The sequence below is a fragment of the Microplitis mediator genome, chromosome 2, assembly GCF_029852145.1.
Source record: "Microplitis mediator isolate UGA2020A chromosome 2, iyMicMedi2.1, whole genome shotgun sequence".
In the NCBI taxonomy this organism is placed as follows: domain Eukaryota; kingdom Metazoa; phylum Arthropoda; class Insecta; order Hymenoptera; family Braconidae; genus Microplitis; species Microplitis mediator.
The window spans coordinates 10465558-10537646 of record NC_079970.1 but is presented as its reverse complement, the minus strand read 5'-3'; the positions used below and the strand labels follow the sequence as shown (position 1 = coordinate 10537646).

At 31.5% G+C, this 72089-nt stretch overlaps 2 protein-coding genes across 6 annotated transcripts; one reads left to right on the top strand and one right to left on the bottom strand.

Annotated features, from left to right (window-relative positions):
- Window positions 1-18032: 18032 nt before the first annotated feature.
- LOC130678431 (cytospin-A) lies at window positions 18033-55346 on the bottom strand. 5 transcript variants are annotated; one of them, XR_008991824.1, is made up of 10 exons: window positions 55099-55346; window positions 54362-54776; window positions 52940-53521; window positions 52418-52873; window positions 51727-52162; window positions 33348-33539; window positions 33101-33286; window positions 32633-33021; window positions 18471-18830; window positions 18033-18382 (listed from the first exon to the last, which is right to left on the bottom strand). XR_008991824.1 is itself a non-coding variant. In XM_057485619.1 (9 exons), the coding sequence occupies exons 2-9, from the start codon at window positions 54758-54760 to the stop codon at window positions 18741-18743; spliced, it is 2730 nt and encodes a 909-aa protein (XP_057341602.1). In that variant the 5' UTR covers window positions 54761-54776; window positions 55099-55346; the 3' UTR covers window positions 18033-18740. The 5 variants fall into 5 exon arrangements, 4 of the variants coding, with proteins under 4 accessions (XP_057341602.1, XP_057341605.1, XP_057341604.1 ...); XM_057485619.1 differs by having other exon boundaries at window positions 18033-18830; XM_057485620.1 differs by having other exon boundaries at window positions 18034-18830; window positions 33101-33277; window positions 55099-55340.
- Window positions 55347-66899: 11553 nt separating this feature from the next.
- On the top strand, window positions 66900-69497 carry LOC130678439 (histone deacetylase 3). The gene is made up of 2 exons (XM_057485635.1): window positions 66900-68893; window positions 69059-69497. Exon 1 carries the CDS (start codon window positions 66982-66984, stop codon window positions 68281-68283), a length of 1302 nt encoding a protein of 433 aa, XP_057341618.1. The 5' UTR covers window positions 66900-66981; the 3' UTR covers window positions 68284-68893; window positions 69059-69497.
- The last annotated feature ends 2592 nt before the right edge of the window (window positions 69498-72089 follow it).

Below are 72089 nucleotides of genomic sequence, written 5' to 3'. Positions count from 1 at the left end.
ACTGTTTTTTACCATTTCTCCCGCGATATCTCTCGAACAAATTAACCGATTGAGATGGTTGAGGTCGCATTCGACGCGGCTTATAAAGTTCTAGAGCTGATTAGATTTTGAAGTCGATCGTTCAATTTGTTTCTGAAAAATCAATAAAAAAACTAAAAAAAAAAATTTTTTTTTTTTCGTAATTCCCCAGGTAGGAAAGAACAACTGGGCAAGGTTTGGACCAAGCCTTGGCCAAGCGTCACTAGGATTATGCAAGGCTTGGCACGTGCCTTGGCTGAGCATTGGGCCAAGGATTGGTCCAAGCCTTGGATGATAGCCATGTCCCCAGCCTTGGGAAACAAAATATCAAGCCTCGGCCGAGTCTTGGGAAACGAAAAATTGAGCCTTGGCCAAGGCTTGGGAAACAAAAAGTCAAGCTTCGGCCAAACCTCGGGAAGCAAAAAATCTAAGGCTCACCCAATGCTCGATCTAAAATGTTATTATTTAAACTAATAAATATAATTAAAAAAAAGTTTGATCACACTTTTATCAACATTACATTGAATTGTAATTAACTAATTACTGAATTAATGGGAAATAACGAATAAAATTATTTGGGGGCTACCGGGGTTCGAACTGAGATCCTTCTGATTACTAGGCCGGGACGCTATCCACTGTGCTAAATCTGATGTCCAAATAATCATGATTTTTTTGCTTGTTAATTATTTAAATACAATTTAATTTAAAAATATTAAATCGTAAACATGGGGTGAAATGTAGTTTTATTTAATGAACTTAAAATTGTCTGATGAGTAATGACATATTTATATCAATTTGTAATTTTATGATTTGATATAAATGAATAATTTAATGCAAAATAATCTGTAATCTAAAAAATCAAAAAACACGTTTTTTGGGTTCACAATAATGACAGATAAAAAATATCGAATTGTTATTTTTTATTAAATAACAAATAGTAATTAAGCTAATCGAAGGGAAACGATTTATTACACCTAAAAAAATTTTTTTTGAGTATTATAAAACCAAAAATAATTGTCAAGAGAAAGAAATATATTCTTAATGTTGAAAACAATTTAATAAAAAAAAAAATTATCATTTTTTGGAGAGGGGCCTCTCTGCCCCACAAAAAAAAATTTTTTTTTGCCTTCGTATCCACCAATGATGTGAAATGTAATTTTTCTTTATGTATATTACATATAAAAAATTTGAATTTAATGAAATTTCATCAACTTTCAGAATTTTTTTTTTCAACTTTTTTAAAGGATACCCCATTTTGACCGCCAAAAATAAAAATTTCATGTTAACTAAAGTTTTGTGCATAGCAATAACTAATTAAATGAAAATTATTGTATATCAAATAATTTTACTTTTTAAAAAATATCAACTCTTGATATTAATCGTATACTCGGTAGACCGTTATGCCCTGGTCTTCTCTGTATACATATATATAGATACATGCAAAGTTGATAATTTTAATATTAAATAAAAATTTAACCCAGGCTGAGGCATTGGCCAATGGTCAGCTGCCAAGGCTCGGCTTGACAAAAATTAAACTATCGGACCTAGCCTCGGCCGATCCTCGGGCCAATGGTCAGCGGCCAAGCCTCGATTTAACAAAAATTTAACTATCGGGCCTGGCCCTGGCCGAGGCTCGGGCCAATGGTCACTACCCAAGGCTCGGCTTAATTTAATGAAACCATTGGACCAAGCCTCGGCCTAGACTTGGGCCAATGGTTAGCTGCCAAGACTTGGCTTAACGTAATCAAACCATTGGGCCAAGCCCTGGCCGAGGCTTGAGCCAATGGTCAGCTGCCGAAGCTTGGCAAGTGACAACAGGGCCAAGGCTCGGCCTATCGTCAGCCTTGGCGATTCCTACCTGGGTCGCCAATACTTTCGAGTCTACTTGATCAAATGATCTGAAATTTTTAGCAAAGTTGATGGCCAACAAGCTGTTTCGTTCGCCGCTTTAACTATCCAAATCGATTCATATAAGTTAAAAAGTTACAAAGAGTACACACACACACACACACACACACACACACACACACACACACACACACACACACACACTCGGACATCATTCTGAAAATAGTCGGAATAGCTTCCTAGGACCTCAAAACGTCGACATCTAATGAAAACTCGATTTTCGAAAATCGGGGTGAAAACAATAACTTCCCGAATTTTGAAAATTTACAATTTTCTTAGCGGGAAGTTAAAAATTCAAACTTTCCTATGTATTTTAAATGGGGAAACTTCAAAATCAAATGTAAAGTACTTAAAACTAAAATTAAGAGCTAAAACTTTTAGGGAATTTTTGTTTTCAATGTCTACAGCAATATTTTGAAGTGGTTGTGAAAAAAAAAATCTGGACAACGGTTGGCCCAGTGGACCAGCCCCAAAACTTCCTGCTGTTTTCGAGCTCGAGGAGCTCTAAAACATTAGTGTCAATACTTTTTCGAGCTCTTAGAGTACGAAAAAACTCTTGGATGCGAATTTTATTTTATTAGCTTTTCAAGCTCAAACAAGTTACGTTTCATGTCAAAGTTTAAAAATTTAAGAATCAAAAATAATTAATGAACAAGTGTTTTTTAAGTTTTTATTCATGATAAGTGATTAAGGGAGGAAGAGGGGTAAAGTTTAGCATTTTTGAAAAATCGGATTTTTTTTTGGTTTTCTTATAGTTAAACATTTTAAGAATATAGTTTCCAAATTTAAAGTCGATCAGAGCAAAATTCTCGAAGTTATTAACTAATTGGTCTTCTTCAAAACTGAAGCTTCGATAGCTGCGGGTGGTTGGAAAGGGAGCGCGCAGCTGGCGAGCAGGTATACAGCTTATTCACTTGGTGATCGTTCTAACCTATATTGTTCTGTTTTGAAAAATTTCTGTGTAAGTTGAAAAACAAATTTTTATTTTTTTTTTACTTTTTTAGCATCTAAAACTTTGAACGCATTTTCCTCGAAACTACATTTTCAAAGTCCGTGAGCACTGCTATTTAAAAACTATATTACCGATTCATTTCAAATTTGGTACACACTTTCTACGTATAAAATACCCCCCCCCCCCCAACGATAAGTTTTAGAATTTTTTTACATCAAGGGGTTTTCCGGGAATTCTACGGTTTCCGTGGCGCCGCCAAATGACCACGGATTTGTGTCGAACTCGACGAAATAAGACTTTTTTAAAGATTAAAATTTTTAAATATCGCATAGTTTTCGAGGTATCGCAATTTTAAAACTTTGTTTTTTATTTTTAATGTAATGTTATTTTTCATAGTTTATGACGAAATAAGACTTTTTAAGAATAAAATTTTTCGATATCTCGCCTAGCATTCGAGATATCAAAAATTGCTTATGTATGTATGTACCCCTGATTAAAAAAAGCGATTTAAAACGATTTGAAATAAAAAATTTTAAATCCTTTTTAATGCTTTTGAATACTTTGAATACTTTTGAATCCCTCTTTTTATGGGCATTTAACATTGCAAATCGTTTTAAATCACTTTTTTTAATCAGGGACGTATGCATGAATGTGTGTCTGTATGAATGTGTGTATGTACCCGATGAAAAAAGATTTTATACAATTGTATAAAATTATATACAAAAAATGGCCCGATCCAATTGTATACAACTGTATAGAAATTGTATACATTCTATACAAATTGTATACAATTCTATAAAATTGTAATATATAGAATTGTATATAATTATATAGAATTGTATACAATTTGTATAGAATTGTATACAATTTCTATACAAATTGTATACAATTGGATCGGGCCATTTTTTCTATCCAATTATATATAGTCTATATATAATTATATATAGTCCATATATAATTGATATATAATTCTATACAATTGTATAGAATCTTTTTTCATCGGGTATGTATGTATGTATGTGTGTGTGTGTATAGTAATTTATTGGGGTCCAGGCGAAGCCCCGGCAAGGGTTGGGTGGCGAAGCCCCCCACTTAAAAAAAAGATTTTTAAATGCTTCAAATGTAACATTATTAAATTTAAGTTAAAATTACAAACTAAAATTAATTTTGATTATTTCGCCAAAGATAAATTAATTTATAAAACTTTTTTGTTTGCAGTTCTTTTTTATGAAGATGAATTACATCAAAACGCATTACAAAAAAAAAAAATCTGTCTATCGGTTGACCCTGCGGGCCAGCCCTAAAACTTCCCGCTGTTTTCAAGCTCCTTGAGCTCGTAAACATTGTTGTGAATACATTTTCGAGCTCTTCGAGCTCGAAAATACGTTTGTATTCCATTGTTTTCAAATAAACCGTTTTTTACCAATTCTTTCCCCACGATATCCCGCGAACGAATTAACCGATTGAGACGGTTGAGGTGGCAATCGAAAGCTTTTATCGAGTTCTAGAGCTGATTAGATTTTTGAATTGATCGATTCGATAGTTTCCGAAATATTCACGAAAAACGAAAAAAAAACGATTTTTTTTCAATCTTTCGTCGACGATTTCTCTCGAACGTATTATCCGATTAAGACGGTTGAGGTGGCAATCGGCGCGTTTTATTGAGGTCTAGAGCTGATAAAATTTTGGGAATGATTGGTTCAGTCGTTTCGACGATATTTGCAAAAAACCGTTTTGTACTCTTTCTTTCGCTCAGAAAAGGTTTTGGCGCCCTCTAGGGGGCGTCAGACCAAGCAAGTACCACCCTCTTCGCGGGTTCTGAGACTATTACTCCAACCGTTAGCGGTGCCCACTTGGTTTGCACCTTGTAACATGTGGCAACTCCGTGGTTGCAGGAAGCCAATAGGTACCTCTGCGCGGGTGAGACCTACCCCTTTGATTGTCTTAAACTTCTAAGGTATACAAGCCCGTACAGAATACTATCACAAGCTATAGTTAGCAAATGATAATCACTTGGGGATGACGGTAGAGGGCAATCTTTATTAGTTGCCGTCCTACGATCCAAGTGAGATAATGTGGAAGAAACCCTTTTAGGGTAATGAGTTATGCTGCAACTCACCACTTATCTGCAGCCTGTAGACCAATACAGGGAATTGGTACCATGGGGGCCCCGTTCCAAGCCCATTTCGGCCAGAGTCTCTTTATTTCCTGAGATGGAAGGAATGGGGGGCCGAGTGAGGTAGGACTCGTGGTGGCTGTGGTTAGATACCACACGCAATGGGGATTTTTGATTATACCCCCGGTAAATGTCCACTCTTGGTTTCGACTGAGAGTGTCGTCTGGGTGGAAAAGATGGGATTACGCAACGCGAGTATGCCCAAAAGGGCGAGGCCTCGGCTTCCGGTCGGCGGAAGCGGACTTAGGTCCACGTTACATTAATTAAATTACTCTTTCTTTCGTCGACGATATCTTTTGAACGGATTATCTGATTGAGACGTTCTTCGTAGCAATCGAAAGCTTTCATCGAGTTCTAGAGCTGATTAGATTTTGGAATTGATCGATCCAACAGTTTTCACAATATAAAAAAAAAACGAAAAAAAAAATTTTTTTTTTTTTCGTATTTCTTAAATATCTCAGAGTTTATTTGACTAAATGGTCTAAATTTTTTTTGAAAATCTAAGTTCAGAAGATACCTTTCGAATGCCGCAAGAACCATCTAAATCGGTTCATTCACCAAAAAGATATGAGAGGTTTACTTCCACTCACACACACACACACACACACACACACACACACACACACACACACACACACACACACACACACACACACACACACACACACACACACACACACACACACACACACACACACACACACACACACACACACACACACACACACACACACACACACACACACATACACACACATACATCCATACATACAGACATCGCTCTGAAAATGTCAGAATAGCAGCCTAGCTCCTTCAAATGTCGACATATGCTGAAAACCCGGTTTTTGAAAATCGGGGTGAACCCAATAACTTCCCGAATTTCTTTAAAATCGACGATTTTCTCAGCGGGAAGTTAAAAAATCGGTCTATAAGTTGACCCTGCGGGCCAGCCCCAAAACTTCCCGCTGTTTTCGAGCTTGTTGAGCTCGAAAACATTATTGTGAATACATTTTCGAGCTCGCAAATACTTTTGTATCCCATTGTTTTGTAAAAAACCATTTTTTAGCATTTCTTTCTCCCACGATATCTTGCGAACAAATTAATCGATTTTGATGTTTGAGGCGGCAATCGATGTGTTTTATCAAGTTCTAAAGCTGATCAAATTTTGAAATCGATTTATCGAGTCGTTTTTGAGAAATTTCGAAAAAACAAAAAAAAAAATTTTTTTTTGCATTCTTTCGTCAACGGTTTCTCTTGAACGAATAAACCGATTTTGATGGTTGAGCTGGCATTCGACGCGGCTTATAAAGTTTTAGAGCTGATTGGATTTTGAAATCAATCCATCGACCAAATTAAAAGTTATCCAAATAAAACATTTTCGAAAAAATTTTATTTTTGAAATATCTCTGAAAGCACCCTACCGATTAAGTTCAAATTTTTACGGCTTCAAGACATTAATATGCCGCGTCGAATGACACCTCAAAGATCAAAATCGGTTCATCCGTTCAAGAGTTATGAATATTTACATACATACATACGTACGTACACACATACATACACTCGGACATCATCGTGAAATTAGTCAGGATAGCTTCCTAGAACCTCAAAACGTCCAAATCTAATAGAAATGCGGTTTTTGCAAATCGGACCGAAACCAATAACTTCCCGGATTTTTGAAAATTTTCAATTTTCTTAGCGGGAAGTTAATAATTTTTTTTTAATTTTTTAAATTTCTAAATTCGATATCTCGAAAACTAAGCGAAATATCGAAAAATTTAATTCTCTATAAAAATCTTATTTCGTCGAGTTCTACAAAAATCGTGGTCATAAGGCGGTGCCACGGTAACCGTAGACTTGTCGAACAACTTACATTACATAATTTGATAATTGAAAGATATAAGAGAGACGAAGAGTTACTTTCATTTTCCGATAAAAAATTATTTTGTATAATTATATATAATTATATATGCGTTCATATATAATCAGATCTGAAAATTGGCCAGATTTGATCATATATAATCATATATGATTAGATATAATCATGCATGAACGAATATAGTCATTTTTAAAATGTCATTGAAAATATCTGTAAATTATTAATCAAGTAATTTAATTAGGATATATTGTCTTCATTAATATAAAGGTCGGTTAAATTTAAATTGAAATAAAAAAAAATACTAGCTGTTAACTATTATTATACTAAGGGGTCACCCGTCCAATTAATGACCCACGTCGATGCTGCTTAACTCTGGTAATCGCTGGATGGTAGTCTGATCCTCTAGTCTGTTATGCACTTATAATTAAGAAAAATTCATGGCATTACTTAACTCAAATAATCAAATTGATCCATCTTACGTAAATAATGCACCTAATAATGAATTTGGTTTTGTACATAAATTACAATAGAATTCATTAGATAGATATAATTAAATCTTTTTATCTATAGACTTATAAATATCCAGATATAAATCGACATCGATTTATACTTTTAAATTTCTGCCGAAACCTTTAAATATTTTTTAAGTAATGGGGATTTAAGTTTGATTGATAGTTGACGAAGTAAAAATTTAATAACATTAATATTAAAATTATCACATTATGTTATATATATGTGTATATTAGGGTGATTCAAAAAACAAACAAGTTTGTTTTTTTCTTCCAAACAGGTTCAAAAGTTTCGTTTAGATAAAAAAAGACGCCTGAGAAAATTAGAGCTCTTGATATCTATATTAACTTTGTCCGCATTGCACTTTTCTATTTCCCATTAGAATAACATGGAAAAAATTTTTTTTACGTCTTCTGATTTTTGTAAGTAGCTAACGATGCGTCATAGGAATAATTGGCAGGCATACTGTTGTAGGGAATTGAATGCTCTACAAAAAAAGATTCTTATCATTTTCTGAGGAATCTATTTGTTCAAAAGTTATTTAAGGTTGAAGTTGAATTCATATTAAATTTTGAGATTTTCTTACTTTTCCGGCGAAACTATCAGACCTATTACAAAATATCATTGGACCTTTTTTGTAGACAATTTTATTCCCTAGAACTATTCAACCAATTTTGACGTTCAATGTGACAATCGATGCTCTCTATTGAGTTCTAGAGCTAATGAGATTTTAAATTCGAACGTTTCAGCCGTATCGAAGATATTTAGAAAAAAACATTTTTTAGGATTTCCCTTGAACGAATTAACCAATTGAGATGGTTCTTGCGGCAATTGACGTGTATTATTAAGCTTTAGAGTTGATTAAATTTTGGAGTCGATTCATTGAATCGTTCTTGGGAAATCACGCTGACTTGTAGGATCGATCCAGAGACCTTTGAATTCGAAGTCTGATCTGTTATCCACTGTGCCGCATCAAACATTTGAAAGATAAGGTTGATTGTAATTATTTGAATAAAATTGAATTTAACCCGTTGAGGACACACATCGAAAAAATAACGTTGAGGACACACGGGGTCCAGCGGACCCCACGCAGGAAAACAGTTCTCATTTGTGTTCTGCGCTATGTATCGACTTGAAACCGGTGCGACACTTTAATTTTATATTCTCGTTAAATAATCTTATGATTGTTTTAATCTTTTTATGATTTTAAAATACTTAAATATTGTTAAGAAAAAAAAACTTATGAAATTGGACTTTTTTTATAAAAATAGTATTACAAATTTTAATTTTCAAAATATCAAAAAAAAATCCAACGGCGTTTTATTCAAAAAACAATATTTTTTCGAGAAAAAAATAAATTTCTGATGAAGTTTGAAAAAAGTATATTTATTTTGAAGATCGAAGTCACGAATTTCGATCATTCTTGTAATAAAGAAATAGTACAAGTAAACATGCAAAAAAATTTAAAAACATGAATTTTTTTAATAGATAAATTATTTATTGTTTTAAATATAACATAAATATGTGAATATTAAAAAAAAAAAATCAATTACATCAGTCGTGACCACCACAGTCAGTGCATAGGTACATACGATGCTCGTTGCACATGGGCTGCTCGCAGGCAGGACTTCCCAGTTCGGGCTATCTATATTTTTCTCAATTTATCTATAAATTGTCTTATTGAGAGGTTTGCATGTTTAGGTTTCCACTATATTTAAATGGTGTATTACCGCACGATGGACGGTGTGGCTCAATAAGTTATAGATCAAATTGAATGGAATATAGTATAGTGCCGGATAGCTCAACTGGTAGAGCACTCGGCGCGATACCGAATTGGTCTGCGTTCGATTCCCAGTTCGGGCTATCTATATTTTTCTCAATTTATCTATAAATTGTCTTATTGAGAGATTTGCATGTTTAGGTTTCCACTATATTTAAATGGTGGAAATTTTTATATAGTGGAAACCTAAACATGCAAACATGCAAATAACCTTCTCAATAAGAGAATTTATAGATAAATTGAGAAAAATATAGATAGCCCGAACTGGGAATCGAACCCAGACCTTCATTTTCTTCCATTAGACGACTGGCGATAGTTCGAGATCGAAAATTATAAGGCATCTGTATATATACACATATAGATATTTAATTAATAACCATTATTTATTGCTAGAAAAAAAAAAATCCAATTCATGCATGAATACTTACGTTTACAGCAACAATATAACACTAATCAACGATAAAAAAAAAATTAAATTTTTTTAAGACTTTGCCACAGTAAGGCCACACGGGGTCTACAGAACCCAAAAAAAAAACACGTCCGCACTAATATGATTCAGCAGGTTGACTAACGGCAAGGATATCTTTGTAACATGCCAAAATTTGTTGTGGGGGCTTCAAACAACAACAGATGGTGCTATACATCTATTCCCTAAGGGTCTTTGTAGACTTAAAATAGCATTGAAATTTGACTGGGGTCCGTTGGACCCCATGTGTCCTCAACGGGTTAAGAAAATTAAAGACATCAAGCAAATGATTGATTTTCTTATTCGTGTTATCCCTGGTTAAAAAAGAGAATTAAAAAGGATTAAAAAAGCACACATATTAAATACTACTTGATACTCTTAAATACTCTCAATTCTTGTCTTATTGAGAAGGTTGATTGTAAGTTTCACTATATTTAAAAATTGATGCATTACCGTACGATGGACGGTTTGGCTCAATAAGTTATAGATCAAATTGAATGGAACATAGTATAGTACCAGATAGCTCAACTGGTAGAGCACTCGGCGCGATACCAATATGGTCTGGGTTCGATTCCCAGTTCAGACTATTTATATTTCTCTTAATTTATCTATAAATTGTATTATTGAGAAGGTTAATTGTAAGTTGAGATTTCACTACACTGTAAAAAAAAAGGCCATTCGGCAGCCGAAATGGAAGGTAGATTTTCCAATTAATCTATATAAAAAGTTTCATACATACATATCTTGTGATACATGTTAGTGTATAGTCATTATATGAAATAAGGCTCGTTTTCTAAGAGTGAGAGTAAAAAAAGACAACGACTTTTTTCGATAGAGAACTTCAGATAGTTGATTTGACAGAACATTATATAGGTAATGTACTAAACTAACCTTCACGTAAACAAAGTATAGAAATTTTAATTAGTATGAGATCATAATTGTAATTACTATTACGATGGCAAAATCAGTTATAATTATAGGACGTACAGGTACGATTGAAACAGCATAAATAATAAAAAAAATACTTTTAAAATATTAAATAGCAGTGAAATTTACAGGTTACTTTGTTCACACTATAATACAACTGGCAAAATTGTATTATAATGGGAAATGCATAAGTTATGTGAAATGAAAACAATATTTTCAACAATTTTTGATTCCATTAAAATTTTTAAGGCCTTCAAATTATTGGAAGAAATGGTCAAAACATTAAGATTAAGGTCTTTAATTAAAGCTTATTAGACAAGCTTTCAAATACTTTTTACTGGAATTGTCTATCAGTTTTAGTTTTGATGTTATATGAACTTCAACAGTGAATAAAAACTGATTTTTTCGAAAACTCGTGGAAATTTCAAACAGCCATAGCTTCACAACTATTTGAGCGATTCAGCCCATCTTTGAACTTGATCAAGATAATCGCCTATAGAATAAGTGTGGAAAATTTCATTAAGATCCGATAAGAACTGTAGGTGCTATCGTAATGACAAGACCAGTTATAATCATACGTCGTAGAGGTACATTTGATACATCATAAGTTATAAAAGAAATACTTTTAAAATATAAAATAGCTGTGAAATTTACAGGTTATTTTGTGCACAATAAAATACAACTGACGAAATTTGATTATAATGGGAAATGCATACATGATATTGAATGAAAACCATATTTTCAACATTTTTTGATTCCATTAAAATTTTCAAGGCTATCAAATTATTTGAAGAAATGGTCAAAACATCAAGTTTAAGGTCATAAATTAAAGCTTATTAGACAAGCTTTCAAATACTTTTTACGGCAATTATCTATGAGTTTTAGTCTTAAAGTTATATGAACTTGAAAGTGGATAAAATTTTTTTTTTTTGAAAAATCGTGGGAATTTGAAACACCCATATCTTCTAAACTAATCGAACGATTTAGCCCATCTTCGAACTTAACCGTGGTAATCGCCCATAGAATAAGTGTAAAAAATTTCATTAGGATCCGATAAGGATTCTAGGCGCAATCGTGTTCTCAAAACTTGGTTCTATTACATATATATATATATATATATATATATATATATATATATATATATATATATATATATATATATATATACACATACATATATAAATTTTTTAACGAATGGTATTTTCGAACTCTACTCAACTAATTATGATAGGTTGTGACAAAATTCCTTGAAAAATCGACCATGAGGACAAATACAATACCTAGATTTTTAAAAAAATCTACCTAATAAGGTACTGACATCAAACTCCCTAAGAGTTTGACAAATTCCCTCTTCAGTGAAACCAAATTCGTTTGAACTAACGAAAACTAGTTTGTCTCAAGAAAATCATTTTTATTGAATGAAAATCTCTACTCGATTATTAGAAATTGATTAAGCATTTATATTAAAGTTTTCAAGTTTGACCGTAATTATATTAACATTTGAACGAATAGTAAAATATATTTTGATTAAAGTTTGGATGTGCTTGATTTAAAAATAAAAAATTGTTGAAGCAAACTTTTCAATTTTTAGAAATTTAACTGAAACTCTTGAAACGTTTAGTTTGACAACTTCACATGTTTCAGTAAAACAAAAGTAGTTTCCTATAATACCGAACGTGTCGTGTCAACCGACGAGTTTCTTGGAGAGAGAATCCAACGAGGTTGTAGGAATAATTTGACGCACTCACATTAAAACTGAAAAATATTCGACAAGAATATAAATGTATTCGTTACAAAATATCGAACTATATTTGAATGAAAGTCTTTATATTATCGGTTAAATAAAAAAATTTATTTATAAAAAGAGTCACATATTTATCACGTTTAGATCAATGTATAAGCAATTGACTGTATATATCCATTCAATACGAGAACAAAGTACTAGAAGCACAACTAAACTCTGCTTGGAAAATTGTTTTGCGAAATTCTTATAGATAGTTGTGACACGTTCAAACTAACTATTCTACGTGGAAAACCGATTCAGAAATTATAAACAGTCATTTTCCATTTTGACTTCCGGTTTGGTCTGCCAGCTTGAGATTTTTCAGCGGTGAAGCTCAGAACTTATCGTCTCAGAGTGAATTAAATGGAACTTAAAATTTTGTCTGTTTACCTTGAATGTCATTAAAAACAAAAAGATTCAGCGTATTTTAGCCCTTGAAAACTTAGTATTTCCCTAAGTACGCCCATTTGCCCCCCGTCCCCTCCTCTTCTCTTCGTATGCAATCTTTACACGTGTACAATTAAATAATCTACAAAATAAGTTTTAAATATTAAGATCTTTTTTTCTAATTGTTTTTTTTATTTTTATTTTTCATAAAGAAAATAGTGGACCCTTTCTGAATGTATGCTGGCGTTTTTGGAACGAAGTTCCCTATGGCGCGTTGCGGAGGAGTACCCTAGCCGGCAAAAAACGTCCGTAACGCGAGAAAATAAAAAAGCGTAAGATTTTTATGTATAGTCTACGTGTGAGGCTATACAGTGTCTAATGTATAGTCTACGGGATGACTGTTAGTCACGTCGAGAAGATGAAACCCTGCGAAAAATAGTTACAGGTTTCCTAAAAATATGGTTAATGGCTTATACGATCCGGAATGGCGTCTAGAAAAAAACGTTTTTTTGATTTTTTCTGGAAAAGAAAAGGGCTATTGTTATTAACAAAAAACCGTTAAAAAAATTAGCCTCCAGCTTTTTGGAAAAATCTCAAAAGGTATAAGTGATAGCTCAAATATTAAAAAAGTTTTCATTAAACTTTCCCGTAACAAGAGGATCACCTCAAGCTTTATTCTCACTTGGAATCTCCTGCACTCAATGAGCACTTAAATAACGTACCATTCAATTTACTTTGAGACGATAAGTTCTGAGCTTTACCGCTGAAAAATCTCAAGCTGGCAGACCAAACCGAAACTTAAAAAAAATTAATGTATCATGATTCATGAGTCGATTATCGACTAATAGTTGACTAATGATATCATTAAAATTATTGGTGATTGTTCAGTCACGAGCTTAATCATTTTGAAAAGCTTCGTGTACTTTCGCTACGCACGGGAGCAGCCGAACTCGCTACTGACTTGAATGTCAAAATAGTGCCGGGTCACTCGCTATCTGGGCCCGACACTTGCAATTTCTTGCTCATGACCGTGCCACGTCGGCATGAGAACCCGCTACCAGCCGGCCAATCAGAGAAATTGGCGGCTAACTATTTCCTGTTGGCGCGCTTTTAAGCCAATGGGAAAATTCGTTACTGCAGCCATACCGCCACGTCACCACCGAGCAGCCACGAAGGAAGAAGACGACGTCTCTAATCCTAATCTACATCGTGCAGTCTTACTAACCATCACGCGTTTTTAACCGCTTTACTTGTCGCATTCGCTATCGCTTATCTATGTAGTTGCATTCGCTATTTTTCTCATAGTTTTAGTGTACATATTGTTTAATAAAGATCTATTCTTTTATCTATAATTTGTTTTAATTGTTAGTTATTGAATTAACCACACCTACACCAGAATCCCAAAGAGCACTCGCTCATTTTACATTTTGGTCCTTCGAGCCGGATCTGGTGTGGGTTCAATAATTAATAATTATCACAAATTAAAAGTCAAAAAAATTGTGAGTAAAAAGTGCAGTGAAAATTGTGCATTGAAAATCGCTAAGTGCCATGGGCATTGCTGAGCACTACTAGAGTGCTGCCTGTGGTGATCAATTTACACACCGGTGTAAAAAGACATTCTAATTGCAATCGATCGAAAACTTAGCGTCGGTTTACTTTCATCGCGTCCATTTTGTATGCCACGTATATCTAAGATGGCCGCTGAAACACATTCGCTTTGCAAATGACTCGCATCGACACGATGCGCAACATGGCTACCCGCTAACAAAGACCCGCTATGTTGACAACATCTATGGAGGCGCAGATGAACTCGCTGAGGCAATTCAAGTTGCTCTCGACATAAAAAAAAAAAAAAATGTGTGCCGCAGGATGTTTCCCGCTTGCTAAGTGGGCAAGTAATTCAACGGAATTACACGCTCAAGCCGCTCCAGTGAATTTACACTCAACTGGGATGCTACGCTATCATTGTTGCTTCTTCAAGAATGGAATTCATTTCGAGATGAACTACATCAGATCTCGAAGATTCAGATACCTCGCTAGAATCATGTACAAAATGATGTATCAATTGAACTACATGGATTCTCTGACGTTTCTCAACTCGCTATGGCTGCTGTCGTATATTTAAAAGTTACTGACGCTACTGGAAGCTCCAATATCTCGCTAGTGTGTGAACTTAAACAAGTTGCTCCACTGAAACCCACTACAATACCAAGAATGGAGCTCAATGCCGCTGTGTTACTCGCTCAACTGGTACTTTACGTCAAGAAAATCTTGAAACTTGAAAATATATCAATTTTCTTGTGGACAGACTCCGCTGTATCTTTTACGGGGATACGAATCAACCCAGCTGACTGCGCTTCAAGAGGTTTAACAGCAGCCAAACTAGAACAGCATTCGCTATGGTGGACGGGACCTAAGTGGCTCAGTCAATCAAAAGAAAACTGGCCATCTTTTGACATCCCTTCGCAGACGGTATCACATCTTGAAGAACGTCCAGGTCTGGTTTTTACCATCTACAAGGCAGATTCACACCCGCTATACACGCTACTAGATAAATTCTCTAAGTTGTCACCATTACTTCACACGCTTGGAATCTGTCTACGTGCCATCGCTAAATTAAATTAAAAAAGTGCCACAGTCCACACTGGCCACACCACTCGCTACAGTTGACCTGGAACTCGCAAAGACTTTGCTGATCAAGTATACGCAAAGTCAGTACTATTCGCAAGAGCTGAAACTACTGAAAAATGGTGATTCTCTACAACGAAATCATCGTCTCGCTAAATTGATTCCCTACGTCGACTACAATGAAGTACTCAGAGTCGGCGGTCGCTTGAAGAATTCGCTACTGGGTGATGAACGAAATAATCCAGTAATACTGCCAAGAACATCTCATAGGGGAGCTCAATTGACTATCGCTGATTTACGGAGATCTGACTGGATAGAAGGTGGGCAAGTTCCAGCCAGGTCTCACATTCTTCGCTGCGTCCGCTATATATATTGAAATTATCATCAATTATTCTACTGACGCTTACGCCGCAGCATTTAGAAGATTTACTAATCGGAGAGGCGCCTGCAGTACCCTATACTCGGACTGTGGTACAAATTTTATAGGAGCAGACGCCACGCTAAGAAAAGAATTCGCAGCAGGATCGAGACAGCTAAAGGAACTTCAGTATTTACTCGCTACAGATGGCACAGACTGCAAGTTCAACCCGTCAAGCGCTCCCCATTTTGGTGACAATTGGGAAGCAGCCGTAAAGTCAATCAAGTTCCATTTTATACGAACTATTGGTAAATCGCTATTGACTTACGACCAACTCGCTACAGTTAACACAGATTGAGGCTGTGTTAAATTAAAGACCGATCGCTCCGCTACTCGAAGATCCTGCAGATTTAGCCGCTAACTTCTGAACTGTGTGTGCTACCAGTTCACTCTCCAGAAGACAATCCTGTCGACATCGTCGCCAGCGCTGGGGAGAATGTTCAGTCACGAGCTTAATCATTTTGAAAAGCTTCGTGTACTTTCGCTACGCACGGGAGCAGCCGAACTCGCTACTGACTTGAATGTCAAAATAGTGCCGGGTCACTCGCTATCTGGGCCCGACACTTGCAATTTCTTGCTCATGACCGTGCCACGTCGGCATGAGAACCCGCTACCAGCCGGCCAATCAGAGAAATTGGCGGCTAACTATTTCCTGTTGGCGCGCTTTTAAGCCAATGGGAAAATTCGTTACTGCAGCCATACCGCCACGTCACCACCGAGCAGCCACGAAGGAAGAAGACGACGTCTCTAATCCTAATCTACATCGTGCAGTCTTACTAACCATCACGCGTTTTTAACCGCTTTACTTGTCGCATTCGCTATCGCTTATCTATGTAGTTGCATTCGCTATTTTTCTCATAGTTTTAGTGTACATATTGTTTAATAAAGATCTATTCTTTTATCTATAATTTGTTTTAATTGTTAGTTATTGAATTAACCACACCTACACCAGAATCCCAAAGAGCACTCGCTCATTTTACAGTGATTGCAATGGTGGACATAAAATTGTGTAATTCTTAAATAAATTATGTATAACATAAATAATTATGTAAATAAGTACCTATCGCAATTCAAATTTCTTCCTGATGATATTCATTAAATCTTTATATCTTCTCGTTTGTATTACATTTTTTTTCAAGTTCTATACGTTGAATTTTTTTTTTAAATGATATTTTTTATTAATTTTCATAAGATACTGACATTTTTTGTCTTTTCTAAGCTTTATAAAATTAATACTCTGAATGGACGCATTTTACCTCACTTTTACATCGGTATTATTTCGTCGTTACACCAATTTAACACCGCCCAAGTACACGTCCTACACTGGTGTTATTATATTTTAACACCGCTTTTCTTACAGTGTAGTACATATGCTCTAATTTATATCTATTCGTTATGGATACCCAGCTTTCCTGGCGGCTGTTATATATTTTTGATAAATAACTTTTTTTTTCAGAGAATGCATCGAGTTTTTCGGGAGCACTTAATAAGCACTTTAATTCTTACGCCATAAGAAAAAAAAAAAAATTTTTTTTATTAAATGGTTTGCCAGTCTTTAAAATTCTGGCAGTCCATCCGTTTTTTGTAAATTTTGCGAAAATCATTTGTGCACCTAATTTGCTATTGGCGCACCTAAATAGCACCTAAAAAGCCCCTAATTTTTTCTTAATCTAAATTCAATTTTATTAAGTTGGGTCAGCTTATTTTACAGGCATCCAAGACGACTAGATGGGTGCCTTGTTGCGATCCGTACCCTTAACCATAGACTTGGGGCACCTTGTTGGTCCCTCGTGAATGGCCCTTCCAGTGAACCCGAAAGGTACTGCGCGATTTCTTGCGGCAAAAACTGGTGAATTGTACGTTTCCAGACCACTGGCTCTAGTGAGGACTTTGTGATTTCAGCCACTTCAAGGTTTCAGGATAACATCCTGAAAGCCTGAGCGATGGTTGAAATATTCGCTGAGTCTGCAAGCGAGAGGATACAGCCTTTTCAAGGTTGCGAGTACACCACTTTGGCACTTTCGCTCGCGCTGTGGAAGATGCATCCAGCCCTTCACCAACTTTCTCAGCACCTTATTTACATTAATTAATATGCGCTTACAGGTTTATATATATGTATTTGAACATGTAGTGAGAACGAAGCACTATCGTGTTTCTGGATATTTGGATGAATAATGAAGTGAATGCTTAGAAAATTAATTTTTGTTCTATATTTTTTTTTACCTGTGTGTATGTTTATGCTTTACAATTTTTTAAACAATTACTTTTATATTTTCGCTAAAATTTTGTATTCCCTGACTTTGGAAAATACCGAATTATATGTTTTACAAAAAGTCACAGTCGAATTTTTGTCAAAAATAATAAATTATCTCTTCCAGTATCCAGTCTTAATTCTCTAAAAAATATTTCTTAAATAATTCTTTCATCATTTTCTCTTATAAAATATTTCGGAAGCGTATTTATAAAAGATTGCAATTAAGTGATTGTTTCGATTAATTAAAAACATTTCTGAATTTATCTTTCCTCTTCAATTTATGCGCAATGGCATTTTTTCTGAAAGTAAAAAATACAAACAAGTATTAAAACATTCAAGAAAGTTCCCACTATGATTTTTTATATTTATAATAAAGTAATTATGTACATAAAATTGATTATTCGCATCACTTATAATGCAAAATAAAGTTTGAAGCTAGGTATAAAGTATAAAGAAACTAATTGTCGCTAATTATAAGTTGAATATTATTTTTCCTCATCTATTTATTTATTTATTTTTTCTTTTGTTTTCTTTTTTGTAAATTTTTTGCGATAGTTCAAAGGTATACTTATTTAATAACTTTACAAATTTTTTTACGGTAGTTGATTCCATTAAAGATTTGACTAGATGTCATCATTTTTTTTATTTTTATGCGATTTAAGTCTCAAAGTGTTTATAAATACTTGTAACATATGTCATAACTTGCTGCCATTCAGGACGCTCTGATTGACACATATCTCCAATATTCTAAAAATGAAATATTATTTAACATAGTATGCATTAACTGATCATTATATAAGAGAAGCAGATTGCATGATGCGTGTGTAAGGGAAGTAATTCGTAACAAGTAAAAAGTAGTAGCATGAGTTGACTGCTTAGAGTGCATTCGTACGAGTACGAGTATGAATGCTATGCACGAGTCGTAGGCAAGTGCAGTGATTTCACGAAGAATAATATAATATTTACTCTTAACTAAGTAGTATTCTGTGGTTACTGGTTAGAGCTTAATTCCGTTACACACATGTACCACACTTAATTTTTCGTAAAATCCATTGAGAAAGTTAAATTTATGAGAAGCAATAAATAATATAATTTTAATAATCTTAGTTGTCCAAATAAGATGTAATGATGGAATTTTTATTGTAGTCCAGTCGTATGAAAGGCTTTACCGAGCGAAAATTTCTGGCCAGCTAATTTTTTCATAAAACGTTTCTAAATATGTTAGAACTACAACAAACGCACAAATCCAACAAAAAATGCTTAGCAAATATTTAACCCGTTGAGGACACACGGGGTCCAGTAGACTCCAAACGAACTTTGAGGCTATTTTAAATTCAAAAGAACTTTTAGGAATTAGATTTGGCGTGCCATCTGTTGTTTTCTGAAGTCGTTACAATAAATATATATATTAGGGTGATTCAAAAAACAAACAAATTTTTTTTTTTCTTCTAAACAGGTTCAAAAGTTTCGTTTAGATAAAAAAAGGAGCCTGTGAAAATTAGAGCTCTTAATATTAATATTAACATTGTCCGCATTGCACTTTTCTATTTCCCATAAGAATAACATGGAAAAAATTTTTTTTACGTCTTCTGATTTTTATGAGTAGCAAACGATGCGTCATAGGAATAATTAGCAGGCATATTTTTGTAAGGAATTGAATGCTTTACAAAAAAAAAAAAATCTTATCATTTTTTGAGGATTCTATTTGTTCAAAAGTTATTTGAGGTTGAAGTCGAATTCTTATTAAATTTTGAGATTTTTTTACTTTTCCGGCGAAACTATCAGACCTATTACAAAATATCATTAGACCTTTCTTGTAGACAATTTTATTCCCTAGAAGTTATTTTGAATAAAGTTTTTTCGAATTCCGCATTGTTTTCTAGTTATTTTTATTTTAATGTCATGCTCATAAAAAAAATAGTCTTTTGATCGATTTTAAGAGCTTGACATTAAAATAAAAATAACTAGAAAACAATGCGGAATTCGAAAAGTTTTATTCGAAATAACTTCTAGAGAATAAAATTGTCTACAAAAAAGGTTCAATAATATTTTGTAATAGGTCTGATAGTTTCGCCGGAAAAGTAAGAAAATCTCAAAATTTAATATGAATTCGACTTCAACCTCAAATAACTTTTGAACAAATAGATTCCTCAAAAAATGATAAGAATCTTTTTTTTGTAGAGCATTCAATTCCCTACAAAAATATGCCTGCCAATTATTCCTATGACGCATGGTTAGCTACTTATAAAAATCAGAAGACGAAAAAAAAATTTTTTCCATGTTATTCTTATGGGAAATAGAAAAGTGCAATGCGGACAATGTTAATATTAATATTAAGAGCTCTAATTTTCACAGGCGTCTTTTTTTATCTAAACGAAACTTTTGAACCTGTTTAGAAGAAAAAAAAAAATTTGTTTGTTTTTTGAATCACCCTAATATATATATATATATATATAGAAATCCAACGCTTGTCGCTTTTTCAGAAGCCTGTGACTTGGTCAAAAATTGACCAAATGGCAATTTTTTTTTCCATTCTTTGTTTTTAGATGGTGTTTTTGGAAAAAAATACAAAAAATTAATTATTGGTGTCGTCTATTTTTTTTCAATTTTTTGAAAAAAATCCGAATTTTTTTGAAGATTACTACTTGAAATTTTTTTTCATCTCAATTTTTCAAACTCTGAGGTCTTTTATAAATCCACGAAAATTTCCAGAGTGATGTTTTGTGAAATAAGCCCAGCTGGGGAAAAATTTTTTTTTTAATCGATAAAAAAAAATAGAAGGAAAAGTCGGCCCACTCTGCGCTGGGCGGCATTCTTTTCAGAATTAAACAAAGCTTTTTTTAAGATAAAAAAAAAAAAAAAAACGTCGGACTTGGAGAAAATTGAGGTTTTTCTCGAAAAAGTGAAAAATTTCATAGATTTTAATATCTTAGAACTTTTTCTTAATTTTTTTCTAAAAGTACATTCAAAGAAAAAAATTTTGAAAAAAAAAAAAAACGTCCCAAATAGTCAATTTTTAAAGAAGTTATAGCTATTTGATAAAATAAAAGCCTTTTTTTTTGAAAAATTCATAACTTTTTTCGGGTTGGGTAAAAAAAGTTAAAAATTTCCTGGAAAATAATTTTAATGGGGTAGAGAAGGAAATAAAATTTTCAGCTAAATCGAAAGGGGTCGGATTAAAAAGTGGTCGATTTGACGTGGAATGTCCCATGTATAAGCGAAATACCAATAACTAACTGACTAACTTACTAATCACGCATACGTATTACTTTCTCAACTTAGATGCTCACCAAGAACAGATTTTAATACACTCCTATTTAAAATGGACTTTAGAGCAACTCACCAAATCTTATCTCCTCATTGGTTATCTACCAAACGCGCTTCTCTGATTGACTCCTACCATAATATTTTTAATCACGAGATCTCCGAAACTATAGGTCCTATTGACTCGAAATTTGGCATACGTATTTCTTCCTCAACTTAGATGCTCATCAAGAACAGAATTTAATAAACTCCTACTCAAAGTTTACTTTTTAGCAATTTACTGAATCTTCTCTTCTCATTGGCTAACTGCTAAGGCGCTTCTCTGATTGGCTTATACCAAATGGCGTAGCAACCGTTGTCATAGCAAATAAAAATTACTGACGAATTGAAAAAATCGATGGTGCAATTTTCTTTTCTAAATAAACACTGGTGGGGCTGTGCGGGGGTGTAAGAAATGAAAATATGTACGTGTTTTGACCAAGAGACCTACAGATTTGTAATTTGAAATAAAATTTACGGTTATACACCCGATTAGGTCCCTCCTCTAAATCACTCAAAAATTTCACAGAAACCGTATTTTTATGTGTGAATAAGATGTACGTTCATGATCTTAACCGCCGAAGTCGTACTAGCAGCCATTTTAACGTTAGAATTTATGTAACTCGACACGTGTACACACTAACAATTATGAATTAATTAATTGGGTAAGTAATTAACAGATAACCGCGCGAATTTAAGTGTAATATAACCGTTAGGGTAATTCATTTCCGCAAAAGTTTTTTAACTTCCCGCTAAGAAAATTGTAAATTTTCAAAAATTCGGGAAATCGAATTTCCATCAGATGTCGACGTTTCGAGGTCCTAGGGAGCTGACTAATTTCACGATGATGTCTGAGTGTATGTATGTGTGTACGTACATACGTACGTATGTATGTATGTAAATATTTATAACTCTTGAACGGATGAACCGATTTTGATCGTTGAAGTGTCATTCGACGCGGCTTGTTAATGTCTTGAGGCCGTAAAAATTTGAACTTAATCGGTATGGTGCGTTCAGAGATATTTCAAAAATAAAATTTTTTCGAAAATGTTTTATTTGGATAACTTTTAATTTGCTCGATGGATTGATTCTAAAATCTAATCAGCTCTAAAACTTTATAAGCCGCGTCGAATGCCAGCTCAACCATCAAAATCGGTTCATTCGTTCAAGAGAAACCGTCGACGAAAGAATTCAAAAAAAATTTTTTCCTTGGTTTTTTTGAAATTTCTCAAAAACGGCTAAATAAATCAATTTCAAAATTTGATCAGCTTCAGAACTTGATAAAACGCGTCGATTACCACCTCAACCATCAAAATCGGTTAATTCGTTCGCGAGATATCGTGGGAGAAGGAAATGCTAAAAAATGTGTAAAATATTAACTTAAAACTACATTAAATATTTAGTTTGCTGGATCGGGATGGTGAAAGAAATAAAAATTCACTTTTCAATGTATTGTCCATATTTAATAAAAATAAATCACAGATAATAGCAAGAGTACAAGAGTCGATCACGAGTTTATATCGGAGCACTTCTTAAACATTATTCGAGTGCATTTGAGTTGAATTTAGTTAATATAAATTGCATGGCACTGTACACATGAACATTATATTATACATATAGAGCGTAGTTGAAGATCGAGTTTGTTGAGTTTAATGAATACGAGTTTATAAATTTACACGGCACCATACACGTGAATTAATTTACACAAAAGAGCGCAATAAAGAATAAATTATTAACAATTAATGATTTACAACTATCATCAATAGTTCGAGTATAAATTTTAGTCACAATTAATTTAATTCGCGACACAGAGTACGAGTAAGAAGAGAAAAAATATAAGAAGCGTAACGAGCCGAGTCTGAACGTATAATAATTACTTTGCAGTCACAAATAAAATTTGATATTGATTTTTGAGATTAAGATTACTGGATGACTGAATGATGACATCAGTCACACCAGTTGACATCATGTACGAGTAAATAATTAATTGATGAGTAATGAAAGTGAATGTAAATTAAGAATAATTATTTGTGGCTGCAAAGTCACGTGATTGCGAGTATATGTATATATATATATATATATAGCCGGCATGTTAATTTGACACGCGGTCACCACAGCAATGAGCACAGAGTTTATATATGAAAAACCGGATATAATTGAAGAATATAGATGATAACAAATACATGGTGTATCAGCGAGTTACAATTAGAATGATGTACTTGATAGTGTAGAGTAATTAACACGATGTAATTGAATTACAATAAAAACTGATAGCACGTGGTGTTCTATCACAAGTGTTGTAGAGTAATGCGAGTTGCCGCGTAGCTGGCTATCGAGTTGAAATTCCGAGTATCAGAGGGCGCATCGATAGCAGCACCTCTGATATAGTAGAGCGTCAAATTATCAAGTGTTCTGGCGCGAACATTTGAAATTTACGCAACAAAATGGTTTTTTACAAAACAATGGCACATAAAAGTATTTGCGAGCTCGAAGAGCTCGAAAATGTATTCACAATAATGTTTTCGAGCTCAACGAGCTCGAAAACAGCGGGAAGTTTTGGGGCTGGCCCGCAGGGTCAACTGACAGACCGATTTTTTTTTTCAAGTGCTCAAGCAAAATCTCAATCTACATCGAAAAAAAAAATTCTCACCAAGTATGAGCTCTTAATTCCAATGCTAAGTACTTGCCATTTGATTTCAAAGATTTCCCATTTAAAGCACACGTAAATTAAATTACTTTTTTTTTAACTTTCTAATACTCAGCTGCGTTTCATGATATCAAGGCGGTTTTGGTCGCAAATTGAAGGCATTTGGTGTTCTTCACAAGTAACTATGGGCACTTTTGAAGAACACCAAATGCCCTACAAGTTGCGACCAAAACCGCCTTGATATCATGAAATGCAGCTGAGTCTTAGAAAGTTAAAAAAAAGTAATTTAATATACGTGTATTTTAAATGAGAAATCTTTGAAATCGAATGGCAAATACTTAGCATTGGAATTAAGAGCTCATATTTCGTGAGAATTTTTTTTTTTTCGATGTCGATTGAGATTTTGCTTGAGGACCTAAAAAAAAAACTTTTGCGGAAATGAATCACCCTAATATATATATATATAACTTGTGACTTTCAGCGTTGAACCACCTGATGCATAAAATAAAAACATTTATTTGTTGAGAGAATTAATGAATAATAAGATAATGCGTGAATAATAATCCGCAGAGACCTTAAATTGGACTCATTTTTTTCATCTTCTTTTCTCTTTAATACTGTTACAGTTTGATTAATTCAGATACTGAAGTTCATAATATGTTTGCATAAAACCAGAATTTCGGCCATTTTTTATAAAAAAAAAATTATTTGTCAAGCGTTGTTTTTTGATGGATTTTAAAAACGTTTTGTGACAACATTAGCTGGTCAGAAATTTTCGCTAACTTTCGTTACTTTCTTGCTTGTCTCGAGTGGACTGTTGATACGAAGATTCATCATGTTAATTGTTAATAGAAATGTCACGATAGTCAGAACTTCTATAATATTAAAAAATATACCGAAAGACGAGAGAGAAACTCGCATGAAAATAATGTATAGTTCTAAAGTATACTACAAAGTATAGCCATGTGTATACTTTCTATTAATGCGGCAAAATATCTCACAAATGGGTTATAAAATGTGCACGGAAACAAAAATATTTCGCTTATCGCTCACCAACGGAGATCGACAATTGTATCGTGATTAGTACTAAATTGTTACTTGGTTTTCACGATAATAAATACCGATATGCTATATACGTAAGATCCTTATAACAGCTATTTGAGTTATTGCCACTACCACAATATATATATATATATATATATATATATATATATATATATATATATATATATATATGAGGGTGTCCCAAAATAAAAAAATATTTTTTTTTTTAACGTCTTATGGGCTCAAAAGTTACTTCATATTATAGAAGGAATCCTCACAAAATTTCAGCCAGATATCTTTAAAATTGAGCTATCACAAAGGGGGGTCCCCTTTCCCATTTAAAACACACGCGAAAATTTTTCATTCTAGTTTTTCGTTATTAAGACTACCCGGGAAAAAATGATCAGACCTGACCATGCCTGTTCATGTATGATCAGGCCTGAAATTAGACCTGATCATGCCTGTTCATGTATGATTAGGCCTGAAATTAGACATGATCAGGCCTGATCATACCTGTCCATGCCTGTTCATGTCTGTTCATGTCTGAAGCGTTGAATACACTCAGGCCTGATCATGCCTGTTCATGACTGTTCATGTCTGAAGCGTTAAATACAGTCAGGTCTGATCATGCCTGTTCATACCTGCCCATGCCTATTCATGCCTGGTCATGTCTGTTCATATCTGAAGCGTTAAATACAGTCAGGTCTGATCATGCCTGTTCATACCTGCCCATGCCTATTCATGCCTGGTCATGTCTGTTCATGTCTGAAGCGTTAAATACAGTCAGGTCTGATCATGCCTGTTCATACCTGTCCATGCCTGATCATGCCTGTTCATGACTGTTCATGTCTGAAGCGTTAAATACAGTCAGGTCTGATCATGCCTGTTCATACCTGTCCATGCCTGTTCATGTCTGAAGCGTTAAATACGCTGATGTCTGACCATACCTGTACATGCCTGGTCATGTCTGTTCATGGCTGTTCATGTCTGCTCATAGATCGAAAATTTTGTTGACCAAGAATCTATCACGTATAAGATTTTTATTACTTGAAGTTCATACGAAACTTACTTTTCAACTAAATCTCTTAGGTCAGTGGGTAGCGAGTTACACTTTCGAGCGCAAAGTCCACGGTTCAAATCCTGCACACACCCGAATTTTTTATTTTTTTTATTTTTATAGCAATAATTATATACATGTATAATTGAATATAGTTATACATAATTAGATATAATTATATAGGGCCATTTTTCATATATAATTTTTTTACCCGGATGGGCATGAACAGACATGAACATACCTGATCAGACCTGAACATGCCTGATCAGGCCTGGTCAGGCATGGTCATTTTTCATGTCTGATCAGGTCTGATCATTTTTTCCCGGGTATGAAAAAAATTTTTTTTTCAGTTTTGCCTAGTATAATTTTGTAGAAAATTAAATTCTCTACAAAAAAGTGCTGATGCATTATGTATGTCAAACGAACTGGGAAAAAGTTACGGGGCTTTGAAAATCAACAAAAATTTAGTTTAATCAATGTTCAATTTTTTTTTATTATTTTTCATTTTTAGTGCATCAAAAAATTTTTTTTTCAAATTTTAACGACCACGCTCTTGTAGGAAATTTAATTTCCTTCAAAAAGTATCTGATATCATATATACTCAAATGAATGAGAAAAAAGTTACAGGGCTTTAAATGTCAACGAAAAGTGAAGTTTAAAAAATATTAATTTTTTGAACTAAAATGTCAACGGAAAGTGAACTTCATTTTTCGTTGACATTTAAAGCCCTGTAACTTTTTTCTCATTCATTTGACGTATATATGATATCAGATACTTTTTGAAGGAAATTAAATTTCCTACAAGAGCGTGGTCGTTAAAATTTGAAAAAAAAATTTTTTGATGCAATAAAAATGAAAAATAATAAAAAAAAATCGAACATTGATTAATCTAAATTTTTGTTGATTTTCAAAGCCCCGTAACTTTTTCCCAGTTCGTTTGACATACATAATGCATCAGCACTTTTTTGTAGAGAATTTAATTTTCTACAAAATTATACTAGGCAAAACTGAAAAAAAAATTTTTTTCATAGTCTTTATAACGAAAAACTAAAATGAAAAATTTTCGCGTGTGTTTCAAATGGGAAAGGGGACCCCCTTTGTGATAGCTCAATTTTAAAGATATCTGGCTGAAATTTTGTGAGGATTCTTTTTATAATATGAAGTAACTTTTGAGCCTTTTATATATTTAATGCAAGAATTTCTTTTTTTTTCCTGGCGGATCTGATTTTACGGCATTTTTCGGTATGAGTACCGTAGTTTATGGTTATGCGACCGTAATCAAGCACGGTAATTCTACGGTAAGTTCCGGTAAAATACGGTAGGTTCTGCGGAATTTTCCGTGATTTCCGCTCATTGTATATATAAGCCCAGAAAATAATTTCGTAGGGAATAAAACGCTCTACAAAAAAAGTCTCTTATTATTTTTTGATAAATTCATCTGTTTAAAGTTATTAGAGCTTGAAGTCCAATTTATAAGAAGCTTCGAGATCTTTTTACTTCCCAGCAAACGGGATCGAATTGAGTCGGATTCAACATCCTATTCGCTTTAACACGATTCAATGCGATTTTTGAAAACAGTGTTTCGTGTTAAAACGCATTGAATCGGATAGAGTAAATTCGAGGCAGAATTCAACTTACCGACCAAGTCGGTAGTCCAGTCGATGCGCACGAAAAAATGATCAAAGATCATTTTTTCGGTGGGTAAAGATCGATTTTGAAAAATTTTTTCTTTAAAATACTAGAAAAAATATAAGGAAAAAAGTTACCATAAATTTGGAGGAGGATCATTTTTTTTTATACAGAAATTAGATGTAAAATGAAATATCTCTGAAAGTATTGAGAAAATATCGAGATAAACTAGTATCATTGTTTTTGGGATTTAATAACGAACAAACTGAATTTTGAACGAAGTCACTACGACGAATAGTTGCTGAGATAAAAATTATTAAAGCGCGAAAAACGAAAAAGCACGTCATTTCGTCCGCGCGCGGATAAACAAAAGAGTGTAACTCGGCAGCAAATCGATATTTTTACAATTTTTTTTTCTCTTAATAAATCATAGATCAACCATAAAAAAATTTGGTAACTTCCAAAAAAATTTTTTCGAATTTTAAATTTAAAAAAAGTAAAAATCACTTTTTGTTAAATAAAAAATAGAAAAAATGAAAAATAAATAAAATGACCTAATGGATAATTTTGTTTGAACCATTACCCAAACAATTACAGGTAATGACAGTTAAAAAAAAATTTTTTTTCATAAAAAAACCCGTTTTGAAAATATTTGAAATTTATTAACAATTAAAAAAAAAAAAAATTATTTTTTTGATACGACAGAAATTCATCTCGCGAAATTCTGAATCGAATGGTATATACGAATTTTTGTCGATTTTTTGAAATTTTTCCTTTATAATTTTCAATATAAGGACTTAAAAAAATTTCTTGCTACGGAACTTAGAAAAAATTGGACTTCGGATATCTTCGGGAATTGCTAGAGAGAGAAAGTAATCGTTATCCGTTAGAAAAAGACACTACTTCTTATGCCTACTTTCTCTCTCTAGCAATTCCCGAAGATATCCGAAGTCCAATTTTTTCTAAGTCCCGTAGCAAGAAATTTTTTTAAGTCCTTATATTGAAAATTATAAAGAAAAAATTTCAAAAAATCAACAAAAATTCGTATATACCATTCGATTCAGAATTTCGCGAGATGAATTTCTGTCGTATCAAAAAAAAAATTTTTTTTTTTTTTAATTGTTAATAAATTTCAAATATTTTCAAAACGGGTTTTTTTTATGAAAAAAAATTTTTTTTTAACTGTCATTACCTGTAATTGTTTGGGTAATGGTTCAAACAAAATTATCCATTAGGTCATTTTATTTATTTTTCATTTTTCCTATTTTTTATTAACAAAAAGTGATTTTTACTTTTTTTAAATTTAAAATTCGAAAAAATTTTTTTGGAAGTTACCAAATTTTTTTATGGTTGATCTATGATTTATTATGAGAAAAAAAAATTGTAAAAATATCGATTTGCTGCCGAGTTACACTCTTTTGTTTATCCGCGCGCGGACGAAATGACGTGCTTTTTCGTTTTTCGCGCTTTAATAATTTTTATCTCAGCAACTATTCGTCGTAGAGACTTCGTTCAAAATTCAGTTTGTTCGTTATTAAATCCCAAAAACAATGATACTAGTTTGTCTCGATATTTTCTCAATACTTTCAGAGATATTTCATTTTACATCTAATTTCTTTATAAAAAAAAAATGATTCATCTCCAAATTTATGGTAACTTTTTTCCTTATATTTTTTCTAGTATTTTAAAAAAAAAATTTTTCAAAATCGATCTTTACCCACCGAAAAAATGATCTTTGACCATTTTTTCGTGCGCAACGACTGGACTACCGACTTGATCGGTAAGTTGAACTCTGCCTCGAATTTACTCTATCCGATTCAATGCGTTTTAACACGAAACACTGTTTTCAAAAATCGCATTGAATCGTGTTAAAGCGAATAGGATGTTGAATCCGACTCAATTCGATCCCGTTTGCTGGGGTTTTCCACAATTTTGGACAAAAAAAAATTTTTTTCGTTGGAACTACCCCGTTTAATCAATTATTTATTTAAAAAACGAGTGGGCCACCTCAAAATGTTGAGTAAAAAATTTTTTTTTTTCTTGAAAAACTTTTTTTTTTTATAAGGTACAAATTCTACCCCCATGCTAAGAAAAACAAAAAAAAAGTTTTTTTTCAACCCACCCTAATACATACACTCGGACATCATCGTGAAATTAGTCAGAATAGCTTCCTAGGACCTCAAAACGTCGACATCTGATGAAAATTCGATTTTCGTAAATCGGACCGAAACGAATAACTTCCCGAATTTTTGAAAATTTACAATTTTCTTAGCGAGAAGTTAAAAATTAAAATGATAATTATAATCACTTGTTAAGCATATTCTCACGTAAAAGATGTAAAAAATCACATAATATAAATTTGTATGTTTCAATTATTTTAAATCAATTGATTTATCATTCATATCGACAGTGATAATTATTCAATAATGTAACGCTTATAAAATGTACAGGAGATACTGCGCAGAAAATCTAATGGCTGATTCTCAGGCAAGGAAGCGAGTTTCAGCTTCTGACACGAGGGAGCGCGTTTCAGCTGTCTCACAATAGCCCGGCAAATTCAAAGGTATGATACTTCAAAGAAAGAAAAACTTTAAAAAATAGTTTTCTGATTGCTTTTAAAAGCATGACATTGAAATAAAAATAACTAGAAAACAATTCAGAACTTCGAAAAACTTTATTCGTAATAATTTGGAAGAAATAAAATTACCTTCAAAAAAATTTCTATGACATTTTGTGATAAGACTGATAGTTTCGCCGGGAAAATAAAAAGATTTCAAAATTTACTATAAATTTGACTTTAAACTCAAATAACTTTTGAACAGTTGGATTTATCAAAAAATGATAAGGGACTTTTTTGTAGAGCGTTCAATTTCCTACAACCATATAAATCGTGCATAAAAATCCGTTGATTGGTTTGTGATCTAGAAAATTCTAAAAAAAATTTTTTTTTCCCGTGTTATTTAAATGGAAAATATAAACATGGATTGAGGCAAACCTTAATATAATCATTAAAAGCTAGAATTAGTACCAAAATTTTTTTTCACCTCCGGGCAGAAAGCGTCAACTTTCGTCCCGCTGTGCAAAACGAAGTTGTCGCTTTCCGCCTCCGTCGAGGAGAAAACAGTATACACTCCTCGGAAAGTAAATAAGAAAGCCTCAGATCACATGTTTGTTGACCTCGGCTTCGCCTCGGCCAACAATTACATGTGATCTGAGACATTTCTTACAGGTTAATTGTAGGTTTAGGTTTCACTATATTTAAAAATTAGGAATTTTCTTCCGAAAAAATCAATTCTTGCCCCTAATACACTTTAAGGTTGTTATTGTCTAATTTTATTTAACTTCTGAGCTTTTAAAAACAATCCAAAGAAACTTCAGCGCAAAGTCATAAAAATAAGCCAAATTTAGAAATTTTTTTAATTTCAATCGAAAAAAAAAATATAAAGGAAAGTCGGCACAAAATGGGAATGGCGGGGTTAAATACTGTCTTGGTTGAAGTTTTTTTTTTGAGACAAAAAAATTGAGAATCGAAGGTTACGGACTTCGAAAAAATGACGGTTTTATTGAAAAAACTAAAATATTTCATATATCGTGACTTCCGAAAAATTTTTTGTATTTTTTTTCTGAAAACTACATTTAAAAACACAAATTTTGAAAAAAAAAAAAGTGCCGAAAGGTTAATTTGTGAGAACGTTATGGAAATTTGAAAAAAAAGAGCGGTTTTTTTCAAAAATTCGTAACTTTTTTTTGGATTGGGTAAAAAAATCTGGAAAAATTCAGAAAAATGTCTTTGGTAGGATAAAAAATGATAAAAAAGTTTCAGCGAAATCGAAGGGGGTCGGGTCAAAACCTCGGTGATTTGACATGGAATGCCCCCTGTATAAATTATTTAGATTTCTGGCGTATCGTTGACGGAATGATTTAAACGATAGTTATTATACCAAAACGGATCGTTACTATAGCAAAACGATTTTATGATTTCGGGATCCGCCTGAATCGCGATAATCACGATCCGATAGACCAACACTTTCCGTATACAAAGTATAACCAACCGAGGAGAGAGAAAATCACGATACCGTTGAGTGGTGAGCGCAATATTTTTTTCTCCGTGTGATTCTTAGTTATTATAAATTTAAGTTATAATTAATTGTATAGTATTACATATATGTAAAACTATACCTTAAAGTATACTTTTTAATATATTCGAAATTTATGACTTAAACTTTAGTTGATCGAAGATATTTATGATAGAAGTAGAAAGTATAATAATCGATATACATTGCAAATCTATCAACGAGTATATCTCAAATATATAAAAGAAGTATTAAAAAAAGTATACAAATTAGTATAGCTTAGAAAAACGAAAATTATATCAGTCGAGAAAAAAATTATCTTCAAAAAATGTATCTCTCAAGATGATTTCGTCTTACTCCAAAACAACTTAGGTCTTCCTGAGAATTTCGAGATAATTAGAGTATACTCATTGTATATCATTTTTATTATATAATGCGGGTATAGTTTAGCTTATACAAAATTTATATAACTCAGAGTATATTAAATTATAAATCTTACTTATACTGATAAAGTATAATCAAGTATATCAAAACGGCAAAAAATAGTAGCATGAAAATATATTGAGAATTATATATTGAAGTATAATTTTATATATACAATTATAATTTGAGATATACTTTTCACCTTTACACTTTTTTCATGCGGGAAAGAATATAAAGAAAAGAAGACTTACTCCGTGATTGCGGGAAAAAGCGACGCTACTATTGTCAGTCGAAAATCGACCGCAATATCCTTACCACACTACACTCGAAAAATCAACTTTCGCAGTGGGTATTACAAAAAAGGTTTTACTCACCAATGTTGTCGTGATTCCGACGCTTTCGGCTGCTGAAAATGCCAAAAAAAAATTCCGTTTCTTCTCAGAAGGGCTCAAAGAGTCATAAGGTATTTTATCGGGCAGATATGAATGAAGAATAGCACAAAGTGCAAGACCGTCATTCCAAGAACTACTAAAATTTGTGATATCAATATTTCGATAACCTATTGTTTTATTTTGACACCATTTAAGCAATGCATTCCGCTTTGAACCACCGTTTTTAACTAAACCACATAGAGGATCCTTGCCAGTGAGATCTGTTACAGTGTTTCGTTGTACGAAATCGATAGTGTTTACATTTAATGTTGCAGAATCTAACAGTTCTTTTGAGTTCAAGTTTATGATTGGTACTGAAGATTTTTGTGATTCTATAATTCAAATAGTAAATAAAAAATTTTTAAAAAATTAATTTTAATCTCCAATCAGCTTTAAAATTACTATTCTTACCTGGAAATGGCAGCTTTTTATTACCAATAGAATGAGTATTATTAATATTTGATGAATTTGAAGCACTTATTAAATTATTCATTTGGTGTTGATCGCGCAATGAAGTTTTTAAGCTCAACAGATCATTAGTTCCAATAGAATTCAAAGAAGATGTAGAACTACTTTGGCTACCGGGTCCTGAAATTACTTAAATATCGTTAGATTTCATTTATACATCTGAATAACGTATGTTATGTAATTTACATACCAGATTTGGCTTGTTTAGTTGCATTTTCGATACTCTCGATCAAACATTTTACGGAAAGCCTTGAATCTTGTCGTGGAATATTAGATTTCCGAAGCATAACCATTTCCTGTTTGACACTAGTCAATACGTTCGGTTGAGTTTCAACAGAAGTCGATGTTTGTCGTAACGCTAACGGGGTATTTTTTGGATTTACTGCAAAAAAGTTTAATTGACCCGATAAAAAATGATTTTATCTGATTATATATGAGTATATATGATTATATATGAGATCATATATAATTATATATAATCATATATGAAATTATATATGATTGTACATGGTTATACATGGAATTATATACAATTATATATGAACCTATATATAATTAGATCTGATTAGATCTAACTGATAAAGGCTAGGTATAATCATATATAAGTCTATATATAATCAGATCTAACTATACTTGAGTCTATATATAATTAGATCTGATCAGACTTCAATGACATGAAACCTATTACATATATATATATATATATATATATATATATATATATATATATATATATATGGGCAGATCCATTAATTCTCGACGAAAGTGTGCGCACTCAGGTCAACGATTTTGATGCCGATTTTTTCCTCAAAAGTACACCTTAAAAAAAGAAGATCCTTAAAATTTGGACCCGATATAATCAAATCTGGCCGCTGGAGAATTTTTTGAATTTTTAAAAAAGTCGATTTTTCACTGATTTTCGAATATTTGTATCTCAGCTTCTATATAACTTAAAGACTCCTGCCCAACGGCATTTTTCTCAGTAGACTCTCTACTTTTAAGAAAAAAATAAATATTTGGTCTAAACTCAAATAGGGCTTAGCTGACAGCCTCTAACTAACGAACTGTTTTGGTTAAATTTTACCTATTTGTAAAACACTAGTATACGTACAGTAATCGAAGTTGAGGATCGACCAGCAGCTAATGTCTTCTATTGGGGTATACTTTAGTAGAATCTATGCAATTTTTACTTCATTGCTTCTATTAAATAAAGTTATAGCCATCTGAAACCAATCAAATTTTAAAAAATTACAGTTTTCAGATGGCTAGAACTTTTTTCTCGGAACTTCGATTTCCTTCAAACTTTCAGGAAAGTTGCTTTATTATGTTCCTAAAAAGCCCTGAAAATCGGGGCTGGGGAATCGAGCTTGTATTCAAGTTATGAATTTTTTAATATTGCCAAAATTGCGTTGTTGAATATAATATTTGCTGATAATTTCTTACATATCTATCGAATTATTCATATCTTATAGACAAGTGAATTATTAATATTCTCTGTACATAGATATAGCTGATGTCAGTAACCATTTGAGTAACGTCTCAAGTAAACATTTTACCCTTAAAAGCGCTATCGTTCTTATATAGTTTGAATTTGTTTCAAAAGTCGCGCTCGGGCTACTCTGTTACTCAATTTATCCGCTTTGTGGCGTGACTGAGGTACTAATGTTATCATACGCTCATGAAAGCATTGCAATCTACGTTGAAGTTCTCTAGGTATGAAGGTCTACAGTATTTAGAAATTTTTATGTGTTTAATTTGGAGTATTTAAACTATCAAAACTTGAAACAATGGATAAGTGTTATATTGGTCAGTCACGCCACAAAGCGGATAAATTGAATTTTTTTTCTTGCGCGCAAATTTTTTTTTTGTGTTGAACTATGGTTTTTTCCACATGCACTTGAAAAAAAAAATTTGGCTCCGAAATGAAGCACCCTAATATATATATATATATATATATATATATATATATATATATATATATATATAATAGAACCATGTTTTGAGGACACGATTGCGCCTACAATTCTTATCGGATCCTAATGAAATTTTTCACACTTATTCTACGGGCGATTATCACGGTTAAGTTCGAAGATGGGCTAAATCGTTTGATTAGTTTAGAAGTTATGGCAGCTTAAAATTTCCACGATTTTTCGAAAAAATCAGTTTTTATCCACTTTCAAATTCATCGAATTTTAAAACTAATACTCATAGACATTTTCCGTAAAAAGTATCTGAAAGCTTGACTAATAAACTTCAATTTATGACCTTAAATTTTATGTTTTGACCATTTCTTCAAATAATTTGATAGCTTTGAAAATTTTAATCGAATCAAAAAATGTTGAAAATATGGTTTTCATTCCACATAACTTAAGCATTTTTCATTATAATTCAATTTCGTCAGTTGTATTTTATTGTGAAGAACATAACCTGCGAATTTCACAGCTATTTTATATTTTAAAAGGATTTCTTTTATCACTTATGATGTTTCAAACGTACCGGTACGTCCTATAATTATAACTGGTCTTGCCATCGTAATAGCGATTACAATTATGATCTCATACTAATCAAATTTTCTATACTTTGTTTACGCGAAGGTTAGTTTGGTACATTACCTATATAATGTTTTGTCAAATCAACTATCTAAAGTTCTTTATCGAAAATAGTCATTGTCTTTTTTTACCCTCACTCTTAGAAAACGAGCCTAATTTCATACCATGACTACACACTAACATGTATCACAAGATATTCATGTACGAAATTAAGTTATTCGATCAATTGAGTAAGAAATCTACCTTCCATTTCAGCTGCCGAATAGTCTTTTTATTTTTCGAACATTTTTTTTTTTCTTAGCCTATATGAAAATTTTATAAGGTGAAAGTTTTATAAGGTAATATAATTTTAAAAGGTCACGATCTATTTTTGAAGTTTTCCTATTTAAAAAGCATAGAAATGATATCTAATTTTTTAAAAAAAATTCCTACTCAGGCAGTTTTTGGGCTCGTTTTATTGGGCCCGTAGTCCTCTTTAAAATTACTCTAAGTAACATAGATGCATTTACAACGGTTCAAAAGTTATCAGACTTTAAACTTCAAAAATTTTTATGTTCCCCAAATATCATAATTAATGGCTATCATTATTCCAGCTATCAATTTTCTCGAAAAAATGTCATACAATTTTTGTAGTGTGTTAAATACTCTACAAGAAATACCTAAAACTATTCAATATTGTCAACGTCACTGTTTACTTTTGTTAACTTTTCTCTTTTAAAGGGTTTTAGAATTATTCAATTTTGATTTTATTCTCGTGACAAATTGAACTTTTGTACTTGTCCTTTTTTGCACACCTCAATCGCGAAAGCGTTAGGTGTGCTTTACTGTCACTCTCTCACTCTCGGCCCTTTCACGGACTTTAAATCCTCTCTACTTTCTTTATAGTACACCAAAGTTGTTAATGATATATACCATTTTAAAGGAAATTTATTAAGGAACATTTTTCAATGCAATCCTTATTTGATTAATGATGTGATTAATTTAAAAAAAATGATTTAGTCCGAAGCCCTCAGTGCGTCAATTGTGGTGTTCGGACTCGTCTAAACACGATAACTTTCGAAAAACAAGACTTATCGACTTAGTTTTTTTTTTATTATCTGTGTATTTCTGATCACAAGAACCCTTTCAAAAATTACTATCTGAATCCTTTTTGTTTTGGTGTAATTAATAAAAAAACGTGAAAACTGATTCTTCGTGAAAAATTTAGCTGCTATTTTTACTGTTGTTATTATTTTTTTCATTGTTTCTCTCTATCAACTACTGGTGGCAGCGCTAGCGTATCAATATGTTTGAAAAAAAAAGCGACATTTAAGACAAAACAAGGCGGGATATTTAGAAAAAAATGTTAGTAAAAAAATATTAAACTGAAAATAAGAAATAAAAATAAAAAAATTAAATTGATAATTTGTAAGTTGAATAAAAGTTCATAATAAAAAAAAATATATTAATATTATATAATAATAAAAGTAATGATTAAAAATAAATTGAGCGATTGAGGTGTGCACTTTTGGATTTTCCAACATTTTTTTTTTTTTTTTTTTTCAGTATAAAATTAATCGTGAGTTTTTAGGTTTATTTCTTCACAAACATTTTTCACTTAACTTGAAACGAAAGTAATTCAATTTCATAAAGACTGAGATCGTCGAAAACTATCGGCGCTTCGATCGATACGTTAATTCATAGAACTACATAATAATTGATCAAGCTCGATTAATTTTATACCAAAAAAAGTTTGGAAAATCCAAAAGTGCACGCCTCATAACTCATATTTAATTTTGAAGTCAAAATAACTTGTATCCCTCAATTATAGAGTAAAATAAAAAAAAAAATTTTTTTTTGCTACTATCACGCTTCACGCTACTTTTTATGTCAACATTTGACGTCAAAAAATAGAAAGAAAGTAAAAAAGAGTTGTGCAAAAAAAAGCCGCATGGATGCAGCACCGGTAAAAGGCTCATAATAGAATATATCTATATATATGAGGTTTGCAAAAATATCCGTCAGAGGTAGCATCAGTGGAAGAAAATATACACGGGATTTTGTATACAAAAATGCTATCAGTCATCACTTTTAATTTAATATTAAAAAAACGATAGAAACTACGATAGTGAATATCGAAAGGGTTCATCTTGAGAAAATTCTGAACAAAATAAAAAAAATCGCTCTCGATACGATAATTTTTCGGCAGTTATTCTGACTACATCCCAATAGAATTAATACATACAGACATCCGGACGTCCAAGTAAAATTTTCTTCAAACTCGTTTTTTCTTTAAAGTAGCAGAACCAACGTTCTTTAAAAAACATAAAATAAGTTTTCTCAAGTCTTTTCTTGATATACGTGTACTCATATTATCTTCTCGATGAAATATCAACGTAATAGAGTCATCTTAAGGCGAGAAAATTGCTTGGCCTTGACGTGTTGAGAGTAGAGCACTTCCTCAACGCTTCGCTTATGAGGCGTGCGAAAAAAAAGGACAAATACAAAAGTTCAATTGTCACGAGAATAAAATTAAAATTAAATAATTCTAAAACCCTTTAAAAGAGAAAAGTTAACAAAAATAAACAATGACGATGACAATATTGAATATTTTTAGGTATTTCTTATAGAGTGTTCAACACACTACAAAAGTTGTATGACATTTTTTCTAGAAAATTTATAGCTGGAATAATGATAGCCATTAATTATGATTTTTTGGGGAAAATACAAATTTTTGAAGTTTAAAGTCTGATAACTTTTGAACCGTTGTAAATGCATCTATGTTACTTAGAGTAATTTTAAAGAGGACTACGGGCCCAATAAAACGAGCCCAAAAACTGCCTGAGTAGGAATTTTTTTTAAAAAATGGGATATCATTCCCATGCTTTTTAAATGGGAAAACTTCAAAAATTGATCGTGACCTCTTAAAATTAAAATTAAAGGCTAAAATTTTCAAGAAATTTTATTTTTTGTCGTCTACAATAGGGTGGGTTGAAAAAAAAATTTTTTTTTGTTTTTCTTAGCATGGGGGTAGAATTTGTACCTTATAAAAAAAAAAATTTTTTCAAGAAAAAAAAAATTTTTTTACTCAACATTTTGAGGTGGCCCACTCGTTTTTAAAATAAATAATTGATTTAACGGGGTAGTTCCAACGAAAAAAAATTTTTTTTTGTCCAAAATCGTGAAAAACATCTAATAATTGTCGAATGTGAATTTTTTTTACTTCACTTTCATTTTAATTCAAAAGAAAATGCTTTTCATTTTTGAATTTTTCACTTAAATTACAAAAGTAATGGGAAAAAAATTTTTTCAACTCCTGACTTTCAATTAGCTTTCAAGGGGACACCCTACAGATTCTAGAACACCATGTAATTTTTTTCGTTGGGACTACCCCGTTTGATCAATTATTTATTTTAAAAACGATTGGGCCACCTCAAAATGTTGAGTAAAAAAATTTTTCTTTTCTTAAAAAACTTTTTTTTTTTATAGGGTACAAATTCTACCCCCATGCTAAGAAAAACAAAAAAAAAGTTTTTTTTCAACCCAACCTAGTCTACAATAACATTTTCATATAGGCTAAGGAAAAAAAAATGTTCGAAAAATAAAAAGCACCCTAATATACATATCAGACTGTTTAAAAAAAAAACGACTAATTTTTTATTTCTTCATTATATCGAAAATATTGTTGGAAATCACGGGAAAAGAATATTGTGACAGTTTGAGCTCTTAATATTAAAATTAACAACTCCCGCATGGCAATTTTTAATTTCCCGTTTAAATAACAAGGGGAAATTTTTTTTTAAACTTTGGAATTTTATTACTCATCAGCAAATCAGTGTATCGGAAAAAACAACGACTACTCATGTTGAAAATTGAACGCTCTACAAATGATGTCTCTTATCATTTTTCGAAAAATTACAATTTTCAAAAGTTATTCAAGGTCAAAATTGGATTCATAGTAAATTCTAGTATTATTTGACTTTTTCGGCAATCCTATCAGACTGATCATAAAATATCATAAAATCTTTTTTGTAGCGAATTTCAATTCCTACAAAGCACCTCTGATTTAATTTTTTCTAATTCTGTATAGTTTTCTATTTATTTCCATTTTAACTTCAAGCTTTTGAAATCGATGAGAACACAATTTTTTTTAAAAGCTTGACATTAAAATGGAAATAAATTGAAAACAATGCGGAATTTCAAAAAACTTTAACTGAATTAATTTGTAGGAAATAAAATTGTCTACAAAACGAATCTACGACATTTTATGATAACCCTGATTAAAAATATTCATTGAAAAGTATTGAAAAAGATGAGAATTGAATACTTTTGAATACTTTCTATACCCAAAGGCTTTCATTTGTACATAAAATTAATACTTTTCAATCCCAAAATAATATAAGAATTTCTAAACTTCCGAAGAATTGGAAAAGATTCAAATAAATTGATATTTTTAATCTTTCTGAATACTTCTCAATACCAAAAAAGTTTCGAATTTTAGAGTCACGTATGGGATTGAAAAGAATTCAAATGAATTGAAATTTTTGAATCTTTCTGAATCCTTCTCAATACCGAAATAATTTCATATTGGAAGGTATTGAAATGATCAAAGATAGAATTCTGTTCAATACTTTTGAATTCCATTTTACGAATTAGAAAGTATTTAAATGATCGAAATTTCAATTTCATTCAATACTTTCTAAAACCTCCGTGGGATTGAAAAGAATTGAAATAATTTTCAATCCTTTTCAATGAATATTTTGAATCAGGAAAATCTGATAGTATTGCCGAAAAAATCAAATAATACTAGAATTTACTGTGAATCCAACTTTGACCTTGAATAACTTTTGAAAATTTCAATTTTTCGAAAAATGATAAGAGACATTATTTGTAGAGTGTTTAATTTTCGACAAAAGTAGTCATTGTTTTTTCCGATACACTGATTCGCCGATGAGTGATAAAATTCTAAAGTTGAAAAAAAAATTTTCCCATGTTATTTAAACGGGAGATTAAAAATTGCCATGCGGGAGTTGTTAATTTTAATATTAAGAGCTCAAACTGTCACAATATTCTTTTTTTGTCATATCAACTGCGAAAATTGGATTTTCAAGCAACATGCAAAGGGCGCAAACTATACGATTTCTGGCAATCTATAGTTTGGTTAACTTACCTCGAACTTGTATCGAAAAGTAACTTCTCTCTCTCTATCTGTCTCTACATTCCTACACGACTTAAAACATTTTTGACAGTTTCTCTCTCAAATTCAACTTCCGCTTCGCTCGACCGGATAACTAACTCGGTCTTGATAAGAAAGCGCCCATAGCCTCAAACTCGTGACGTCACTTCAAGCCGTCAGAATCCGTACCGTTCCGCATAAGTATCGAAAATAAATATTTTATGCAATTAAATATTAATTAAAAAATCGGAAAAAATTCTGGTGTCATCTAGACACTTCTAAGAATATGGTTTCGCGGTAATAAAAGTTGCATCACCATTTTTCAAAAAGTTATTCAATTGTTAATCAACATTTTTAACTTCTTGCTAAGAAAACTGTAAATTTTCAAAAGTTTGGGAAGTTATTGGTTTCGGTAGGAAGCTATTCTGACTAATTTCACGATGATGTCCGAGTGGGTGTATGTATGTACGTACGTATGTAAATACCTGTATCTTTTGAACGGATGAACCGATTTTGAAGTATAAGGTGTCATTCGACCCAGCTTGTCAATATCTTGAAGCCGTAAGAAAATTGAGCTTGATCGGTAGGGCTCGTTCAGAGATATTCCAAAAATAAAATTTTTTCAAACATGTTTTTTTTTGAATAACTTTTAATGTGCTCGATGGATTGATCCCAAAATGGACTGGGCTCTAGAGCTTTATAAGCCGCGTCGAATGCCACCTCAACCAACAAAATCGGTTCAATCGTTCAAGAGAAACCGTTGTCGAAAGAATTAAAAAAAAAATTCTTTTTTATTTTTTTTTAAATATCTCAAAAACGACTCGATAAATCGAATTCAAAATTCGATCAGCTTGCTACTTGCTACTTGCTACTTGCTACTTTGCTACTTGCTACTTAGTAACTTTTCCAAAATTTCGATATCGGAAAATAATCATAGAAATGGTCATGAATTCTATGATTATTCCCTTCCATCATAGCATTCTTAGCAATAGTAAATATTCTATTTAATTGTTTTAAAATATTAATTTATTTAATGCCGTAAGATGGACGGTGGTGTTTGAATTTGATATTTGCTACTTGCTACTTGCTACTTGCTACTTGCTACTTGCTACTTTGCTACTTGCTACTTAGTAACTTTTCCAAAATTTCGATATCGGAAAATAATCATAGAAATGGTCATGAATTCTATGATTATTCCCTTCCATCATAGCATTCTTAGCAATAGTAAATATTCTATTTAATTGTTTTAAAATATTAATTTTTTTTTTTTTTTTTCGTTGTTTGCTTCGATCAGCTTGTCAATATCTTGAAGCTGTAAGAAAATTGAGCTTGATCGGTAGGGCTCGTTCAGAGATATTCCAAAAATAAAATTTTTTCAAACATGTTTTTTTTTGAATAACTTTTAATGTGCTCGATGGATTGATTCCAAAATGGACTGGGCTCTAGAGCTTTATAAGCCGCGTCGATTGCCATCTCAACCGTCTCAATCGGTTGATTCGTTTGAGAGATATCGTTGGAGAAAAAATGGTGAAAAACGTTTTTTTTCGAAAACAACAGCATACAAACGTATTTTAGAGCTCGAAAATGTATTCACAATAATGTTTTCGAGGTTCCTGAGCTCGAAAACAGCGGGAAGTTTTGGGGCTGGCCCGCAGGGTCAACTGACAGACCGATTTTTTTTACGGGTTTGTGTTGTCATAAAAGGCGGTATAAAAGTTTAAATAATTAATCTATCAATTTTTCGTTTCTTGGAGCCCTTTTTATAAACATACTCAACAAGATGACAGTATGAAAGTTTATAAAATATTTTTATTTCATTAATTATTAATTTTTGAAGTAGCAAAAAAATTAAAAATTTAAATTACCTGACTAAGTCGTGTACGCATATCACTCAGTCAGGTTCCGCACGGTAATCAGTGTGGTGCTGCACCACAATCGAGCATTGTTTTCCAGCACCGTACTGAGTAGGGTGCAGAACAGTAACCAGTCGGGTTCCAATCTTTCCGTGTGGTGACAATTAGTGATCACGTCGTTTATAATATTATTGTATAATTTTTGTTTTTTAATTATTTTTTGCATTCGTTTGTTTTACCGAATACAAATATTAATAATTATTCTTAGGATATCATAAAGAGCATTAATTTAGCATAACACTGTACACTTATAATTTGATTTATATTGTAAAACTGCCGAAGGCGTAAATAATAATAAATAAATAAATATTTGTCATAACATTATTTGTTTATGAAATATAAGCATTGTAAGAAATAGAAAATGCTAATTCTTATATACAAATGCGTGTAGTTAGAGAACTATAACAGATAAACGTTAGGTTAAAAATTTTTAAGAAAGCTTAAGCCATACTTTATAAAAACGACTGGAAGATCGAAAACTGTATCTGCAATAGTTGCAAAGTTACAGCAATTTGTTTGTTGACAAATCGAGTCAGAGCTTGGACTTTGTCGTACTCCAAAATCAAAATGTTTATTAAACAATTGAAAAAAAATTTTTTTGACATTTTGTTGCAGGTTGCTGTTTTTGTAATTTTTTTATGTTCTAGAAAAAAATTAAAATAAAAAAATAAATTGTAACAAATTGTTAAACTTTTAAACGAATAAATTGTTGACGAAAAAATTTTTTTTTGCCATTATATTTAGAAATGCAAATTATGATTTAAAAAAAAAACAATTCCTTACTTATTTATTTAAATAATCAAAATATGAAAAAAACGATTATAAACAATAAGATATTGTTTTTAAGAAAAAAATTTTTTTTAAAAAATCATTATTTTCTTACGCTAACAATATGGTGAAAAAAAATTTTTCAAAAATATTTAATTAATCCGTTGGTGTATAAAAAATTTACAAACAAATGACCAAGAATCTATCACGTATAAGATTTTTATTACTTGAAGTTCATACGAAACTTACTTTTCAACTAAATCTCTTAGGTCAGTGGGTAGCGAGTTACACTTTCGAGCGCAAGGTCCACGGTTCAAATCCTGCACACGCTCGAATTTTTTATTTTTTTTATTTTTATAGCAATAATTATATACATGTATAATTGAATATAGTTATACATAATTAGATATAATTATATAGGGCCATTTTTCATATATAATTTTTTTACCCGGATGGGCATGAACAGACATGAACATACCTGATCAGACCTGAACATGCCTGATCAGGACTGGTCAGGCATGGTCATTTTTCATGTCTGATCAGGCCTGAAGACTCATGCCTGTTCATGTCTGATCAGGTCTGATCATTGTTTCCCGGGTATGTTTATAAAAAGGGCTCCAAGAAACAAAAAATTCATGGATTAATTATTTAAACTTTTATACCGCCTTTTATGACAACACAAACCCGTAAAAAAAATGTTAATTAACAATTGAATAACTTTTTGAAAAATGGTGATATAACTTTTATTACCGCGGAATCATATTCTTTGAAGTATCTAGATGAAACCAGAATTTTTTCCAATTTTTTAATTAATATTTAATTGCATAAAAAAATTATTTAACAACTACGCTCACTAGAGTGGCAGCGCGCGCATGCCGAAACTGCCGCGCAAAAGCCGATTTTCAACGTTAAATTAAAATTATAAACAATGGAGCTACAATTCGGGGAGTCGAGAACTTTTATACTCAAATTTTCTGCTCTTCCAGAAACTTTTTTAATATTTGAGCTATCACTTATACTTTTTGAGATTTTGCCAAAAAGCTGGACGGCTAATTTTTTTAACGGTCTTTTGTTAATAACAATTGTAATTTTCTTTTCCAGAAAAAATCCAAAAAACGCTTTTTTCTAGACGCCATTCCGGATCGTTTAAGCCATCAACCTTTTTTTCAGGAGACCTGTAACTATTTTTCGCAGGTTTTCAACTTCTCGACTAGACTTCCATTAATCTAACTTTCGCGGTTGGTATTACAAAAATGATCTATTGAGCTTATATTTCTTTCTTCGAACTTTTTTTTACGATTAAGGGGGGGGGGGGTAGGGTTTTAAAGGCGAAAAAAAAGCATATTTTTGTGATTTTTTTCCGGCGAGATGAGTAATATAATTTCATTAAACTTAATCACATATTATTGTACAACTTTTAAAGAATATCAGAAAAAATTTTCAACGAAAAAGATTGATTAATAAGCTGGTGACGTTGAATCTCCGGAGGCGCCTCGAAAAAAAGTCGTTTTGCGGTGAACATCATAACTCGTTACCGGATCATCGGAAAAAAAAAAATTGATATGCATTTTAAAGTTGATGTAGTTCTCGAGGTAACCACGAAGAGTTTTTTTTTCGATTTTTTGCAGCACTTGGAAGTGAAAAACGCGATTTTAAAAAATGAAAAACAAAAAAAAACTCTTCGTAGTTACCCGTTGATTTATGTGAAGAAGTAATGTTCAAATTTTCAAAGGGATCGGTTTAGTACATTTTGAGTTATGATGTTCACGGACTTTAAAAATAACGTTTTCGGGAAAATTCATTTAAAGTTTTTTATTGGTGAAAATTTGAAATAAACTATCAATCAAAGAATATGAATTTTTATACTTATATTGAGTCATCAGTTTACATCCTTTGAAAGACACACAGCCGGAGAAAGGGATTCGGAAGAACAAAGAAAATTGCAGCTGATTTCTACTAGGGGTATGTGGGGGCAGGTCGGGCAGGTATAAGAATCAGATATACCGGCTGGTCATTTGAAACGCTGTTACTCCGTTAGTTTTACTCGGATTGATTTAAAATTTGTACACAATATTCTTGACATATTGTTCATTCAGAAAAAAAATTTTAAAAAAATAATTTAAAAACCCTACCCCCCCCCCCCCTTAAGGAGGTTTGGGACGTACAGTCTGTTCACTGCGTTTCATCTCACAATACACATATATAGATATATATAAATAAATAAAATAAAAAATTTTACATTTTGCACATTTTCGATGATTTTAAATGCAGAAGCGAACAAAAAATAAAGCCAAATCTACAATTTCCCATTATATCAGCATAAATCGGACAAAATCGCCGAATATCTACGGTATTATTACCAAAAAAATACGATTTTATTATTATAAAATTATCGTATTATTACGGTTTTTATACAGCATTTTTTCGGTAAAAGTTCGGCATTTTTATAGTAATTTTACTGTAGTATTCTGTTAACTCTACAGCTCAAGTACAGTAAATATACTACATAACTGTAGTAAAAAAACTGGCCACTCTAACCATGATAATTCCGAATTATAACTGTAAATTTACGGCATGCACATAAATACCGAATATTTTCGGCATTTTTACGGCAATCTCAAAACCGTGAGGGATCGATCCTAAAAATTTAAAATTGATCTCATTATTTCGACTCAACTCCCATACCTCCTTAACTTGTAGGATTTCACTCTCTAAACATGAATAAGTGAAATAAGTGAATATTCACTAATTCTGAGTGCCAACCGAACCACTTTTTGCAATTAGTGGTTCGGTTTGCACTTGGAATTAGTGAATATTCACTTATTTTCACTTATTCATGTTTAGAGAGCATGAAGTTGCAAAGTATTATGAATTACTGTTATAAAATAATGAAGCGGTCGTTTATTTATATTTATTAAATTAAAATATAAATGAAGTTAATGAACTTGTTTTTAAATAGTAATTGTTGAAATATTTAAAAATTATAACACAAAGAAACCTCTATTGATTTATCTTAAAATAGTTTTTGAATGGAACGATTTAGCTTACTTCGGTAAAAAAGATTTTGAAACTCATAAAATGAGCTTTAAATATCCTTTTATCTTTCAACATTCACAATTCGATGGGGTTTCAATTTCGAGTTACTTGAGAGTTTATAATGAGAATTTCATACTTCAACTATTAACTGCTTTAACGGAGAAAAAAATATCATGATTCGAAAGATCTAATGGATAGTGATGTGTGTATCGTGAAATATACGATCTGTATATCTTATCCAAAAGTTGTCATACAATCCAATCAAATGGGTCAAAAACCACATAATAACCAATAGACTCGTATTCGTTTCTATATGGTCTTTGACCCATTTGAGTGGATTCTACGGGAGCTTTTGGATAATAGGATATCTACCGTCGTGATCTATTTTAGTCCCATTAACGATACGAATTTCTGTCAGTATTATCCGTATCAATACTTGCACTAATCCTCAAATAGCTAAAAAAGTATCGCGACAGGCAGTATACTGTGTCATGCTGGTCACGGTAATTTTTTCTCCGCGTTATCAAATAACTACGCAAAAATTCAGAGAATTATTAAATTATCAACACGGTGTTTTTTTTTTTTTTTGCACGCCTCGGACGCGATAGCGGGAGAGGTTGGGCGCTATAATCAACTTGTCGTGAAAACCGGATTTTCTCATCTTTAACCATTTCTACTGATTTTATAAATCACCTGTAAGGAAAAAAAAGTATACCAATGTCTAGAGAAAATTCTACAGAATAATTTGGATTTAATTAAAAATTTTATTTAGCTACACTATAATAAGAAAAAAATTATTTAACATGAGATTGGTGGACGTCAATTGGGATGTCCGTGTGTGAGCAAGATATCTCTCGAAAAACTCAATTAATCAGTCCAATTATTTTTTCAATAGCTTCAGATTTTAGTAGAATAGGAGCCTTTTAAATATCACTACCCAGTGAACACATGACCTTATTTTGACGTCATACGTAGGTCATAGCAATGTCACGACATCTGATGTAAATTTGATGTCAATCTGACGTTCTACATGACTTTAATATGATGTAAAGCTTGTGACATCATCTTGATGTAAGCATGACTCTTGTACTATGTCACAGTTATGTCTTATGTATTACGTACGTTTGACATAGAATCTACATCACATTGTTATGTAGTAATAAAGTCATTATCCGTATATCATAATGACGTAATTTTAAAATCATACATTTATGTCAGTAGCAAAGTCATGGTTATACGTAATGTGGATGTCACTCTTAAATCATATCTTTACATCAGTGACAAGTCAGTATTTTACGCAATGCTGATGTAATGTCCGAGTCATAGTTTTTCATCATCTATTTATTGAAATAAAACAATCATAGAATGAATTTTCAAACATGTATAAATGTGTAAAAATAACAACTAAACGTCGAACATTTTTGGGGTCAAAGTAATCGATAAACTCGATAATAGATCATTCAGACGTTTTAGATTAAAACAATAGCGTGAGCATAAAAAAATTAACTTTATTTTTTTAAATGATGTATCGAAAATATCATTTAGGATGACAAAGAAAATGTAACGACAGTTTGAACTCTTTTGCTATTATGATTTTAAAGTTTAGTATCACGATTTTTCAATCGATTGAATTTCATACGATTTTGTGAAATTATTTAATGTTTCGCAAAATTTTATTTAAGATTTTTTAAATTTCACATCACAACAAAAAATTACAAAATTTGATGAAACTTAATGAAATTTTATACAATTATCATCGAGGTCGACAAATATTGCTTCTATAAAATTTCATATAAGTTCATGGAGTTTTTTGAATTTTGTAAAAATCCATCACGAAAACTTATTAACTATGTCTTTTCCGGCATTTCACTCTAAATACATCAATTAAGCACGAGATTTGAACTCTCGTGATGTGGACCAGTGAGCAACGTTCAGGACTACCAGCCAAGAGGAGCCGTGTTTGAACCCAGCAGACGCCCAGGATTTTTTCATCATTTAACGTTATCTAATCTTGTTTCAGAATTCACAATGCGTTCGCGCGGTAATAGTCAAATCAAAAATTCGGTATTTCATTTTATTTTTTTATTTTTCAAAATATTTTTTCCGAATTGATAATTTTGACATCACCCATATGTCATATTGACGTCATAGAAGGTCACACAGACATCACATTTACATCATGCATACGTCATTAGTTTTACATCATAATCTTACGTAAAAAAGTGGGAAATAATGAGTCACACCTGACTCATTCGTGACTTATACCTTACGTAAATGATGACATAGCGTAACGTCACTCTGACGTCAAATTTACGTCAATGTGTTTACTGGGTACTGTAGTCCTTCTCGTTCATTTATTAACAATTAAAAACTGACAACTGATTATGTTTACTAGTGCTTAATTCGCCATTTTTCCCCCACAAATATAAGTAGGCATAAGGATTTATTACTAATATCATTACCCAGTAAACACATTGACGTAAATTTGACGTCAGTGTGACGTTACGCTATGTCATCATTTACGTAAGATATAAGTCATGAATGAGTCGGGTTTGACTCATTATTTCGCACTTTTTTACGTAAGATTATGATGTTAAACTAATGACGTATACATGATGTAAATGTGATATCTGTGTAACATTCTATGACGTCAATATGACATATGGGTGATGTCAAAATTATCAATCCGGAAAAAATATTTTTGAAAGAAAAAAAAAAAAAATTAAATACCGAATTTTTAATTTGATTATTACTGCGCGAACGCATTACGAATTCAGAAACAAGATTTGATAACATTAAATGATGAAAAAATCATGGGCGTCTGCTGGTTTTTTACAAAATTAAAAAAAACTCCATGAACTTAAATGAAATTTTATAGAAACAATATTTGACGGCCTCGATGATAATTATTTAAAATTTTATTAAGTTTCTTCAAATTTTTTAATTTTTTGTTGTGATGTGAAATTTAAAAAATCTTATATAAAATTTTGCGAAACATTCAATAATTCCACAAAATCGTATGAAATTCAATCGATCGAAAAATTGCGATACTAAACTTTATAATCTTTATATCAAAAGAGTTCAAACTGTCGATACATTTTATTTGTCATCCTAAATGATATTTTCGGTATATCATTTAAAAAAATAAAGTTAATTTTTTTATGCTCACGCTAATCGAGTTTATCGATTACTTTGGCCTCAAAAATGTTCGACGTTTAGTTTTTATTTTTTATCATTCATGCGATATAAGTGCTATCTTAGCACACGCTCTTTTGTTCGCCAAATAACTGTTTGCCCATTCAACTGTTTCCACGACATTTGTGTGCGTTATACGATTATCTGCGTGCAACAAGTAAATTTGAGTGCGACAAGTAAACTTGTGATGTAGATTTTATGTCAAGCGTACGTAATACATAAGTCATAACTGTGAGGTCATACAAGAGTCATGCTTACATCAATATGATGTCACAAGTTTTTACATCATATTAAAGTTATGTAGGACGTCAGATTGATATCAAATTTATATAAGATGCCGTGACATTTCTATAACCTACGTGTGACGTTAAAATAAGGTCATGTGTTCACTGGGTGTGAGATATGATTATTATCAAACTTTGCTGATATTATAAGGCTCCACTTTACCTTCAGATAATTTAAAAAAAAATTTTTTTTATTACCCTGAAAGCCAAGTTGGCGAGAAACTGGCATCAAACTAACAGCCGCAACTAGACGCCAAGTTGGTCGCAAAAGTTGGTACTTCCAAAGTTGATAGACACTTTCTGAGAAAGTTGGTGGCAAAAGTTGGTTGCAAAAGTTAGCAATCCATAGTTGACGGAAATTTGCCTTCAATTTTCTCAGAAACCTGCTTTCGAATTGTGGCTCTTCCCTGGCGTCAACTTTCTCAGAAAGTTGACGGTAACTTGTATCCAAAAGTTGCAAAAACTAGAGTTGTCGACAACTTGTCTTCAAGTTGGTCACAAACTAATGAATACCAACTTTTGGACGAGCAACTCGTGCTATCAGGGTATATCGCGACAAATCGACTTGTCAACTGTCATCCAATTAACTAAATTAAAAAAAAAAAAAAAAGCAACGAACGTCTACATATTTATTAGAAAATTGTGTAATTAAAAAAGAAAATTGTCAATTTATTTTATTGTAATATGAGCGTTCGAGGCGTGCACTTTTGGATTTTCCAAAATTTTTTTTTTCTTTTACAACCAACTTTTTCAAGGAAGAGATACTGCATTATGTCCACCAGATAACATTTTTTATAAACTTCCAGTACTTTGAAATTATATATATATATGGGTCATTCCACCAAATAAAATTCTTTTTACGGGGTGACCCTCACCGATTTCTTTCGAACTTTGTGGAGCCGTTCTATATATTAAAAAAAAAAAAATTCTTTGAAAATTTGAACCCTTAATATGCAGCCGTTTCAAAGTTATGATATTTATAATTTTTGAAAAATGTTTTTTATTGGTAGCCTAGGATATGTTTGTATTAAAAATTTGTCAACATCCTCAAAAAATTTAAAACTTGAAGTTTTTTAACCGTAAAGAGTTTACATTTTATTCAATTTTGTTTAGACAAAAAGTATGCACATCGTGAAAATTACAAATTTTGTGAGAAAAAGTCTCAGCTTTCAGAAAAAAATATCAAATTAGATGTATCAAGCGCCGGACAGTCATAAAAATCTTTTTTCTACTTTGATCGAATTTTAATGGCTCTTCTGTAACTTAAAATTAAGAATGAATATTTTTATTGAAAAGCTGAGAATTTTTCCTAAAAAATTAACTGTCATGTGCTCATTTTTATAAAAAATTTATCTGCATTGAGAAATTAATGAAAAAGTTTAAAAAAAAAACATTTTTCAAAAATAAAAAAAATCATAATTTTAAAACGGCTGCATATTGAGGGCTTAAATATTCAGAGAATTTTTTTTTTTTTAGATATATAGAACGGCTTCACAAAGTTTGAATCAAATCGGCGAGGGTCAGCCCGTAAAAATACTTTTATTTGGTGGAATGACACATATTATTTATTCTATTATTTTTTGGAAATCAAAATCCCATTCTAGCCACTAAGTGATACTTTATTGATTTCGGTGGAAAATAAAGTATTTAAATTTAATTACAGACATACCGTTGCTAAGTTTTTCCAGTTGAGCTTCCAGTGATCTCAATTTATCTCGTAGCGTCTTGTTTTCCATAAGTACACGTTCAAGTTCAGATTGGGCTTCTGTCTTAAAATCATTTGCGACACGAACAGTCATTAATAAATCATTTTGAAATTGCTCCCACTCAGCATTTTTTTCTTGTCGTAATTTTCGTTCATTAGTAAGCGCTTGTTCTAAATCATAGTAGTGAAGTTGAGCTTCTCGTTCTCGTCGCTGAGCTTCACTCAACGCAGCTTTTAGTTCTCGTTTATCTTCTAAATGCCTTTGACACTGAGTTTGCAACTCGACTAATGAGTTTCGAATTAGTTGTAGTTCTGTATTAACTGATATTCGCTCATCTTTTAATTGACTTAAGCGGTATTCTAAATCATCGATAGAAGATTTAGCGTTATTACGGGTGACCTAAAAAAATTTATGCAAAACAGTTTTTTAATTAATAAATTAATTTTGAATTAGTATATTACACACCTAGGGAAGTAAAGTAAGAAATGTCTCAGATCACATGTGATCTGGGGCTTTCTTATTTACTTCCCGAGGAGTGTATACTATTTTTCTCCTCGACGGAGGCGGAAAGCAGCAACTTCGTTTTGCACAGCGGGACGAAAGTTGACGCTTTCCGCCCGGAGATGAGAAAAAAAATGTAAATAATAGATATACTTTAAATTCTTCTTGTAATTGTGAATATTGGTCTCTCAGCCGTCCGTGATCGCAATGAGAACGAGCTAATTGTTCTTGTAGCGCAGCAGCTTGTGTTTCAAGGGTGTCTTTTTCTCGCCTTACAGTATCAAGTAATTCATCAGCTTCACTTTTAGTTTCAAGCTGTTTTGATAACTTTAATTCTTCAATTTTAGAACGAGCATTTTCCAATAAAGTTACAAGTCTATTAATTTCAAGACTTTTATTGGCACTTTCTTGTTTGACTTCTATTAGTTCTGAACTAAGTTGTTTTTTTTCTATATTACTAGTATCTATGACTAACTCGAGATGATGAACATGCTTTACTAAACGTTCTAATTCAGTGGCGCTCATTTCAGCAGATTGACGTAAACATTTTAATTCCGAAGTTAATTCTTCTTGTTTACAAAGTAAAGACTCTCGTTCTTCTTGCGCACTCTAAATTTAAATTAAATTTATTAGTACTATAATGAATTGAAAATTAATATTTTAAAAAAATTTTACCTTTAATAAATCCACAAGTTTTTGTTCTCTTTCGGTATTATAGCCATTCGACGAATCTTTTAATTTTTCTTCTTTTAACAAAAGCCCTTGAAGTGTATCAACTTTACCTCGTGAATCTTCTAATTTTTCTGTTTGTCTACAAAGTGATTCCAGAAGCACACCTTTTTCCTCGGTAAGTCTTTCATTGTCAGTTTGAAGTTCTGTCAATTGAGCTTGTAAATCACTTAACTCTTGTATAGTTGCTTGTAATTCCTCATTAGTCGAATAATGAGTTTCCTCCATTTGAAGAATTCTATCTTGAAGACAAGCAACAGACATTTCAGAAAAAGAACTCGAAGAATGTTTATCCCATTCAGGAGTAGTACATCTTGGATCATCAGATGTAGTGTTTGTTGTTGATGCACCCACGTCGTGATGAGCCATTGAAATAGAAACAGAAGTTGAGCTGTGTAATCTGGAAGCGTCCAGTAGTAATTGTTGTTTTTCAGAGTCTGATAAAGGAGAATGAGCAACATCACGAAGACGAGCACGTAAAACTTGATTATCTTGGGTTAACCTCTCTACTTCTAAACTGTGTTGTTCCTATCAAAGACATAAATATTACTGCATTAGTAGATATGTTGAAAGTAAATATTATCAATTTTACTCATATCACATTTATTAATATTTTTTGTTAAATTTCAATTGAATTTCATACAAATAATAAAAGATTAAGTAGTCTTATGAAATCAATTAATTCAGGGTTATGTTCACGTCCACATATAAACGGACAGTATAACTGATATTACATTTTATTATCAACAATCAACAATATATGTACATATATATATATATATATATATATATATATATATATATATATATATATATGTATATGTATATTTATAAATATAAATTTACAATAAAAAACTGTAAAATAAATTCGACCAAAATTCTCATTGAATTTACCGTTACAATAGGTAATAAATAACGTTTTTTCATTTCGCCCACATTCACAACACACTCAATTCCATTGATGACGCGACATATGTAGAGAGAACACCACACACATGTATATATATATATATACTAGTGACTAGGAAACTCAATCGGGAAAACAACATCGGGCTTAATAGTTTTTTTTTTTAATGCAACTAATTTCTACTCAAATCTTAATTGTTCAATGATATGTTTATTTACTGTAATTAACATGAAAGGAAATTCAAAAAATGCAGAAAAAAAATCAGTTTTATGATGAATAATTATTTGGCTTCATAAAACTGAAAATAATATGTTCATCAAAGTATTTGTAATTGTTGTACAAATAATTTAATCTCTGACATAAAAATGGAAAACGGAATACATGAGCTTGAAATAATAGAAGCTAATGAATCGAAAAAAAAAAAAAAAAAAAAAAAAAAAATGATGACAAATTTCTAATACCTTAAGACAAGAGAGTTCTTTACGAAGTTCATGAAGTTTTTCTCCATTAGCCGAAACTTCTTGTAAGTGAATTTCAAGTTTCATCCGTTCTTTATGTAAAAATTCAAGTTCTCGCTCTAGCTCTTGTATCTTAGAACGTTTCATAGTGCTTTTTGTATATTTCTGAGATCCAACATTAACGGTTCCTTTATTAGCTAACCACGAATCGGCCTGGGAATTATCAGTTTTTTTCTCAATTGTTGATAAATTCGAAGCTTGATGCTGCAATTCTGTTTGTGCCATTTGCTGATGGTGTAAGTAACCTGTTGGCTGATGCTGACGTAAATCTCTAGTGAGTTGTTGTTGCGAGTGGCTTTGTTGTCCTCTTCGAAAGAGTGATTTAAACTTCATCATGTTCATGAGCTTGAATTAAATTCTGTCCAATGCACGATGACAATCATTCGATAAAATAGAAATTTATTACTTATTACACAAACTTGAAATACTAAATTATAGTATTTTGATACTAATTTCGAATTTATAATTTATAATTATTTAAAAAATTTAAAATTTTATTAAATAACCAAAATATAATAAAAATGAATATAAAACGCGCTTATACATGATCGGAAAAAAATTACAGACACCAAGGAAGAGTGAAACGCGAAAGTAAGCTGGTTATCAACTTTCACTAAATCGTCGCTTTAAAAAGACTAACTATAGAATTAGATTTATCGGAAAGGTAAAAATATAGTCACCATGACAGTTGCCGCTTGCAGCTTGATTATTTATTTTTTCACGATTTGATAACGGTCTAAATAAGCATATGTTGTAGAAATTAATGATCACAGTCAATAGAGAATGATTAACAATCATTATCTCTGTCGATCATATGATAATAATCAAGAAAAGGTTGAATCGAAGTTCCAAAAGAGGTCGTTCAGGGTAAAAAAAAAAAAGTGAAATCTCGCAATCATTCTTTAATAATTCACTAAATTAGTACGATTTCAATAAAATAACCACAATGAATATAAAGTTGAAAACTTGAAATTAATTTCGTTTCATAAAATATTTTTTGACAGTATCATAATCTGGTATCAAGTAAATTCTAATTGATAATAAAATCAGTTAGGGTTAAGATAATAATTAAAAATCGATTATACTTCGATACTTTACAATTATACTGGCACACTAACGAACTAAGATTAAACTGATAAGTAACCGTGTAGCATATAGTTCGACTTATAAAAGAATACCGTTAAATTTAATGGTGGGAGTAAAGATATCATACCGAAAATGAGCATGATCATGTTGGAAGCTGTATTTATTTACTAGATTAATTTATGGACGATAGCAAGCTTGCTGGGTGGTATCAAGAATATATGATCGGTAGGAATCAGCGGGATAGCCGATTGGACTTGTTAAATCTTCTTACTATGGATTTTAAAGTAAACTTTTGATCTTGTACACCCCCATTAGTTTTGCTTTGCAACAACCGCCTATAGTTAATATACCTTTGGTCGATAGTCTGTATCTTTGATGTAGACTCTAAGACATTAATAATATATTTATATTTACCAATACCGATCAGACATTGATCATTTTGATATTCTAACTGTGAACGATGACTTACCATGTACAATGAAACATCGTTGTTATCGACTTCACCGGAATCGAATTCTCAGAAATTTTCTTTTAAAACGTAGCTTGTATGAAATAATCTGAAATGAACACTACGGTGAGCTCAAAAATAACCCTGTCATATTTTTTATTCAATTGTGGTAAGACTATAATTGTCGAAATAGCAGACGATAACTTCATTATTTTCAAAATTTTTCCGGTGAACATGTTATATTTTTGTTGTGCACAGGTTTTTTCAGTCAAGGTCTAAAACATCAGACATAACGGAGCATATATATTAGACCGTGTCAGAAAAAAAAATTTTTTTTTTTCTTAGATGAAATATATCTCAAAAGTTACTTTATTAATAAACAACGAAAATCCTCCTAATACTTCAGCTTAATATCTCAAAAATTGAGCTGGCGAACAGGGGAGGGGACCCCGTTCCTATTTTAAATGCACAGAAAAAAATTTGTTTTATGTATTTTCTAAATAACTGTGAAAAATTTTTTTTATGAATTTTAGGTTTCCCCTGATTTCATGATCATATCATCCTATTTTGTAATATAGTGAAACCTAAATTTACAATTAACCTTCTCAATAAGACAATTTATAGATAAATTGAGAAAAATATAGAGCCTGAACTGGGATTCGAACCCAGACCATGTTGGTATCGCGCCGAGTGCTCTTCATCATGATTTTATAGGGAATAAAATTCTGTACGGAAAAAGGTCTTTAGTATCACAGTTATTCATAAAATACAAAAAAATTTTTCCTATGCATATATACTTTAAATGGGACACAACCCCCCCCCCCCCCCCCGTGCGCCAAAAAACTTAATTTTCGAGATAATGAGCTGAAATTTTATGAGGATTTTCTTTGTTTATCGAAGTATTTTCTGAGGTATATTTAATCTAAAAAAAAATTTTTTTTTTCCTGTCACGGTCTGATATATGTACATTAGAGTGGGCCGAAAATACGCTTTATTTGAATTTTCGCCAAATTTGGTCTTCTCGTAAAAACTTGAAATTTATAGTTATTCAGAAACTGGCAGATTTATGTTTAGATAGTCACATTTCTCATTATTTGGTGGTTTTCACCAAGAATTGCTATTATCTTTGTAACTATCAACTTTGAATAAATTTTTATTAGGTCTGTTTTGTAGAAAATTGAATTTCCTACGAAATTTTTATGATAAAATTTATTTTTTACCCTGAAAAAGTAATAATATCTTGAAAAATTTCATGTTTTAGAGCAAAATTGCAATTATCTGAGTAACTATCAACTTTACGTAATTTTATTATCGGACCTTTTTTGTAGAGAATTAAATTTCCGATCAAGCTGTGTTGGAAAAAAAAATTTAAACAACTTCTAACTTTAGCGGGATTTGGCGAGCCTAAGATATCGACCTAAAATTTTTTTGATTTCCGAAAAATTTTTTTTTTGTACGAGGAAAAATATTTTTGGTATTAATAATGAAAATTAAAAAAAAGCGGATTTTCGGCCCACCCTAATGTACATATCCCTCATTAAAAGAAGCGATTTAAAAAGATTTGCAATGTTAAATGTCCATAAGAAGGACGATTCAAAAGTATTCAAAAACATTAAAAAGTATTTAAAATTTTTTTTTCTAATTGTTTTAAATCGCTTCTTTTAATATATATACCTGGTATATATATTACGGTGCTTGTTTTTATTCGAACATTTTTTTTTTCTTAGCCTATATGAAAATTTTATTGTAGACGATAAAAAAAAAATTTCCTGATAATTTGAGCCCTTAATTTCAAAATTAAGAGATCTCGATCTATTTTCAAAGTTTTGCAGATTAGATAAGTTCGCAAATAAGTCCAAGATACATTTTTGTAGGAAATTTAACGCTCCACAAAAAAGGTATCTTCCGGTTTGTTGATAAATTAATCTCTGTTCAAAAGTTATTTGAGCTGGAAGTCAAATTTATAGTAAATTTCGAGATCTCTTCATTTTTCCGGCGAAGTTATCAGACTTATCACAAAATGTAATAGAACCTTTTTTGTTGACAATTTTATTTTCTACAAATCATCTCCAATAAAATTTTTTTAAATTCCAAATCGTTTTCTAGTTATTGGCAATGTAATGTAAAGCTCTTAAAAAAATCTGGGCGTCGGTTGACCCTGCGGACCAGCCCCAAAACTTCCCGCTCTTTTCGAGCTCAAGGAGCTTGAAAACATCACTGTGAATATATTTTCGCGCTTTTCGAGCTCGAAAATGCTATTACATGGAATCATTTTTTTATGAGCTTTTCAAGCTCTAACAAGTTACGATTTATGCTAGATTTTGAAAAGACAAGAATCGAAAATCATTAATGAAGAAGCGGCTTTTAAATTTTTATTATCGATTATGTTCTCTGAAATAAATATATTGAGGCAGAAATCGATGTCAGTGATCAAAATCAAGATTTGAATGAGTTTTGACTTAAATCAGAGCAATAATATATGGAATATCCGAGAAAAACATTAAAGACTTGGTTTTTCAATTTTTTGCGGACAATATGTTTAAAACTAAGGAACAAGTTATATGACATTATTTGATGATCAGAAGAGACTATAAAGAGAAAGAGTTGGTATGATTTTAGACACATTTTAGCACATTATATTTTGATTTATCTGGAAAAAATAACATAAAATGTTATTTTTTTGACTTTTCAGCGCCGATATCTTTTGAACTAATCAACCGATTTTGACGTTTGAGGTGGCAATCGGCGCGTTTTCTTGAACTCTAGAGCTAATTAAATTTTGAAATTGATCGGATCAGTCACTTCAAAGATAATCGAAAAAAACCGTTTTTTATCATTTCTTTCGCCAACGATATCTCTCGAACAAATTAACCGATTGAGATGGTTGAGGTGGCAATCGACGCGTTTTATCAAATTTTAGAGCTGAATAGATTTTGAAGTCGATCGTTCAACCCTGATTAAAAAAAATGATTAAAAAGTATTTAAAATGATTTGTTTTTTAATCATTTTAAATACTTTTTAATCCTTCCAATCATTTCTAATCCTGTCTCTTATGGACATTCAACGTGTGAAATCATTTTTAATCATTTTTTTTAATCAGGGAAGTCGTTTCTGAGAAATCACTAAAAAACTAAAAAAAAAAAATTTTTTTTTTTTTTCGTAATTCGCCAATATTTTCGAGTCTGCTTGATCAAATGATCTGAAATTATCAGGAAAGTTGAGGGCCAATAAGCTCTATTGCCACCTCAACCATCCAAATCGATTCATTAATTAAAAAGTTATAAAGAGTTTACACACGCACACACACACACACACACACACACACACACACACACACACACACACACACACACACACACACACACACACACACACACACACACACACACACACACACACACGCACACACACACACACACACACATACATACATACACTCGGACATCATTCTGAAAATAGTCAGAATAGCTTCCTAGGACCTCAAAACGTCGATATCTGATCAAAACTCGACTTTCGAAAATCGGGGTGAAAACAATAACTTCCCAATTTTTCGAAAATCGTCGATTTTCTTAGCGGGAAGTTAAAAATAGTGTTCGGATCGATTTTCAGATCTTGACATTAACATGAAAATAACTAGAAAAGAATGTGGAGTTTTAAAAATTTTTATCAGAGATAATTTGTAGGAAATAAAATTGTCTACAAAAAAAGGACCTATGACATTTTGTGATAAGTCTGATAGTTTCGTTGGGAAAGTGAAAAGAGCTCGAAATTTACTATAAATTTGACTTTAAGCTCAAATAACTTTTGGACAGATGGATTTATCAAGAAATCATAAGAGTTCTGTTTGTAAAGCGTTAAATTTCCTAGAACAGTGTAACCTGGGCTTATTTGTACAATACGTCATTACAGAGATATAAAATTCCAAACTTAAAAATTTTTTTTTCCCATGTTATTTAAATGGGAAATAGAAAATCGCAATCAGGGAGTACTTAATATTAATGTTAAGGGCTCAAATTTTAACTAGCGTCTTCTTTTATCCTACTGACACTTTTGAGTGTGTGTCCTTAATAAAAAAAAAAATAGTCGATTTTTTTGAATCGGTCTTATTTATATTTTACCAACAGATTCCTCATAAAAAAAAATTGCGCCAAGTAATTACACGTTTAACACTTTTTCTCAAGATAAAAATTTAGTCTACAAAAAATAGCAAAATTTTAAATCATGAAAAAAAAAAATGATTCGCATGTACTTGGTGTGCATGTAAACGATGAATTCAATTCCCTTTAGTTGTTTATCTGAAATAGATTATAATTCAAAATCAATCATAGGAATTATTTTACTGAAATCAATTAATGACGCACACCAAGTACATTTAAACCATTTTTCATTAATTCGTATATTTTTATTGAACTTTTTCTCATGATTTTAAATTTTGCCAGCTACTTACTTAAAATTTTTTAAGATTTTGTTATTTTTTGTAGAGTAAATTTTTAAACATGAACTTGGCACGATTTTTTTACAGAAAATCTTTTTTTGATTTCATATATAAACGCAAAATCACATTGTTTTTTAATGTTTCTGAATAGAAAACAAATGATAACGTAATTCATACTTTTGCAGGATTACGTCTTATTTATACAAAGAAATATCAGTCATTAGGAAATAATTGCCGAACTAAAGTATGGAAAATAGTAATTTATACCGATCGGATGTAAGCCGCTATTAATGCCACAGTAAAAAATATTGTGTATCTGTGTTAAAAACGGTCCTTGTTAAATTTTTTGTGTTGATTATTTTGTGTCAAATCAACACAATTCTCTGTCCCTCGCGGAATTGCCATAACGGTATTTCTACGGTATTTTCCGAGTATTTTTTGGGTATAAGTATTATTACGGTATACCCTAGGTATAAATGCGGTATGTTTGTGAAATTTTATTACCGTATTAATACCGTAAATATATTGTGTTGATACCAAATTTATATAGGGACTGTACCGTATTTATACTGTGTTTATACCGTATTTACGCTCTTGCTATACCGTATTTGTACAATGATTACACTCCATTTATATGGTTTTTATGCTGTACTTAAACTTCGGTTATACCGTATTTATACGGTTGCTATACCTCATTTAAACAGTGGTTACACGGTATTCATGTAATGCTCGCACCGTATTTAAACGGTATTTATGCGGTATAAATATGGTGGTTATGCCGCATTTATACAGTGATTATGCCGTCTCACTCTTACAGGCTGAAAAATACTTTTCATATCTTTCAGTTTTATTAACAAACAATCTTCAGATTCTATAACAGATACAATATGTTTTACTACTACTTGCATTCTTAAATGGCTCATCTCTTCACTATGTTCTGCTTTCAATTTTTCAATAAAAAAGTACAGCTGTAAAAATGAACTAGTTTATTTTTACTTTCACAAAAAAATTTTTTTCAAAAAAATTTCTCTCATTAACAAATAAAAACTCTTGAAACTAGTAAAAATTTTTCAATTTAAACATAAAAATATGTTTACTTGAGGAAAAAAAATTTTGATTCAAGATTAAAATTTCAAGCTAATTATTTACTTGGTGCAAGAAAATTTTACTTTTCCGAATCGTTAAAACAAAATTTCTTGAATCAGGAATTGTTTTCTTGATTCGAGTTAACTGTTTTTTCTATGTAGTAATGATTCGCAAGAACATCAGATAATTTTGAAATACATTTAGGATCAATATTAATAACTAGGATTATTTTATGATTAAAAATTTCATTCTTCAATTGAAACATGTCTAAACACTGCAGTGTTTATGTCGTATGGCTATTTTGACATGAAAGTCTTTTTTTAGCTCATAAAGTTCTTTATTTGTACATTATAAAAACCTTCACGCGTCTTTTAAATTTTAGTTTCTCTACACAGAAAATACAGTTAACTTGAACTAAGAAAAATATTGTTGATACAAGAAAATTTTTTTTAACGATTCGGAAAATAAAATTTTTTTTACATCAAATAAATAATTATTTTGAAATCTTTACTTTGAATCAAAATTTTTTTTCCTCAAGTTAACATATTTTTATGCTTTAGTCGAAAAATTTTTAATTGTTTTAAAAGTTTTTATTTCTTAAAATAAGAGATATTTTATTGAAGAAAGCCGTGCCAGGTTATTGTAGCAATATTGCATTTTTTTGTTTGAAAAAAATAAAATTTCTTGGAATAATTACTATTTGTTTAACAAAAGAATTTTCGTATGCTCCAACCAAAAAAAAAAAAGTTACTCAAACCGAGAGAAAAATTTCTTGGGAGAAAAGATATATATGGAAGAGAGGGAAGTCACTGGTGCTAGGCAGCAGCAGCGAGAATAGTTCGGTGCGCGCCACTAGATAGCGCCTACGATTTGTAGTGTCCCTGGTAAGAAACTTATTTCAGAAGTCTTATATTCCGAAATTGTGACCATTCTGGCGCGGGTACTCCTCCGTTATTTGATAGAGTGATAAGTACCTTGTTTGATGGTAATATAGTACAACCTATATTACATAATGACAAAAATATTTATTATCAATGTTTCCATAAATAATTTATCTCTGAATTTGAACTTGAGCTTTAACAAAATTATTTTAATCAAAAGTCTATAGAATCTCTACTATATGATTAAAAATATTCGAGTGACATAATACATTGTAAAGCAATATAAATAATTATATAGAGCCATTTATCATTAATAATTATATATAGTTTTTTTTACCATGTACTGGATAAATTCCGTATAAACACCTCATTAAATCAGTAGAAATGTTGTGTGAACTCGGTAGAAATGCCGTATAAATTCAGTAGAAATGCCGTATTATTACGCTAACAATGTCATATTATTACGGTAGAAATTTCGTATAAATATCATATACATGAAGTATTAATCTTATAGAAATGCCGTATTAATACATTAGAAGTACCGTATTATTACGGTAGAAATAACGTATTAATACGGTAGAAATGCCGTATAAGCTTCGTATAAACGCAGTATAAGCTCTGTAGGAATACCGTAATTAAATTTCACAAACATACCGTATAAATACGGTAAAACTACTTGTTATCGACTACGTGTATGCTCTTTTAATACAGTGTTCAAACCGTATCATGAAAACCGCGAGGGGTATTACTGTAAAATTTTTTAATCGATTTACTATTCAACACTTTAAAAGTGTTACCCAGTACAAAAATCAATATTATCAACATTTATTAAGTGTTACTTTAAAATCAACACAAAAAAGCGACAGTTGAATTGTGTTAAAAAAACGACTTTCTTCTATTCACGCGGGTAGCGCCATTAAGCATTAGTTTTGCTTGGTTAGTTATTATTTTTGTGACATTGGTTTTATTTATTTTCAATTAGACATAAAAATATAAAGTTGACAAACTTCATGATTCGTATAGTTTAAAGAAAAACAAAAAAATTGCATCTGGCTTTTTTACTTTTCTACGTGCGCACATTTTTATTTATTTTTTTTTTCGTAATTGATTTGTTGATAAAAAAAATCAAAAATTGTTAACTGTCTGCTAACTTTAGGATCATGTTTACTATCACAAAATAGTTCAGTGTTAAATAATAATTGTTGACACCTTTGATAATCTAAAAATAATTCATGGTACAAAAATAAAATGTAAAAGTTAACAGTTTTTTTGTGTCGCCATTAACATTTAAAAAGTATTGAAGTTACTTCTGATATTACTGGAATTGTGTGTCGAAATTTTAACACAAATTTTGTGTTGAAGTTCAACACAAACTGTCTGTGTTGAAAAATAACACAAATATTGTGTGAACCGTTTTTAACACACCGATTGTGTTGATGTTAACACAATATTTCTTACTGTGTGTTTGTCATTTGTGTTTGTATCATAATAGCCACGGTATTTGCAAGTTAACAGGAATCTACCGTACTTTTATAGCCAATTTTTGTCCTTTGAACTTTTTCCTGCAACTTCCTAACAATGTCGAAGTTTTTATTCACATTTTTTTTTTTTTTTACGAATAATATGTTATTATCTTTTATCATAGACTACTTTATGATATTCTATATACTCAAAATGATAAATAGATCTTGGATTGACTTGGAAGTAAAAAAAAGTCAAAAACGATTTGTTCTTTAACACGTAAATTTTAATAGTTTGAATTCGCCGCTCATCAACTAGTAGTGTCATCTGTAAGCGACAAGCGATATGACATATCCCTGATAGCCACCTTAACCACAAGTTAACTTCAAGCTATCGCCGTAATATAAAGCTAATTTAAAGGAAAGGATTGGAGAGCAAACAGTTACCTTTAAGTTGACAGTAAATTGTCTTTAACTTGAATTCAATTTGACAACATGTGTTACTGTCAGACAATGACGTTAAGTTGATCGAAAATTTCACTTTAAATTGTCGGCAAGTTTTTCTGTCAAATTACATTCAGATGACGGCCGTAGATTTGCATTAACTTGCACGTAAGTATTATCCCGCCAAGGCTTGCCAGAAACTTGTCATTGAGTTAGCCGAAAACGTTTCACTGCAGAACTTGCTGAGCAAAGTGTGGCTATCAGGGAAGCTTACTTACAAAAGTTTTCTTGAATTTTTCGTCAAATGTCCGTCAACTTCGGACTTTTCCGTTTTTGACGAAAATTTATATACAACTTGCTATACAATTTGACGAAAATTTACTACCCGAATTAGAATGCAAATTCACTTCAAAAGTTGACTAGAAAAAATTTTTCGTCAATTTTCAGGCAAATTTTTACATCAATTCATTGTTAATATGACTTGAAAAATTGTGAAGTATTTTTTCACCCTGAAATTGTAAACATTTTCATGTATAAATTTGCTTATCTTCTGCAATTATAAGAATGAACATTACCAACTTTTTTTTTTCTAGTAAATAGTAACCTCTAAATTGAGCAAAAATTAACGCAAATTTTTTTTTACAATTTTTGCTTTTACCCTGATAGCCAAGTCGGCAAAAAACTGGCGTCAAACTAACGGCCGTAACTAGTCGCCAAATTGGCCGCAAAAGTTGGTATTTCCAAAGTTGATACCCTGATATCCGCACTCTAAATATAATTGCTTAGCAAGTTCTGCAGTGAAACATTGACGGCTAACTTAACGATAAGTTTTTGGCAAGCCTCGGCTGGATAATACTTCCGTGGAAATTGATGCAAATCTACTGCCGTCATCTGAATGTAATTTGACAGAAAAACTTGCCGTCAATTTGAAGTGACACTTGAAGTCAAATTGAACTCAAGTTACAGACAATTTATTGTCAACTTAAAGGTAACTGCTCACTCTCCAACACTTTCCTTTAAGGCTGGGCCGCACCTAACGAAGTCCTGAATTTAAGAATTCTAATTATTTATTAAATAATTATCATAACAGCAATTTTTTTAGCTTCCGACTAAAAGCCGAAGACGAACTTCCTCGGAAGATTTTCATCATCCGAGTCCCATAAATATTCAAAGAGTAATTAGAATTCTTAAATTCAAGACTTCGTTAGGTGCGGCCCAGCCTTAAGTTGGTTTTAGAATACGGCAGTAGCTTGAAGTTAACTTGTAGTTAAGGCTGGGCCGTACTAAAAGAATTTCTGAATTTTACTTTTTTTTAAATTGATTAATCAATTGTTATTACAGAAATTTTTATAGCCTCCGAAAATATATGAAAGACAAACTTTTTCGGAAGGTTTTCATCATTCGAGTGACGTAATTATTCAAAACGTAATTAGAAAAGTAAAATTTGAAGAAAATTCGTTTAGTACTGCCGACTCTTAAGGTGGCTATCACGGTACCAACTTTTTGACGAGCAACTCGTGATATGAAGGTAAATTGTCAGCAAATTTGGGCCGCAAATTTCAGGCAATTTCCATGTCAAATTACTGTCATTTTCAAGCTAAAGTGACTATTAGGATAGCCTGTATAAAAAATGTTGATCATTAATTTACAACAAACAGAAGACCGAACAGATGTGATTTGTAATCGAACAAGAACTAAATAACTTACCAGTTATTAACAAAAAAAAAAAAAAAAATATCAAAAATCTATAGTTGTCGCAAACTTAGGAGCGCATTTTTTAAAAATTTAAACAAAAAGCGAACAAAAATTAATTTCAATCGAACGTATACGAACAATTAAAATCACAAAAAAAATTAATTTTTTCCCGCCAGTTTACTCAGAATTTAGCTCGGCCAAACACGTCCATTACCTGGATAGCCACACTTTAAATATACTCTAGTAGCCACTCTAGCTTGAAATTGCCTGAAATTTGCTGCCCCAATTTGCAGACAATTTGACAGCATAAGTAGTAAAGAAAAATTTGCGGTTAATTTTTGCTCAATTTAGAGGTATAACTTTTTATTAGAAAAAAAAAGTCGGTAATGTTTATTCTTACAATTTCAGAAGGTAAGCAAATTTATACATAAAAATGTCTACAATTTGAAGGTAAAAAAATACTTTGCAATTTTTCAAGTCAAATTAACAATAAATTGATGTAAAAATTTGCCCGAAATTGACGAAAAATTTTTTTCTATTCAACTTTTGAAGTGAATTCGCATACTAATTTGGGTAGTAAATTTACGTCAAATTGTACAGCAAGTTGTATATAAATTGTCGTCAAAAACGGAAAAGTCCGAAGTTGACGGACATTTGACGGAAAATTCGAGGAAACTTTTGTTTGTGAGTAAACTTTTGCTAAAGCAAACTCTGCTATTAAGATATGTGCTGACAGTTTGTGAGCGCCCAAGCGAATGCAGCTGTGTGAATCTGTGAATGTCTGATTAGCTAATTAGTATTGATTCGTATCTGTTTGTAGTTTAACCATGTTTACAATTGAATTTAACTCATGTAGTTATCCTGAACTTATTCAACTGACTTTATTTTGTGAATTTACGATTTTATTTATATAGTGATAGTATTAAAAAAGATTGATATCCAAATATAGCTCTGAATGTGTTTTTGTTATTTCGATTCTGAAATTTAGTCACATTCGAAACATTGTTTTTGTTTTATATTTGTCAACAATGAGTTATAATCGTAAAGTCTCATATTTTTATAATCCAAACGTTGGAAATTTTCATTATGGACCAGGACACCCAATGAAACCACATCGACTTTCAGTAATTCATAGTCTCGTTCTCAATTATGGACTTCATAAAAAAATGCAAATTTATCGTCCGTATCGCGCAAGTACACACGATATGTGTCGTTTCCATTCCGATGAATATGTTGACTTTCTACAACGAGTGACACCCCAGAATTTACAAAACTATACAAAATACTTGAGTCATTTTAATGTTGGAGATGATTGTCCAGTTTTTGAGGGGCTTTTTGACTTTTGTTCAATGTACACCGGAGCTTCGCTGGAAGGAGCTACAAAACTCAACAATAATTGTTGTGATATTGCTATAAATTGGAGTGGTGGTCTTCATCATGCTAAAAAGTTTGAAGCTTCTGGGTTTTGCTACATCAATGATATTGTTATAGCGATATTAGAATTACTCAAGTACCATGCAAGGGTTCTTTACATAGACATTGATGTTCATCATGGAGACGGAGTCCAAGAAGCATTTTACTTGACTGATAGAGTAATGACTGTTTCTTTTCATAAATATGGTAATTATTTTTTTCCCGGTACTGGAGATATGTACGAAATCGGAGCAGAAAGTGGAAGATATTATTCTGTCAACGTACCCTTAAAAGAAGGAATTGATGACTTATCTTATGTTCAAGTTTTCAAACCTGTAATTTCCCATGTCATGGAATTTTTTAGACCTACTGCTATTGTACTTCAATGTGGAGCAGATTCATTGGCAAATGATAGGTTAGGATGTTTCAGTCTCAGCACAAAAGGACACGGGGAGTGTGTCAAATTTGTTAAAGATTTGAATATTCCTTTACTTACAGTTGGAGGAGGAGGTTATACTTTACGGAATGTTGCTAGATGCTGGACCTATGAAACATCTTTGTTACTGGATGAACAAATTAGCAATGAACTTCCTTATACCGAATATTTAGAATATTTCGCACCTGATTTCACTTTACATCCTGATGTTGTAAATAGGCAAGATAATGCAAACAGCAAACTATACTTAGAAGCAATTACACGTCATGTATACGAAAACTTAAAAATGGTTCAACATTCACCAAGTGTTCAAATGCAAGATGTACCATACGATGTTTTACCTCCTGAGGAAGATCGACAACCAGAGTCTGATCCTGACTCGCGAGCCAATGTACAAGATATGGACAAAATTGTAGAACCACCAAATGAATATTATTCCGGTGATAAAGATCAAGATAAAATGGAAGTTGCAGAATCATAGTCAAGGAACTTTGTTTTGTTCCTCAATAATAATAAATCATTGTACATTATACTAAATATTTTAGTAGATACATACAAATTAAAATATTACATCAATATGACATTTTATTATAATTTTTTTTTTTAAATCACAAATTTGTTACATAATTCTTTTTCGTAAACTTGTAAAAAGTAGAAAATAATTGTAGCAAAATTATGCTCAAATTCTTTTAATATACTTTTATAAGATTTAAGATTTCGTAATAAGATATTCAGAAATCACTTTGATATTTATTTCTTTTTCCATGAGATGAAAAAATATGACAGATTATAATGAAATTTGGTGTTATTATGAAATAAATTTTTTACATTTAATTAGAATTTAAATATTTGAACAAGAGAATCTACACTCGAAGTCAGTTAAATAGCCGTTCATTATATATCCTCCCACTTCCCCTCGAACGTTGCCTTTACTATTGATGCGTCAAAATGAGGGCCAGAATATTATCCAATAGAATTATCTTTTGAAATGAGATATTCATGAAGAGCAATTAATTGATAATACAAAACCCGAGATTCGGTCCAGTAAAAATTAAAAAAAAATGCCGTTTGACTATACCCAGAATGGAAAGGTATATTTTTTATTTTAATCAATTTAATAATTTAATTTTGAGATAGATTTATAAAGAAATTTACCTATCGTATTGTTATTCCAATACGTAAATTCAATTTCTAATTGATTTTGCATTATCATCTAAATAATAATTAATAAGTGTTAATTTTTTTTATACTTTCAGTTTCGAGAAGGGACCACATCAACTGAAAAAAATTCTTGTGGAAAATTACATTTTTATCTTTCAAGATTTGTACAAAGAACCATTTAGACTTGATAGCGATCATACGAAATCGATTATTACACCTTCGAAGCGCCGTAAAAAGTTAACTAATCAATTAAAAATTTAATTACAAAAGTGTTAAGTCATACTTACTTCATGAGCTACAATACGAATTTTACAAAATTTAGTTATGTATTATCATTTAGAAGTAATTAGAAGATACAGCTGTGAAAGCTAATTTTTTCAATTTTTTTTTTTTTTTTAATTTTCAAGACTAAAATCGTTTAAAAAAACCGTTAAAAAAAAACTTAACAAGAGAAATTAAAGCAAATCTCACGGAGTCTAAGTTGAGTTTTACTTAATCAAGTAATAACTTTCAATTTAAAAGTTATTCAATGATAAAAAAATAAAAGGTCATTTTTATAAAAAAAAAAAAAAAAAAAATTTAAACACTCACAACTTCCAAACTTATTAACCGCTTTTAATCATCGGGTAATAATTTTAGTCACAATCAATCAGACATGACACGTTATGTATATATATATATATATATATATATATATATAAATATATATAAGTCTATATATAATCAGATCTAACTATACTTGAGTCTATATATAATTAGATCTGATCAGACTTCAATGACATGAAACCTATTACATATATATATATATATATATATATATATATATATGGGCAGATCCATTAATTCTTGACGAAAGTGTGCGCACTCAGGTCAACGATTTTGATGCCGATTTTTTCCTCAAAAGTACACCTTAAAAAAAGAAGATCCTGAAAATTTGGACCCGATATAATCAAATCTGGCCGCTGGAGAATTTTTTGAATTTTTAAAAAAGTCGATTTTTCACTGATTTTCGAATATTTGTATCTCAGCTTCTATATAACTTAAAGACTCCTGCCCAACGGCATTTTTCTCAGTAGACTCTCTACTTTTAAGAAAAAAATAAGTATTTGGTCTAAACTCAAATAGGGCTTAGCTGACAGCCTCTAACTAACGAACTGTTTTGGTTAAATTTTACCTATTTGTAAAACACTAGTATACGTACAGTAATCGAAGTTGAGGATCGACCAGCAGCTAATGTCTTCTATTGGGGTATACTTTAGTAGAATCTATGCAATTTTTACTTCATTGCTTCTATTAAATAAAGTTATAGCCATCTGAAACCAATCAAATTTTAAAAAATTACAGTTTTCAGATGGCTAGAACTTTTTTCTCGGAACTTCGATTTCCTTCAAACTTTCAGGAAAGTTGCTTTATTATGTTCCTAAAAAGCCCTGAAAATCGGGGCTAGGGAATCGAGCTTGTATTCAAGTTATGAATTTTTTAATATTGCCAAAATTGCGTTGTTGAATATAATATTTGCTGATAATTTCTTACATATCTATCGAATTATTCATATCTTATAGACAAGTGAATTATTAATATTCTCTGTACATAGATATAGCTGCTGTCAGTAACCATTTGAGTAACGTCTCAAGTAAACATTTTACCCTCAAAAGCGCTATCGTTCTTATATTGTTTGAATTTGTTTCAAAAGTCGCGCTTGGGCTACTCTGTTACTCAATTTATCCGCTTCGTGGCGTGACTGAGGTACCAATGTTATCATACGCTCATGAAAGCATTGCAATCTACGTTGAAGTTCTCTAGGTATGAAGGTCTACAGTATTTAGAAATTTTTATGTGTTTAATTTGGAGTGTTTAAATTATCAAAACTTGAAACAATGGATAAGTGTTATATTGGTCAGTCACGCCACGAAGCGGATAAATTGAGTAACAGAGTAGCCCAAGCGCGACTTTTGAAACAAATTCAAACAATAGAAGAACGATAGCGCTTTTGAGGGTAAAATGTTTACTTGAGACGTTACTCAAATGGTTACTGACAGCAGCTATATCTATGTACAGAGAATATTAATAATTCACTTGTCTATAAGATATGAATAATTCGATAGATATGTAAGAAATTATCAGCAAATATTATATTCAACAACGCAATTTTGGCAATATTAAAAAATTCATAACTTGAATACAAGCTCGATTCCCTAGCCCCGATTTTCAGGGCTTTTTAGGAACATAATAAAGCAACTTTCCTGAAAGTTTGAAGGAAATCGAAGTTCCGAGAAAAAAGTTCTAGCCATCTGAAAACTGTAATTTTTTAAAATTTGATTGGTTTCAGATGGCTATAACTTTATTTAATAGAAGCAATGAAGTAAAAATTGCATAGATTCTACTAAAGTATACCCCAATAGAAGACATTAGCTGCTGGTCGATCCTCAACTTCGATTACTGTACGTATACTAGTGTTTTACAAATAGGTAAAATTTAACCAAAACAGTTCGTTAGTTAGAGGCTGTCAGCTAAGCCCTATTTGAGTTTAGACCAAATACTTATTTTTTTCTTAAAAGTAGAGAGTCTACTGAGAAAAATGCCGTTGGGCAGGAGTCTTTAAGTTATATAGAAGCTGAGATACAAATATTCGAAAATCAGTGAAAAATCGACTTTTTTAAAAATTCAAAAAATTCTCCAGCGGCCAGATTTGATTATATCGGGTCCAAATTTTCAGGATCTTCTTTTTTTAAGGTGTACTTTTGAGGAAAAAATCGGCATCAAAATCGTTGACCTGAGTGCGCACACTTTCGTCGAGAATTAATGGATCTGCCCATATATATATATATATATATATTAGGGTGTCCCAAAAAAAAAAAAAATTTTTTTTTTTAACGTCTTATGGGCTCAAAAGTTACTTCATATTATAAAAAGAATCCTCACAAAATTGAGCTATCACAAAGGGGGGTCCCCTTTCCCATTTAAAATACACGCTAAAATTTTTCATTTTAGTTTTTCGTTATTAAAACTATGAAAAATAATTTTTTTTTAATTTCGTCTAGTATGATTTTGTAGGAAATGAAATTCTGTACAAAAAAGTGCTGATGCATTATAAACGTCAAACAAACTTGAAAAAAGTTACGAGGC

Bases quoted from the DNA above. Each gene is read 5' to 3' on its own strand.
- LOC130678431 (XM_057485619.1), bottom strand. From the start codon at position 54,760: ATGAACATGATGAAGTTTAAATCACTCTTTCGAAGAGGACAACAAAGC. The intron at 53,522-54,361 runs GTATTAGAAATT...TGTCTTTGATAG, and splicing joins AAGAACTCTCTTGTCTTAAG to GAACAACACAGTTTAGAAGT. The intron at 18,831-32,632 runs GTGAGTAAAACC...TTTCATTTTTAG, and splicing joins TCGGAATCACGACAACATTG to AATATTGGAGATATGTGTCA.
- LOC130678439 (XM_057485635.1), top strand. From the start codon at position 66,982: ATGAGTTATAATCGTAAAGTCTCATATTTTTATAATCCAAACGTTGGA.